Raw genomic sequence first — 72089 nt, 5'->3', positions numbered from 1 at the left:
AGTAACACTGCAGGAACTCAACCTATTTAGCTAATGAAAGAAAAGGTTAAAAGGTAATCTGATGAGTTTGTAAGTACCTACAAGGGAATACAACTTTGCTAATGGGTTATTCAGTTCAGCAGACAAAGAAAAGCAAGTAGATGAAAGTTAAGGCTGGAGATATTTACAATGGAAATGAGATGCAAAATCTGTTTTTGATAGAAAGAAGTCTTTGAAGCACATTTTCTGGCAATGGCAATTTTTAAACCAAGACTGAATATTGTTCAAAAGCCAGTACTCTAGATCAAAGACAAATCAACTTAGGAAAGTCCTACAGCCTGTGATACACAGGAGGTCAGACTGTAGGACCTACTTCTGCCCTTACTCTCTATCTGTGGGGTAAAACTGAGTACAACTTGCATAGGGATATCTCCCTGGGTCTGCAGAGAGCCTGAAATAAGAAATCAAAGAGGTCAGCACTGCCATCAGGCTCAGTAGTGTTAGCCCCAAGGTTTGCTGAGCCGGACTGCCCAGTGCAACATCAGCAGAAGGTTGTAAATCTGAGAGTAGAAAAGAGAAACACACAACCATGCTCCTGCAGGTGTACTGCAGCTGGCTGTTGAAGCAGTGAGCTGCTGCAGACCAGTTACCTACCACCCCAGTGAGGTGATATAGCGTACCGGGGAAAGGAATAAAGCTATAGAATGGGATTCAGGGATTCCTAAGTCTCCAAAATGGTTTAGCCCTCCCTGAAAAGTGATGCTACAATAGGGCACTCACCCTTAAAATTCCCTTACAAGAACTGTGAATTCTGGATGCTATATCCTATGTTCTTACTATCAACACTACTCTCATATCAGAGGTATATAAGCAAGGGAAAATACTATTAGCCCTGTGAGAATAATATGCAGCAGATGATAAACAAAGAGGAAGAAAGAAAAACTAATCTATAAACTACAAAAACATTTCTTGTATCTATTATCAAAAGGTACATGCACTGAAACATATAGAATGGTGTTTGTAGAAAGGGTGTGGACACAGGAATCACTGGAAGAGAAACGAGAAGTAGTAAGAGGAGTAATTCTTAATAGAAGCAGTTTGTAATAAAAGGAAAAGCCATATCTAAGACTGTGTTGTGTGGTATATAATTCAAGATTTAATCTAAATGTACCAATTTCCTTCATAAAACAGTAGGTGATATTCTAAACCGTCAAATTATATGGAGGAAAAATGTTACCTGACACCCACTGCTTCCTGCATTTTGATAGTTAAAAACCTTCACTTTACTTGCAGAGTGCTTTAATTTGAGCCTTATGTTTTCAATTTCTCTCAGATCAAGCTCCTCATCTCCCTGAATTCTCCTTAGATTCAAGGCTGGCGTGAGAATAACAGAGGTAATCGCTCGCTGTTAACAATGGCAAATACAAAATAAGCAGGAAAGAGACACACTCCTTGCCAGGCCCTGTAATTACAAATTTGGCTTGGTTCATGCAAGTTCAACTCAATACAGATTTTTCTGTAAATGTTGAGGGTCCAACTCCAACAGAGAAATGTTGCTGGAATTACACAAAGGATGAATTTAGCCCAGACAGCTTAATGCCTGTATGTTTCTCATGTGCATGTCTCTGTTTGGTTTTGTCACGCAGAAGGTGAATGCACAGATTATAAACCATCAACAAAAGCATTTTATGAGGAGCAGCTGGAAGTTTTTGCCAGTTCCAAACACATTGCAGGTATGGGTCTTTTCAGTCAACACAAAGACTTTTTCGGCTTTTGTGCTGAATGTTTCAGGGAAGTTATACTTTTTACTTCTTTCCTTTGGTTCTGCTTGATTAATCTTTTTTTTGCAGCCCCACACAAAATCCCCCCTTACTGTTGCTGCAGCAGTGCTCAGCGGAATGGCTGATCTGAGCAAAATGATCACTGAACTGGTGTTCACCAGGAAGAATTTGATTCAAGAGTAGGTGGTAAATGCCCTCTAAAAGCGACATTTCCAGAGCAGTACCAGACTCCAGAAACATACAGAAGATGAGGGGAGCCAGAGGTGTCCTCCAGCACAGAACTGCATGTCACCACGGCAGATGACCTTTTTCAGCTTCAATTCAGGATGTTTGGTGTTGCAAATATTTAGATGCAAGCGAAAATACAGCCAAGATACAAAGATACAAAGTGAATATAGGGTAAAATCGACTAGAATTTATAAATCATGTAAAGGCAAAGCCAACTTTTGTCATGTTAAATTTGCCTACACCTTTTCTAGACTTGCACATCAAGTGTGGGCTTATATATGCACTCTTTAGCAAAAAGAGTGTAAAGTTTCTGCTGAATGCATGGAAGTACCATGATTCCCTCCTGTGCACAAGCTAGTTCTTTAGTCTTTTTAGATCCTTTTTGACATCTTTACTCTTTATCTTTGACCAAGAAGAAAAAGAATTTTTTTCCTTTGTAGTACTTACGCATTTGGTAGAAAGAAACTGCATTTTTTTTCTAGCCCAATCAAGCGTATAAATTACCTCCTGGTTGAGCATTTTACAAAACCAATTAACGAATAATTATTTTTTGACTAATAGTACTGTCTCTCAAATGCTTAAGGCAGGGGTAGGAAAGGCTATGATATTTAAGGAAGTGATCAATTTCCACAGCATTAACTGGTAATTCAAAGGTGTGGTTCAGCTCCTTCATAATCTGGGCAGGTTTGTTAATGATCTGAGAGTCTGAGGACTGATTCAGCTCTGCATACTAGAGTCTTTTCTTAGAACATTCCATGCAAACTTTGGAGGATTTCTTTATCGGTCCTTTTTTAGGCTAAAAGTGTCTATAAACCTCTCTGTGGTCTGTTAAGTCTTAGAAAATATGAACGTGAAACAGGGAAGGAACTTTCTTTTTTCTGTTTTTGCAGCATATGAATCTCCTTGTTTTAGTTCAGTGTGGGTTAGTCAAGTCTCCTCCCTCATTTTTTAGGAAGGGAGTGATTTTGAGTAAGTCACATCTTTCAGGTCTCTTGCTAAACCAAAGGCTGGGGAGCTGTAGATAAAGCTATAGTCTCCCCATAGGAGAACTATCATTGCCTCTATAGCTCTACTGAGCTCCCCTATAGTGATGCCACCCTGGGACCTCATTACCCACCTGTGGCTGAAAGCAGCCCTGCACTGAGGGAGATGATAAACTGACATTACAGATTTCAGAGGCCACAATCTAAAAAAACAGGGTAGTGAGTACATGGACAGCTCCATCAATAGTCATTACAATGAGGGTACCTAACTGATTCTGGGAAATTATATTCAAATATTTAAACAAGACTCTTACCATCCATAATGACCGTAAAAACCCCTACAATGAAGCACTACCCAGTTGTAATTGCTGATCATATGCTGGGGTTTTCAACTGAGGCTTTTTCCTTATTTGCCTTATTATCACAAAATTGGGCAGAGATAGTTAATATAATGCACACAAAAAAATTAGACATCGCAGAGAGCAATCTGTACTTTCCTTCCTCATTTTTAGGTTTATTAGAGATAACACTAAGCAATTTCACATTAAGGCTGAGTGAGGCATAATTGAATACATTTTCTCTCATGTTGTGCATTGTTTTGTATAGCAAAAATACGAAAAACAGGTTTTCATTGAACAAAAATAAGGATCACTTCATTAACATCTTAAAACCATTGCCAAGAAGAGACATATGTGCACGTGCCCAAATTCTCTGATTTTTTTAAAAAATTTTTTTCTTCATAGCTTGGACACCCACATAGTTAAGAAATAGCTTGGAAAACAGCTATGCTTGCAAAACATCTCCCCTTCCAGGACAGAGCGCTGTTTACATTACAGCAATGTTTACCCAAAGTTCTGAGACACTTCATTGAGACCATGAGCAGTGGTATCCTGCCATCTACCTGCAAGATGAATGAGGACAAAGCTGTGGTCCTGGTGCTGCAGGAACCCACTTTCAGTCTTCATCTTTACACGCTGCATGTCCCCCTCAACATGTCCTCAGTGACTGACCTTCAAAGGCTGCTTGCAAGAACAGAAGGGAGGTAGGCTTAAGTTTTTTTATATCTGCTTGCTCCCAGTCTTGGCCTAAAGGATCTCCATGTTCTTTCTGAGAGACCTGTGGAATGGGAGGCTATGGTAGAAATGACAGGCTCCCCATGTGCTTTCTTCCCTGGCCTGAATGTTACCCTTTTAATCAACTTCTTAATGACAACAGTTGGATTCCAGGGTTGCAACTGGCAGCCTGCAAGCTCTTTCTGTTGCACAACAGTATCTGCAGGACAGATGTTTTTGGATATAATGATACCAGAACATATTTTTAGTGAGTGTTCATGAGCTGTTTGCTGGATGGTAGCCCAATGTGCCTCCAGGTTCAGCTCAAATAGAAGAGAGAAATGGGGTGCTTCAGCAATGTCCACAGAAAAACACATGAATGGCCAAATCCTCAGCATGAGAAAAGAGAAGAAAACACAGTCATTTGGTCTTAATCAACATGCTTCCATTGGGAGCTCTCTGCATCATTGTCTTAGCTGTCCCTTATCTACTTTGACTGTAATCAAGTGGCTGGAGAGCAAAAACCTTCAACCCAAACAAAGTGTCTGTGAAGCTTGGTCCAAGCCTGACACCAAGCACAACCCCTGCTCTCTGGGTAGCCCTTTCTGAAAGCCAACAAAGAGGTGCAGGCAGAAAGCAGGGAAGTACAGATGCCATTTCCCGCCAGCCACTAGTCATGAGTAGAAGAGGAAAGTAAAGTTCACCCTCACAAGGGCTACAGTAATTTGTTCGTCCTTCCTCCTGCCTTGATAAAGGAGGACCTGTGCCCGAGAGGACAGGCTGAGTCAAAATGTGTAGTGTTTGTATGTGGATGAATGGTAAATAGATACCTTCCCTCTTTAGGACAGGCAGTCATTTTGCTGGCTTGTATTGAGTGTCTTCACTGCACAAAACAATTATTTGAAAGGGATCCTCAAAGGCCATAACCAGATGTGCACTGTGTGTGCATCTTCCTGAGCTACCTCATCTGGTTTTCAGCCTCTTGTCTATCTGTTCTTGTGATCTCGCTCACCTTTAGCTGCATAAACAAACACTGTGTCAAACACTGAGCGTGATTTCACTTCAGGGAAATATTTCTCATATGCTTCCTGTTGATTCTGTGGAGAAAAAGAAGACACTCTATTATTTAGTATCCGTGCACTGAAAGAGTAACTGAATTTTTCTTACAAGTATAATTTTAGTCAAACAAGTATTCTGAAGGCTGGATAAAACTCTACGGTTTCAATTATTTAAACACTAATGCATTAGCATACTGGTATGTCTGCATTAATAACATATAGGAAAAAAATACTACATTTGGCAGTAAAATGTTCTAGTAAGCTGTTAATAAAAAATAAATTAGCATAATGTAGCCATTCTAATTTAATAATCTTCAGCTTTTTATGATATACAGCAGAGTAAGCAAGCCTCGTTTGTTGCTTACATATACACATTTTATACATATAAATATATTTGCCATCGGTTCATATACACAGCTATGTTCTTTCCTAAGGATTTGTACAATAAATGATATTCAAATTATATCTGGCTCCAAAAAAACCCTGCTGGGATATTCAGCAACTAAATGAGTTCATTCAGAACTCTTAGTGATCATTTTCAAACAGGAGCTACAGAAATAAGGGAATACGCATATTTTGTGTGATTAATCAGGACATTTTATCTGTCAATGCTTCTTAGAATAGCTAATTGGTTTTCCAGCATCTGTGCATGGTAGATTTTGGTTAGCTGTGCATTAACAAAGGGCAACTCACTGACCCTGCACAGTCAGACATCATTATTTTCAATCACACCAGTCAGATTCTAGGGTAAATTACAAATCCATTGAATATTTCTGTTTGTTGTGCCAGTCAGGGAGCTCATACATTTGACCCAAATGGAACCTCGCTCGCTTTCTGGCATTAAGAGATAAAAACTGAATTGAATTTCTTGTTTGTTTGATGGTGTCTTTCAGAAAAATTGCCACCTGCCTTTTTGTTTGGAAAAAGTCTTTTTTTCTTTTTTTTTCTTTTTTTTTTGGCTTAAAGTGAGAAGAAAATACACCTCTGATAATACCTGTATCACCCTACCTCTCAAAAAGATACCACTAGAAAGGGCAAACTTAGCCTTGACTAGCTGACATATTTGAAATAAAGTATTGCTCTAATCATCTCTTTAAAACTTGGTGTTGAGTGAAGTAGGTCAGGAATAGATTCTGGCTTGGAGCAGGCATGTCTGACTGCAAAAGTGTGTCAAGCCACCTCTTCTGCTTTCAGGTACAATTATCCTGGTATTTTGACTCAAGTCAGTAAAAGTAAGTGTATTGTTTATGTTCGATCTCTTCCTAGGAGCAAACAAGCAGAGGAAATGAAAACATCTTTTAAAATTGTTCAGGTCAACAGCAAACCTCCTCTTTCCCTCCCTCTTCCCACTTTCCCTTCATTTCCTCTCTCAAATAACCAGGAAAGAAATTATGATAAAGGTGGCTATTTTTTAGGCAAGAAATGACCAAAATCTTCTGTTTATAATGTTAACCTTGGAATAAAAATAATTAAAATAATAGTAATCATGTGTTAAGAGTCAGCTATTTTTCCTCAAGCACCCAGCATGTGTTTTCAACACTTGGTTTAAAGTATTTACAGATTTTCTTTGAGTATATCAAGTAACCCTTGGAAAGAAAATGCTGTAGTAAGAGGAAGATGATGCTGGTTATCAATCAGGAGTCCGGGAACACCCAGGTGAAGGTTTTGCTCCCTCAGCTCAGGCATGTGCAAGGCATTCCGTTCCCTTCACTTTCTCCCATTTCACGACCAGTGTAATGCAGGCATTTGCGGCAAGGGGCAATGTCTGTGTTCCCAGGAGTCAGGACACCAGCATGCTTGCTATTTATGGGCCCCTGAGGACAGGAGAATCAGAAAACTGAATTTTGAGTTCTCAGTCAAAGAAGAGACACCAAAGTACTTTGACTGTTTGTGGATGCCTCAACCATGAGGTTATGTGCAGCCACAGGCTGCTGTCATCTCTCCCATTAGCATCCTAGAGAGAGCTATGTAACACACCAGGGAAAGGAAAGACGTATCACCAGCACTATAACTTATGTAGACACCTAACTCAGCCACTGAAACTCTGTGCTGCAGGAGCCTTAACCCAGCCATGCAGTGATCAAGAGAGGCCACATGGGGAAAGGTAGACAGACCTCTGCAGATAGTCAGGGCCATCCAAGTTAAAGGTTCACCTGTCTCCACTGACTTTATAGAGAAGTTAGTCTTCAGGTTGTTATCTTTCAGCTTCAGGCAGAATTTAAGAAAGCTAGACAACCCAGCTTATTGTTCTAATAAACCAAAACTTCCCTCTCCTTCACCCTCTTCATTGAGGTATGTTGAGGATTAGCCACCTATGAGCAGGACACAAGGCTTCTTAGGCCAGGGCAACCTCTTCCAGGGCTTTTAAAATCTTTAAGTTTCTTTAGAGCCTGTCTTCTCAGTGTAGGCCAGGAGAAGATGCCGCATTAGAGATGGATAATATTGGCTGCAATACGAATGAATTAGAGCCAAAGGCCTGATCCAACAGTTTCCCAGGGACACAAGATGGTCCAGTTACCTGGGCGTTAGCCTGGGGTTTAGGACAGCTGGTCTTCCCTCCCCACTTCACCACAAACCTCCTGCCTTTAAGCAAGCTGCTTGATCCAAATCAAAGGAGTTTAGCTTCCCTGCTTTCAGATTTTCACTGGTAAAATGAGAGTCATGGCTCTTTTCCACTTCAGAGGGATGTTGCAAGGATAGTACATGAAAAATTGTGAAGCAATACTAACATGAGTATTTAGGAGAACATCAGAAAGTAAAAATCTCTTCCTGCTCCCAGACTAGCCTGCTCTTTTATGTTTTTGTTGCTGATGAGTTGAAGTAGAAAGTGTAGCTGACATATATTTCCCTCAACAAGGTGCTAAAGCCATTTCTTTCAGGATGGTGGTACCTACACAAAACTAATTTCCAAGCTCCCAGATCCAGATCGAGGTGCAAGTCCTATTTTTGTGACTTTTCTGGGCTTGCAAAGACACTTGGGACTCACAAAGGGCTATAGCTCTGCAAAACCACTCTTACTGGAAAGGTTGTGATATTAACACAATACCAAAATGTGACATTGTTTTTCAAGCAAAATATATGGCTGAGCAATTATTTTTTTTTAAATTACCTCCATCAGAATCTAAGTTATTGTTAATAAAAGTTTAATCTGTTTCATAAATATACAATTTTTAACTTTTTACTCCCCTTTTATCAATATTTAAAGTTGTCTTTCCATCTCAATCCAGTTTTTTCAGTCCAAACACATTCTCCCCCAACACTTGTAGGACTTAGCTCTTGTGTAGGGTTTTATTCGTTTCTGCCAGGGCTGTGCTTCCCTCCAGTGAGAAGGTGACCCACTCTTTTACACTCTTGTATATAGGCATTAAGTGAAAGCAGACTGCTTTTATGATCTATTTTTAAAACATTCAAAGTTATTTACTGTTGTGTTTATAAAATGGTGAGTAACAGGTCACATATTTTGAAAGAGGATGAAGAATAAACAGGCTTATTAGTGTATAATTATTGTGTATGAGTTTCTGGTTAGTTGTTTCTATTTCACAGGCAGATAGGATGCACTTGAAAGCTTCAGCATCAATTCCGCTCCAATATTGGTACAGCAGATGAATATTTTCAAGGAGGGGTAGGAATGTCAAGTCCACTAACGAATTTACAGTACAATGTAGTGAAAGAGGAAAACAGTGTTTATGGATTGCTTTCTCCAACATGGTACCTTTTATCCTGCAGAATAACACTTTAAAAGCACATTGACAAAATGTTTCTCTTCTCACTGAGCAGTCTTTATTTTTAGATTGGATGCTTATTCTATATGTATATTTAGATTGATCTGGCAAAACTACGTAGCAAATTACATTGAAAAAGTGGCAGCAGTGAGGGTACACTGAAGAAAGCAAAACAGAGTCTCATCCTCTAAAAACAGTTTGTCCAAACCAAGGTTACCAGCTTGAGTCCTTTCTTAGCTGTCTGGTCACCCAGCTGCGTGAAGTTTTCCACACTGGCTGCCACTCTCCGGAGCAAGGGCTGCCTGCTCCAACCCGGTAGGACATGACGCAGATCCAGACTGAAAGTCGGATAACTATATGCACCTGCTACATCTCAGTTATGATGCCATAATTTGCTGGGGCGTGGTGCTGCACCCACAGAGTGTGGCTCCTGCACCAGCCAGCCGAGGGGGAGCACGGGCAGTGTTCAAAGAGGCTGGAGCCTGAGCCCAAGGACATGTGCTGCCATCACACCGTGCGCTGGCCACAGGGGTCCCGCTCTTGATTCAGGGTCCTACACCAATGATAAATTATTGAAGCAGCAGTAGAATACAAAAACCAGAGGGTGGATGTACTCGGAAAAGATGAGCCTTGTCAGGAATGACAGAAAGCATCAGCCAGGTCTCTCCCTGCTCTACAGGGTGAGCTCCTCCATCTACCCGCTCAGCCAGCAAGCCATCACCTAGCACCAGCAGAGACATGAGATTCAAGCCCCACAAAACCACTCGGAATCCAGAATAAGTTTGTCCTTGCAGGGAGCTGATGAAAAAACTTGTTGCTCTTTCAACACACAGCCTACATGATCCTGCCTAAACTTGTGACTTGGACAAACACTTGGTAAACCAGCCATCTAGGTTTTGAACATGAAAGTGTGCTGGAAAAACAGCAAAGAAATTTAAACTTTTGAAGTCCTCATCACATCGGATTAGTTTAGTAGGCCACAATTCTGTTCTATTTGCATCATCACAAAGTGTTTGACTTTGACATTAGAGTGAAATAGATGGATATTAATAAAAGGATACAGATAAGGAGTTAGAGAGACAGATACCAGGATCGGATTGTTAATGCTTTTACACTCACACTTTATACATGTGTCTATATATAAAAAATTGCTTTTGCCAACACCAGAATGTTCATTAGACTATTCAGAAACGGAGGTTTACTGTGACAATCTGCTGAAAACTGCCTCTGCGATGATAACAGGAAATCAGTCACTTATTTTGCTGGATTGTTCATAAAACTGACAGGCAGGCTCTGACTGAATCTGAGAAGCCTGCACCTGGTCAGAAAACTGTAAGATCTGACAACAGTCTCTCTGTTGCTAATAATTATGCACCAGTTTAATCACTAACCTCACGCCTAGCAAAATGGAAGCATAAAACTGGGTAAATGATGAAGCTATAGGTATTTAAATCACACAGCAGTTTTTGTTCAATTGGCATGGTGATGAGTTGCTCCTTTTTTCCCTTTTTTTTTTTTTTTTGAATTCTAGATGATGCTGACAGTATTTAAAACTGAGGTTAGAAATTACAGCAGAAGAATCTGACTTGTGACACGTCATAGATTATGTCATTTTGCCCCAAACCAAATATAGATTGTTGATCGCTCAAATCAATAGCTCAAAACACCTGCAATGCAAATAAGATTAAAACTATTTGTTCTTTCCTACGCACAATGGTCACTTCTTTGATTCCTGTTTTGCATTCAGATTAGTTCAGCTGAGAAACCCAGAGTACGGATGCAACCTTGATTATATCATTAGTAAAGTTCTCCTGGATCAATTTAAATCTCTTATTTTTCAGAAAGAATTAAGAGAGATCTCTGTGGGAGGGTAAAAGGTATTTGCAGGCAGAAATCTCATCTATTGTCAGATGTGTGTGTGCTTTGGGTTTGGTTTTTTTTGTTTTCCCCTGCAAGGAAGATGCACTATTATTTCTTTTAAAACTTTATGTTCTTTTAACCATGTTACTTCATCACAGCAAACTGTCTTCACCAGCATCATGCCTCACATTTGACTGGCTTTTGGCACTGGCAAATAGTCATAAAAGTGAAAACTTAGTTAAGTACACTGAAAAAGAAAGTTTAAGGGAAAAAAAAAATAGAACATGAAGCTCTTTAGGAGCAATAAGGACACTGATCTAACTTCAATCTTAGTGTTGAAATAACACCAGTAAGTGTCCAAGCACCACTTGTCAATGGCTGCTGGAGATAGATACCAGATTGCATTGGTGCATGGTACATAAAGCACTGTGAACTGTTCGCGCAATTCCTTTTACTGTAAAATGCAGAGCTCGGCTAACAGAGGTTGGCTTACACTTGAACTGCATCCTTCCTTTGACTGTTGTGTACATGGTATTTCCTGAGTTCTGTGGGGTGTTCCACATTTTGCTCTGTTGGGGTCCTTGAAGGGCCATGTGAACCTCAGTCCAGCAGCTCCCAGGAAGGAAGGGAAGACAGATCTCCCATGACATTCACTGCTCCTGGAAGGGATCGGAGGATAGCTGAGCCAGGCTCTTCCTGCACCAGACAAGGGAGAAAAAAGCGATAGCAAGCAACATCCGCTGGTGGGACAGGCTGCCTCCACTAATAGCCCCACCTCTCCCACCCCACCACACACACACAACTTCAAACAGCAGCAGCCAGCCAGGCTCTGCTCTGGGCTCTGACAAGCTGGACGACATGTTCCGCTGTCCTAGCAGCATTTTAAAATAATCTATCAAGTTGCTTAGTTTTATTCCTCTCTTACTATTAAGCCTGCCACATACACAGAACTGGGGCTATTTAACACATACACGGAACTGGTGCTATTTGACAGATAGACAGTTTGAACTTTTGATCAGCTAAAATATGCATGACACAATGAGACTTGCTTTATTTACCTTAGGCCTTCAGAATACACAAAATAAAAAATTAAAATAAATGAAATTAAAATACATCTGTATTGTATGATAAATGCCTAAGTTTGCCTGAAGACAGCCTACTGAACTGCATTCCAGGTGACTATCCAGCTCAGAAAAGCTACTGGACACAGAAGGACTGTATGTAAGAGCAGATGAGATCCATCTTTATTTTACTTTAAATTACTCTCATTCTTCTGCAGTAATGTTTTCCCTGTGAAAAAAAGGTAAGAAATAGCTGGAGCTTTCCAGAGCAGCATGTAATAGAGACAGAGACCTGCTTACATGTAAGAGTCAAACCTTTGCTAGAACGACACACCATTGCCACATGTCAGAAGGACGTGGAGGTGAGATGCTGCCCAGGCACTCAGGAAATGAGGGATAATACTAAAGAGCCTCCCATCTCTTGTTATTTTCAAAGATGCACAATTCTCAATGCCTTAAGCATAATGCTTTTGTGGCACAGAGATATATTTAATTGCATCCTTTCTGTTCCTTTCTGTCATTACCAGCTAGGTTAAACCAGCAGCATAGAGACTCTCCAGCCTAGAAAATTCCCCAGGTAAGTGCCTGGAGTGATGGATGTGCACACTGTAGGGTCCGGGGGTGGGATGCACTGAGAAATCTCTGCCGAGGAACAAGTCCATGGTGGATGATTCTCTCCTGGTCTTAGGATACCCAACAAATACTCTGAGGTTGAGAGCAGATCCTGCAGTCTCAGTGTGAGAAATAGAAATTAGAGTAAGGAGGCTTCTCTGTCTTGGAAACATGTGAAACCTAGAAACCAGTCATATCAAGAGACGACTATTCAGAAGGGCAGTGGGCTGTTTTTTACCTCAAAGTGAAGAGAAAGGTTATGATGTTGTACTTAACTCCTAATGACTAATTTCCATCTGGTTCATCCTTGTTAACCACATCACCTGCCACAACACTAAACATATCAGAACGAAAAAGCACTGAGAGACGTTTAACCCCATTTTAGTAAATACACATTTTTAGAACATAGGCAAGATCCAGTGAATTTTGCACTATTTATTATATTTCATGTTATTAAAATCTTCATTGTTTGGGGGAAAATATTGTCAGGTTTGGGAAAATTACAAGAGTTCATACAGTAAGTAGTACATTTTTTAACAAACATTATCACAGCAGGTTCAGCAACAAATTTTTACAGATTTATAATGACTTATTAAAGACAAAGCTAATTATTTTTATTCATATTTATAACTATTTAGGATCAGTTTAGAAAGGCATGCTTTTGTTTTAAAAATCAGGCTGCTCTCAGCCCTCCGCACTTCTATTTGAAAGTTACCCTTTAATGGCCAAATAAAGTACAACAGTTAACTTTAAAGACTTGCTGTTCTATTAATTATATTGCAGTATATAACATTTCTGCACATGGACCTTCTTCTAGTATCTCCTAACCCACTGCCTCATGAATTTTAATTATGTGTGGCAAAGAAAAGCCCACATCATTAAGACCATAAAAGATGTATTATATTAGCCCTTCTTGTAATTGCCACCACAAACCAGGACCTTAGAAAAGCAACACCACCAGCCCCCCCCACAATTAATTAAACAATCAGTATCTCCAGAATTATTCTGTTATCATCTGGTGACGGATGATAACATGCAAAGACAACAGAAGAGCTGGGTATGCATGTAAGAGATGTCACAGGCAACACTGCCCTTCCTTATGTTGTTTTCAAATGATTTATGGACACCTCCTTTGGAAAAAAAAATGAGAAGAGGTTTACTGGAAACTTAAATAAGGGAAAATCTGTGATATACACTCTGAAGTGCAAATAGGATAACAATACATTGAAATTATTACTTCGGTTTTGCAAAACCCTCTCAAAAAGGCCATACTGGCATCATCAAAACAAAAGAAGGCATTTTCTCCTGTAAGATGTTTACAGAGGCTGAAGTATATGACAGAAAAACCTAACAAGAATGAAGAATCCTTTCACTTTTCATCTGCAACAGTATTCATTTATGTATTTTAATGTAAATTCTTTTATATTTTTAATAACTTTGCCCTCTTCTACAGTGGTATTTATGGATATCTATATTATATATACCTCTAACAATTTCTGTGAATGAACTAACAACAGGTAAGCAGCCAAGAAGAACCACGTGGCGTTCTTCTAAAGCAACAATATTGCCTACAATCTTTGTTCTACCTCTTCCAATGGTTATTTATAACTATATTTTTACATATTACCCACAAAGTGTTACTGCCTTCCCTCTTGGGGATACTGCAGAGTAATATCTTTATATGCTAGTTAAGATAAGCCCATAATTCCAGGGTCTATTTTCCCCATTTTTATGCAGTCATATAAGCACAAATGTGTGTAACACCAAGAGGACAACAGCTTAAGCATGACCAACAGTATCATGCAACTGCAAAATTCTGCACCATCTCATGGATGGAAGTTTAAGCAGGGCTCTTAAAATTAGCACAGAGTTAGTTATACACACACACTTTGAGGTTTTTTTGCACTCATATACCTGCTGCCATGTGTATTAGCACAGCACAGAGATGTCTTTTGGCCTCTTAACCACCGATTTCTGCTGGTGTGGAAGAAGAGCCTCTAGAAACAGCAGCCAATAGAAAGGTAATTCAGTTCTGCCTTCCAGCCTTCACTCATCCATTACCAGTTTAGGCGTATGCTGCTTCATATGACACTTACCAGATTTTTGCCTCTTGGCCTGAAAAAGGAAGCAGAGTTTGTGAAGATCCTGAGAAGGACAGTCATATGTAAATATGCTGACAGATAGCCAGCACAGCGAGTGTAAATCACTGTTATCAGAGCATTTGACACAAGCCTGTCTTTACAAGCACAAACGGTTCACAGAAGGTGCTGTGTAAGCAAGCTGCACCGGAGGTTGCTAAAAGGTCTTTAAACCTTAAAAATCTATTGCTTTTCTTCTCATAATGGAGGTGTAACATTTCCTACTAATAGTTCCATTTTGCAGTTCACAGAAATTAAGTGTATTCAAGTTCCAGATAATTAATTGTTTGGCATATTGTAACCTCTTCAAAAGACAGAGGTAGTAGATTTACTGTCTGGATGTTTAATGGATTAATACTTTGCCACATTACTAACCTTGGTGTGCTTAAAGTTCATTGATTTGGTGTTTAATGAAATGAATGAGAAAGGGGCAATCTGGACCTTGTCTGGGAAGAACTGTACAGAGATAATACACAAAATTGCAAAAAATGAGATGGTACCCTACAATTATGAAAATTACTAACAAAGGTAGAGCAAAAAAGTAAGATATACTTTCACTCAAGCAGATGCTGGAAACTGGCACTTTAAAATGTAGATGTAATGAACATTCATTATTTGAATTCTTCTTTCAAAAGGTCTAAAACATAGTCTTTCTGAAAATGAAGGCGCGTAAAGACAATCTGAAATTCATCCTTCTTTTACTTATTTGGAAGCACAAGGCTTTGAATAAAATCTTATCTGAAGCATCAATATTATTTGCTATGCAATTACCCACTGCTGCACAGAGCCAGTGAGAAGAAGCCCTCCCAAGATGTTTCTGTTCCAAAGCTGGGTAATAGGAGTCCTAATCAGAGTCAGCCTGGACATTAAATGTCTGTCCCATAAGTGATAACCATTATTTACAGCACACCATAAGATCTGGAAATAAGGTCTTAATGTTCTTATACGGTTAAGAATTAAATGTCATCCCACGAGTTCAGAATCAAAAAGACAAAATATTTATCATCTCCATTTTTTAAATTAAGCCATGATTAAATGAGGCTGTAGCACATCACACTGGACTTTGAATTCCCCCCCAGCCCAAGCTCAATGTCTTAGCAGCACATCCATCCTTTCACAGGAATGAAAAAGGCACCCAGCTGGTGAAATACAGGGGATGTGCAGAGATTTAGCTCCAATCTGGCAGCATTTTTCAGAGCATGATTAACATTAAGAGGTTTGCTTGACGGGGAATACAGTGCTCAGCACTTTGTAAGTTCCAGTCTGTAACTACTACTTTGAAGAAACAAAAAAGTAAGGAAGGAAAAAGCTTAACAAGTTGTAGGGCTTAACACTTTACAAGCTGAGTTAACGGATGAAACTTTCCACTAAGAGATTTGAATGTGTTTCAACAAAAATTTTGGTAATGCACTGAGAAAATCATCTTCTTGCCTGTGGTTACAGCTCCAAAGCAAACAACGTACCTTGGTGTGCTCAGCCCAGTTCACTCTGTCAAAGTCCCTCAGAGTGAAGGGCTAAAATGCTCGTGTTTGAACAACTCGGTTCAGCTACTAAATCCATGGTTTCTGACCTTAAGCATCTTCAAGTGTACCTTGAGCTTCTATGGAATGCAGCAGGATTTCTACAGGAAATGTCATTAAATGGCATTGTGTGCATCTAATTATAAGATAAATAGGCAAGCTTGCAAATTATTACCTTCAGGAGCTTACATATCATAAACTCAGACAAGGCAGTGAAAAGCATAAGCCATGGTGTGTGTGTCAAGACAGGTTCCAGTCAAGGAGCTCGTCGTAAGTGCATTGTAGGAGAATCAAGAAAGAATAAGGGCTGAAGTTAATAAAAACTGAGCAAATATCTGAACCATAAATTTTAAAGAAAAATCTGCTTTAGCAGGATAAAGGTGGCACTGAAGAGTTGCACAAATTCTCCTGACTGAATAAAAACAGCCAAAATATTACACAACATTGTATTAATTTCAATTCATTGCCTTGATTAAAAATACCATACAATATTGGGAAAAACAAATCTAAATATTTCACAATAATTATTTATATAACAGCATTTATATTCAACGATTGGTATCCTGGCTTCTCTCTTTAAATACAAAGTTGTATGTGAGAATGGTGCTTACTGTCAAGGCAGAAGGAGCCAGTAGTTCTTAGATCAAACATTCAGATTAAGTATTTTCTTATTTTGTCTGGTGCTTAAGCTTGGCACACATGAAATTTCCAATAAGCTACAAACTCAGTAAGGTACCTCTGGGGCTACATGTTAGAGGACTGGAACAACAGCATGATTAATTTTGCAGAGTATGTATTGCCCAAGCAGAACCATGGTGGACAAAAAGGAAATGCTTTACATATCTCCTGTCCTACAAACTGTTTCAGGTCCAATCTGTCAGTCCTTCCTCATGACAAATTCCCTGAGAATTCACCAGACTGCATGAGTGGAGTTACTAATAGCAGCAATAAAAATAAAAATGCTATAAACCTCACAATTTTCACTTTCAGTTGTCTTCTCAAACATCAATTAATTTCCACAAAAAGAAACTATGCTTTCTCCACATTGTTAGGCTCCAGGAAGACTTACCACAGCAGAACTAACCTTCAGCATAGCAATGTTGTTTCCCTTACAGATTTCTGTCATGGTCAGGCTAAAAAACCACAAGGTTTGTTTCAGTGGCTCAGAAAAAAAGCTTTTCAAATCTTCCATGGCAGATAACTGCAATATGATCATAACACAAAATAACACGTGGATCACAGAGCTCACCTTACCCCACATGCAAAACGCTATACGTGCAAGTATATAGAGTTAAGTTTAAAAAAATGCTGGCTTCAGTAGAGAGGATTGCAAAAACAAATGTTCCTAAACTTGAGGCAAATTGAGTTGCCAAGCAATTATCACTAAATGTTCATACTGCCACCAAATCTATCAGTGAAGCAACAAGAAACTTGCATTTTTTAAAAACATACATGCCAGTAAAAATAGAAAGATAATTTTAAAATATTTTCCAGACTCTGTAAGCACTGTTTTTTGTTCCAGTGAAATAACCTGGCTTCTTTGACTGTTTAGAGTGTTAAATTTGATCAATAAAAATCTCGCTAGACATGAAACAAAAAAAACCCTTACAAACTGTACTAGTGTTTGGTTTTGGCATATATTCATGTTGCTGAGTTCTGAAATAACTGGAACAATTAAAAAAAAAAACAAAACCGTTCTCTCCATATATTAGCAAGAGAAGAGACAGTTATGGTCATTCAAGATAATCAAAGTTTGAATGAATTTTCAAATTTACCAGTTTAGAAGGGTTCAATGTAACATCATTTTGCACAAGGAATGACACTTGATTTTAAAGGTAAATGTAATTTTTTTTTAAGTACTTCGCTTAATGACTGATAAAAGACTCTGAACATGTTTTTTGAAATATGCCTCCCGCATTAGATGGAATGCAGACGTCATCTTATAAGGGGGAAGTTATGATACTTTCTCATTTTAGTAGTATTTGCAATTATCTATATAAATTCTCTCCTGTATTACAGGGAGAAAACATCTCATGCTCACTGCACTGAGGTGGTGACATTGGTTCACAGGTGCAGTCGCAGCTCCTGCAAAGGTAACAATCTGACTTCCCCCAGAAAACCCTCAACGTTGCCATGCGATGAATAATCGTGTCTGAAGGTAGAGATAAGTTACCTATGAGTTCTCCCTGGGGCAAAATAAGGAGGAACATTTAATTTCTGGCAGACTGCAACTACCGGGCCTCACTACACATAAAGATCTCACTTAAGGTTTATGGAGCAACGATGAGACAGCAGGAGAGACAGAAACCTCCCAGGATACAATCATTCACTTCCACATGGACTGTTAATGAAGGGTCATTCAAAGCGAGTATCTGTAGAAACGAGGCAGGACAGAAATTCTTTCCAAACCTTCATAATCAATGCAATAGCAGTTTCAATTTAATCTCTCATCAAAGTAAATTGAATAATAGAAAATTGGTCACACTCCCTGTCTTGAGATCTCTACCATCATGTCCACCATTTACCTGTCAAGGGCTTCAAAAACAGAGATCCTGTGTTGCTCTTTAAATGATGTATTCAGGTTTAATTTAACAGATTAGGAGAAGGTCTTATTAAAATATCAGGATTATTACTGCATCTGTATGAGCTGAGCAAGTTGAGCAAAAGCAAAACATTACCCCTTGTGTTACCCCAGCATGCAGAGGTCCCAGTGAAGGAGAAGTCCCATGGTGCCAGGCACATCCAATCTTTGTCTGCACACGCTGAGTCACACACTACAAAGCTATTTCTGAAGGAATGTGCCAGCAGAGCAATTTTGGAGCACATGTAGGACCAGTGTCCTAAACTCCATGTTTTTGTGAAATCCCCTTTCTACAGAGCAAAGTCAAAAGGGTGGGAGAAAGCAACACCTTTTTATAGCTCTCCTGACCTACAGAGCAGTTTGAGTGAAGAGTAAATCGGATCATCTTCCACCTGAGGTGTGAGGCCACCACCACCACGCACAGTCAAATAGGAACAGCAGTTACAACGCTGCAGCCAAGCACTGCCCATCAAAGACAGATAATACTTCACCCAAGTCTCCCCAGTACCTGTAAAGAAAACTAGAATATGGTAGTGGAGAACAACAGTCCAGCTGAGCTGCTCCTTGCTTTCTTGATAGCAGATGCCACAATGGTCCCAAAGCTCAATTTCACTTGCAGGGCACATGTCCCTTAGTAACTTCAGGAAATTCAAAGGATGCCTGTGACAGGAATTCAGCACAGTCTTCAGCCCAGTGCGCAAATGGGGCTTGGGATGTTAAATATGGCTGACAGTTATGCTTATCTTTAAATGTCAAATCTCTACTGTTTAGATTTTTATTTATCACTTTAGTTCCTAGGGAACTTAGAAGACAATTTTTCCAGCCAATTCCTTATTCAACTTTAAGACTAGCTGCTATTTCATGACTGCTGTTTCTATTGAATTGCTGTCCACAGTTTGATGATTCTTTTTTCTTGAGTGGTTACCATTAATTTAGATCGCTATCATTCACATGGGCGATTCAGATCATAGATTTGTCCTATCTTTATCCAAAATTAATCTTCATCTACCATAAACTTTAACCGTCACTGTGACGCCCAGATCACTCAGCCCTGGTTAGGTCTCTAGAATTCCTCATATTCTTTTGCAAATTCTACCTAAATAATATTATACCTTCTTCAAAATAATGATACATCATCATTTACCCTGTCCTAAATTATAAGAATACAAGGCATCAGCTTTAGTACAGACCATTGAAGCTTTGCTCATTCTCACTTGTTGAAAAGCTGAACATTTTTTGTATTTAGTCCTGTTCTTTTACTATTGCCTAGCATACTCCAGCTGAGATCTGATGACCACCTAGCATGACCTTGTCCAGTGACACCAGGCTCTAGAGGAGGACTGCTTGCTGTGCACCAGAGCTCTGCAGAGAGCTTCCTGCATGCTGTAAATACATGTCATTTGGGCAACTCAAGACTGGTCACCTGGCTGTGAGGAGCAGCACTTAACTGCATGAAGTACCCTGATGTGCTACTTGGTCTTAAGGAAACCATCTCTTTCTTTCACACTTGGTTCAGAAGTCAGTTTTGACTTGTCTTCCCTGTTTTGCAAATCTTTGACTTCATTCACAGGAAGAATTGGGATTCAGGTTGCCTCTAGAAACAAAATCATGGGAGTTTTTTTCCTGATTTTACATCCACTAGCACTCATATAACCATCTGATTCCTCCCAGCACTGGACTACAAGGCACTCTAAACACTCCTTCACTTTATTGTAGAGCTCCCGTCATTTCAAGAAAGCACTCTACTAGTGAGTTAGTTGTAAATTACCAACCTGTAGCCCAAAAAGCTCCTTTGTAAACCCCTTACATTGCCCAGCTCTTTGAGTAACTTCTTCCCTCTCCGTTTTAAACAGTACTATTTCCTGTAGAAGCAGAGGAGAAAGGGACACTGATAAAGAGCTAAGGCAGAGTTCTTCATAGAACAGTGTTTTAATGTTTATTGAAAATAATTTGTGATAACTTGTATATACTCAAGCATACTGTCGGGTGGGAGACCAGTGATGATGGCATTCCTGACCTAGCTAACAGTACAGAAGCCACTAATGATCCTAGTCCCACAAAAGTGTTTTTTGTTCCTTTAGGGCTTAATTATTCTTGTACAAAGAGAGAAGTTTCTTCTCTCTTTTCCCCCATTCTGTTCAGTGAAAACATAGTTTACTCTATGTCTCTGAGAACACTTCATTTGAATGTTGGAGGTTCCTTTGTTTTTAGCATCAATAAAGGTCAGTCACTCTGCACCATCATAGACAGGCTCCTGCTCCACTTGGTCAATACATTCCACTTAGCATCATACACAACAATCAGACATATTCTTAATAGTAGGAAGCTACAGAAGAACAAAAGGCATGTGTGTGCTATCTAAGATTTCCTTGGAGTGAATTATACTGGATGAATTATTTGGAATTATTCAGAAAAAGAAATTGTTTACTATTCTATCATAACAGATGCTCCAGACAAAGAAAAGAGGAAGCTGTTGCAGCGTCTGAGCCACAGCTTTTCACAGCTGAGCATGGTTGTGCAAATTAGCTGGTAAACTTTATGGAAGAACCCAGAAAGAAGCAATTAGAATTACAGTGCTGGTTAGAGAATCTGTAGTTTGTAATCAACAAAAATTGTGCAGTTTTCCATATTCTCTGCTGATAATGCAAATGTAACCTTTGAAGGAAACTGCTCTGTATGTAGCACATCCTGAAAGTAAGAAAAAACACTGAAGTCCAAGCAAATAGCTTCGAGGACAGTAGGTTGTATACGTCTTGGTCAAGTCATATGGGCATTACACAGACTGTGAACAAACTCTACAAAGCATGCGCTTTTGTTGTTGGCACAAGTAACAGGGCAGAACAAGATCCTGAGAGCAAAACAAGAACAATGAAAAAACATGGACTGGCTTGAGACCAGGGACTAGAGAGCCCTTGAGGTAAAAAGACTACAGTCTGCATTGTTCAGTTTAGAGAAGACTCAAGGGAGACATGACAACAGCTTTCAAATATGTGAAACAATGCAGTAAAAGGAATAAAACAAACAGCACCTCAGGACTCTGGAGACAAGACGGAGAACGATGAACTTGAAATGCAAGCAGAAACAGTATGTTAATATTAGGAAAACTCTTCTAATAGGAAGAATAGGTAAGTATCAGAATGGATTGTTTAGGAAGATTGTAAAATTTCAGGCAATGTGATCATACAGTGGATCATATTTGCCAGCTCAGTATTATGTAGAGGAATTTCTCTATGACACCAAAGTGCCATGGAGTAGGGGGATGTGTGAATGTATAACAGATCTCTTACAGATTCCCTTGTTCTATTTTCTTCTGTTGCACCAGACAAATGGCAGAAAAATCATTACTGAGCTTGTCTCATTTCATCCCTACTGAAAATACCCTACTGAAGTTTTATCTGAATTTTCGTTTTGTGCAACATCTTTGTTCAAAATCAAGATGGAAAAATTGACGTGCTTAGGCCCTGCCTTGGAATACAAAGACAATATTTAAGGATAATTTTCAATATTTTCTAATAACTAGACTGTACTTCCTTTTACACACACTGAAGATCAGTTATTGAGCTGATGTTACATTGATCCAAAGCAACTGGCTTCCCATCACAGGAAGCATTCCTGCTCTTCAACCTCTTACCCTTGGCCACATGCTTCTGGCACATTTCTTGTGCAAAATCAGCAGATTCCAAGATCCAGTCCAAGGCAAAGAGAAGGAATGGATGGTCAATGGTGATCTGGTTAGTGGAATCACCCTTTTTGGTATCATCTCAGCATGACATGCAATTACATGTAACATGACACTGCATCTCAGTATTAGCTGGTACTACTGCAGAATTACCCATTTGAAAAGCCGTCCAAGGCTACTGAAGTTCACAATCTGTCCATTAAAATATACTGAAGAATTTGGAGACTGGAAGCTCCTGCAAGTACAATGTAAGTCATGCAGTATTGCTGCAAACTGGCTAGGATTTCCAAATAACTCCAGTGAAGAAACCACATGGAGATCTCGGACTGAGTCAGAGCAGTGCATGGCTCCACTGTATCATTTTAGCCACATAAAAAGTTCTGACCTCTGCTACCTCCAGGGCCCATTTCTGGAACAATCAACATTTGACTGCTACTACTTACCTCACAAGGATGAGAGCAGACTTAATCAGTGTTGTCACCTGCTTTGAAGCCCACTGCTCAGCACAATGCATAAGTAATTATTATACAAAAGTAGTTTATTTGTCCATAATAAATAGCCTTCCAGGTCATCAAATTAATTGTCAAGAGTTTTTCAAGATTCCACCTTACATCATGTAGGTGTTCACTTAGGATTTGTTTGTTTTATTCTTTTTATATGATTGTTCTAAACTCCAGTCTCTGGGTTTGGGTTAGGACTTATTTATTTTTACAATGTTTGTTCAGTTGCCCAGAGTACCAGTTGAAAACTTATAAAATTAAGTGAACATTCAGCTACTTTATATGGCACAGAGATACAAGGTTCATTGATCCCTGAAGCAAAATTAAATACAAATAATTGCTTTCTTTTTCACTGCCACTGTTGCAAGCTTTTCCCCCCTCCATGTCTTGATGTGCATTATTGGATGCAACAGAATTTCTCAAGATGATGAAGGATAAATGTCAAACATGTAACGATGAAAACACATAAGGATGTTCCACAGTATTAGTATGCGTCATTGCTTTGGCAAGGAAAGAATATTTGGTATTAAAGTATATTGCCAACATTCTGAAAAACTGGCTAGTCACTAAAACTTTTTATTATTTTTGAGAAATCTTCATTAATACTGTATACAGATAAGTCGCAATAGGCGGCGTATAACCACAATTTCAGCTCTATGACGTGGATCAGAGAAACATTCCTAAATAAAATTTTTCTGTAGTCTGGGCCTCCAAAGATTAGAGACACGTCAACATAAACAGCAAAGGCTAAGCTGGCAAATGGTAAACACTTTATGTTCACATCTAATTTTGGTTGCTATACCCTACTACATATAGACCAGTCATTCCCTTTATTGTGATAGGTTTAAGACAGTCCTCTAGGGCTTTCTCTCCCATTCTTGCACTGGCTACAAAAGAAAGTCAAAATTATAGACTATGTCCAACAATTAAGACACTTCCGTAGTTCAACCACTTCCAGAGGCAGGCCACTGCTGCTTCCCACACCTTACGTCAGGATGGGTGTGCTCTCTGGAGAAGTCTTTCTGTAACATCGTTCTTGTTTCTGCTATTAAAGCACTACCTCCTATTAAGACTGCACCTGTGGGATGGCATATGAAGCTAATAACGCTGACTACCTCTTTACAAAGCTCTTAGATTTCCCTGTTCACCCACATTTCAGAAAAGCCTGCCCCTGTTTACAGTGACTGGGCATTAAGATATCAAATATCAATAAGGGGAATAATCATTTCCTTCCCCATGCTCTTTAAGCTCTTTTAATTAACATGTCTATTGTGCTCCTTATTCTGCACATCTCTTCTCCTCTGCCTGGCTTCTCCAGTTACAACCTGCACAATGCAGCATTAAAAACATCATAAATCATGCATCTTGGGGAACAATAATTTTGTAATCACTTTACTGCACTCATAACATTAATTTTCCTGAGAGCTTAATTTAAAAGCTAAACATGACATAACAGATGTCGAAATTGGATTTAGATGCTTAAATCGAATAAACACAACCTAATGCCCCGGCCATGTTTTGCCCATAAACACTGTTTTTTTTAGGGCGATCCCATCACACTGATGACACAGAGATAAGATCTTTGTTTGAACTGTCTTCTACACCACTCGATACCTGGCATGAAGGAATGGAAATAGAAATTAAAATTTTTGTTACTTTACATCTGATTTAGGGCAACTAGCACAGCATTATGAATAAATGAATAAAAAAGAATGTAAAACCCAAGGTTTTCTAAGAATTCTTGGAACACAATGTCCATTATCTTGTTAGCTTTGAGTTGTAGAGTAAAAAGCTTTAAAAACATGCAATTAATCAATATGAGCACACCTTGTAGCTCAATTCCAAAAGATCCGGAGTAAATATCGTGAGAGACACAAAGAGTCTGCCATGGCAGTGACTGAAGCTAAACTGGGATACAGGAAACTTGGACAGAAGTTTTGGCCAGGATTGAGGTTCAACCTTTTCCTCTCTCGTTCTAAACCAGCAGTTGCCAAGCAAGGAGGTGAATCCACATCACAGGAGGTACCCAAGGAGGAATCAGAGGTGCTGGTGACACAGGAGGAAGGCAGGATTAGAGAATGGACTGCCTCACACAGCTTCTCCATCCCCATCCTCCTTCAGCTGGGAGAGGACCAGCACTGCCATGGGAGGCACACAGGGTCCCAGGAGCCCTTCAGGCTTCCCATCTCTGGATGCAATAAGCATCATTAGCACCAGGCACATGCTGACAGGGGGCTGTCCACTCCCCCTCATTAGCACAACATACACTGGCACATCTCCCACACAAGAGTGTGTGACTCCCATGACAGTCATGATTATCCTTCCCCCAGCTGTTGGGGGCTGAACCCACCCATACGCGCAGTTGTACAGTTATGCCAATGCTAAGGTTGTCTCACAGGTAGCCATATCCAACCCACGTTTCCTCATGAACTTCCCTGGTGGCTTTCTGCATATAATTTAATGGAAAAATCTTAAATCCTAGCCAGAAATTTCCCTGAAGTCACTGAATACCCCAGCACAGAAGTATTTCATAAGTCCGCTGCTGCACTCCACAGCAGTTGTGCTGTTGAATAATCTCAGTACGTAGCCACATATTTTACAACCTCCCATCCTGGGCTGGGCCAGCTGGGACAACATCTGTACTGAAGAGAAGCATTTCAGCACTTGCTCCAAGCAATGCAGGCAGCACTGTCACTTCTGTTACTGCTATGACCAAACAGTTTTCCCATATCCAATTATCGCCTCACATGCCCAGCAGCCATACAAAAGCTGCTGTCTCTTCTGGCAGCTTCCTTCAGCCCACGAACACCACCGTTAGTATTTTGTCCAGATTATACTGCACCTAATGAGCTCAACGAAAGACATGAGGTGCTGGTCCCTCCCCAGCCCTGTTTGTCCCGCAGCTGTGGGGACACCATTCTCCTCAGTTTGCAGTGACTCATCTCTCTTGACACATTTGGTCTCACATAACCCCCAATGAATAAAGAAGTAAGAAGAGAGAACCTGTCAATGCCCTGTAAAGCAGATTCACTGCTCACATCAACTATCTTTGCATCATGAGAAGAGGAGCAACCACTACTTCCTGCATTCCACAGGGCAACACAGCTCATTGCTTATGGTACCCCAAGTCCAGATAGATGAGCAGGATGCAGGAAACCTAAGGACTTAAAAAAAAAAGGTGCTGATGGCCAGGTAGCCAGATTGTCAGCATCAAGCACTGCTGATTGGCCCAATTACTGCTCTCATTACAGTATTCAGAAACCACTGGCACTTGTTCACTTCCCTCACATATGGAAAAGAAGATAATCTTAAGCAATAATGGGTATACTAGCAAAAAATCTGAGGGTATGGGTCACATGTCATTATGTCTTCCCATCATATAACCATGGCTTCACCGAGAAACAGGCACCAAGAAACAGGCATCCATTCAATTCACCCCTGTAAGTCTATGGGGCTATTTCCACAAGAGGTGGCAGCTCACCTGGAGCTCAAGCAACTTCATCAGCAAAGCAACATGAACTTACTTCACCATTAAAGAAACCTTCATTCTGAAAGTGAACAGAGACAGCGGGAGGTACCATGACTTCAACACCTGAAAATGTTCTGCTGTGACAGAAACTGTAACAGAGACTAAAAGATCTTTTATAATGTGGGGTCCACAAAAAAATATATATACTTCAGAAGCAGTTGGTCTAAGCAAGAGGTTTTTATCTATGGCTTTCTCTCTACCTCCCTTTCTCATATTCTCTGCTGTAGATCATGTGCAAATTGCTGTGACCTGTGAAATAGATCAATGAAGAGAAAATTTAGGGCCTAGCATAAAGGATAAAAGAGGACACAAAATTATGATGATGCCCTACTAAACCATCCAGAGAGGTCAGAGTGAGAAGAACAACTCTATCCTTTGAGACTGCTTGTAACCACAGGAAGCTCCATTAACTCCTGACGGTGCATCATAAAACATTAGCTCTTGCACTGTGGGATGGATGTAGAGCAGGCTCCCACCAGGAGAGACAACGGCCGTTCTGCGACAACGGCCGCTGTGCAACAGCCTCAGCACCGTCACTGGGTCACAAAGATGCTCAAATTTATCAGCAGAATTTACAGTCACCTGGGACAGCATCAGTTGCAGAGGCAGGCACGAAAGCCAGAGTTAATATCAAAGAACTGTCACGAGCAGCAAAACACCCCATCCCTTGCAAGCATTAATCTCAGACTATGCACACATGCTGGATAGGGCATCATTACTTATCCTGGGTTTGGAGCTCAGAACTGCTGGGACTGATTCCTAAGGTCTTCATAACTAACTCATCAAGACACCTCATTACAAACCTTTTGGTTTAAATCTAAGACACAAAAGAGACTGTAACAGCATCTTTTAGGAAAGGCATCACACAGGCTTCAGCCTGTACCTGTGACAGTTCACAACATATGATTAAATAATTTCTCATTCTGGAAGAACTGATTATCATGAAGTGAACCATAACTAAAAATTCACTGGGACAAACACGTCCTTGGGTGCCTCTAGGTTTCCATAAAACTCCCCCAGGGATTTTTTGAAACTAAGATCTTCCAATATTTGTGTTTAAAAACTGAACACATGAAAAATATTTTGGAACAAACTGCACAAACAGGATACATCTAAATTACATCAATTTGTTTTGATGTTGAGTAATGACAGTTTCACAGAAATCTGTGTTACTGAATGTCTGGCAAGCTCCATAGGAGATGCAGGTATATTCAGATAAATTTCTTTGCAACCACTTCCTTCAAACACATCATCTGCTGGGTCGAGGAGAACACGGGGGCAGCTGTGGTAAAAAAACTCATTAAATATACTGTATCACAAATGCCTGAAGATTTTTATCGTGATCACATTTTAATCATCCCCTCTGGTATTTTTCTCTCATAACGTAGCTCTGAAATCATGCGAACTCTCTTGTTAGTGGGCCACAAAAGCAAGACACGCTGCTTTTTTATTGGTGAAGTTTAACTGCAAATTCCATATAGGCCAGCCCTGCCTGTCTTCACAGCAGGGTATTTGTCATGTGCCTCATTTCAAACATTTCCTATTGACAATCATCTTTTCCATATACGGGCTCAAGAACTAAAACAGCACTTCAGAAATTAAAAATTGATTTTAGCTCCAAAAATCTGACTGTGCATGAAAAAAAAGGGTAAAAGAAAACATCCCTATCTCTAAAGGCTGCTTTAAACATGAAAAGTGTTCGGAGCTTTTTTTGCTTTGTTGTTTTCACACTGCTTACATCTCTTTATGTTTCTTGGGATGACGACAGTCACTTTTTGAGATACGATTTGTCTCACGCTGACTGCTGGGACTGGCTGCTAAGGTCTTCATAACCAACTCCCCAAGACCTCTCATTACAAAACCTTTGGTTTAAATCTAAGATATAACAGGAAATTAGTTAGGCAGATGCAAGATGGACATTAGCCATAGCTTATTAGAAAAATATTTTTAATAGTCTTGATAGGAATAAAGTTCATTATCTTCTAACCCACAGATGGCATTGGGACAAAGCATGAAGGGTTATAACAGGGTTACAACAGGCTTAGTTTCAAGTTTTTAACTGGATTCAGTAAGTGTTTAGGTGGGGGGGTGTCAGAGAAAAATTCAAGTGAGGTTTAACTTATATATTTATACTGCTTGTATGTTCCCATTATGATAATAAGCAAAACTGATTGGTTGGGCTATAAAAGTGTTTAAGTTATATTTTATGATATAGTATTAATGAAAAATACACACCAGAAATGGGTCATTTTTGTTTTATAATTCAAACAATTCAAAATTAGAAGCAGGATTTAACTAACTATTTTTTCTTTTTGATTTAAAAGGAAGCACAGAGTGGTATGTTCACTCATTAATCAGGAGGCGAGATTACCAACCACTCTGGCCTTACACAACTCCAGCTTAGGAGTCCCCAGACCCCGACTCCACACGAGTCCCTGACATCCTGCTGCGAGGACTCCCCGCACAGTGAGGTTGTCCCAGTCACGAACAACCAGATCACCAGTCCTTCCATGCTCTCCTTGACAGACAGCCAACAACTTACATGAAAACAGTGATGACAAAAATTTTCAAACATCCAGTAATTTTTGGAGTTTGCATTTCCTGGGTGCTAGCACAGTGTTTCAGATGGAGCAACTAAAACTGGAGGCACCCAAAACTGCCATCCAAAGTGATGGTCTTACATATCTGGATCCAAATACTGCAAAACTTTTGAGTGCTCTGTCCTCCTTTCATTTCCCAAGCCCTAACCCCAGCCTCTGCAGGGTTTTACAACACCTGGTACTTTCAGGTGTTTCTGCAGGCCACTGGGCAGGACCTGACAGCCATGGGAAGAGGCCCGCTGCCTCGGCTGCCACAGGGTGCTACCTGCCACGTAATTGGAGGGGGGAAACACACCGGCATTGCCTCCTACCTGTAACTAAAGAGCCATCTTCCCCTTGCAAAATCTCAGCTTCACCTGCAACAAATCCTTACCCACAAATATTAATTTCCTCTAATGGCTTCTTTCAAGTTACCTATGACTTTGCCTTAGAACATTTGTTTTCCTTTTCTTTCCAAAGAAAATGCCTCAGGAACTATGATGTCAGATGAGGATTTATGGGTTATATATGCCTATGACACTGGAACAATTATTTTTTCCTTACGGGCATTACTTGGAAGGTACCTGTCTCCCTGAGGACTATATGAAATCTTGTTAATACTAATGAGGCAGATGCCCTAATGGCAAAAGGGAATAAACAATACTACATTAGAAGATTAAGAGCACCTTTCTTTCTTTTCACTGATCCTCTTTGAAGTCCTATTGTTCAAAAAAGCTGGCAAGAAATTCATATATCTCTCCCACGAGAATTAGTCAACAATTATTCTGCTTCCAAGAGAAATTTATTTTGAGTCAATGTTTTTAAAATCTATCTGTTCATCAGGCTTACTCATGCATTAAGGATGATTTTCAGTGTTCAGTAGAAACTCCTGAAACAAGGAGCAATTAGAAACATCTGATTTCATGATGCATTTTCCCTCCAGCAAACTGAGCAACTGTTTCTACAAGGAAAATGTAAAGACTGTCCGTCTTCCAAGCAGTTATTAAGTGTACAGCAGAAACAGCTAAATTTCAAAAGCTGAAATACAACAACTTGGCTGGCAATGAAAGTTGTCAAATGACTGAATTTAGTTCTACAACAGTAGAATAAACATAAACATTAACTCAGCTCAACTCAGCTAAGTGAAAAACAGCTAACAATACAAGCAACAGCACCCAGCCAAGAGCACAGGTCAGAAAGTCCTAACTTTGCCCTGGATTTCTTGCCTAAATTCAGGCAAGCTCTGCAATTGCTTTGCTCCTGTCCTGAAAACTGACCGGGGGGCTCATCCCACAGATAAATTCAGGGTAGTGTGAAATGATGTAAAGGGCTGCTGAGTACTATTTCAGAATGAACATTAAGAAGCTAATGGTACATTTTACAGGTGCTAAAAATTAAGCACTTAAAAAAGTGTTACACTGGTGCAAAGACTTTGACCTGCTAGAGTCAATGGGCTGTTGCCATGAGCCCATCTTCTAACCCCTGACCCCCTCCTGCAACCCGTGGCCTGAGCACAGCAGAAGAGGAAGAAACACGCAGGTCTGGGGGATTTCAGACAACACCCTCTGATACGGATCTAAACATAGGAAATGCCCAGTCTTAATGACAGAAAAGCAATTTCTTTGGCCTTTTGCCTCAACAGTATCCAGTCTTTTCTACATACTGGTTAATGGCTTCTGATACTATAATTTCTTAGACACGGTCTGTAACTAATAGTTATAAAAACACAGCTTTTCTTAGTCAAATTACACAGCACAGATGAAAGGGAGCTAATCCTCAAGGCTACACAGATATTACATTGCACTTTTCTTTGAAACCATGAAAGATGGCCTGGCTACAAAAAGTGAAAAATTAAACACCATGACTTGCTTATCTATTCTTGCTGCTCGTCACAACAAGAAAAAAAAGATGTACATGGGGCAAAGGAAGCAATCTCTAGTAGGGGTCTTGGAAAAGCAGTTCTTTACAACTTCGTGTTTTGGACTCTGCCACACAAACAGATGCAGAAATGTTATGCTATAAAATATATCTACTTCTCCTATTTTCTCCTCCTTGATTTCTTTCATGATTTCATTTTGTTTCTGTCTTCTCCAGATGCAGAGAATTGGCCCTGTGGACACATTGAGCCAGGTAATGCTCACAGGTGAACAGTCTGTCTTGTAGAAGCACAGACAAGTTTTCTTGAGGGGGAAATGTCAGCATAGTTCACCTGCAACTAAATAAAAAGGACTAACAGGCAAGGACTAAATGCAATACATACTTCCTTCTCACCATCACTAAGAAAAAGAGCCAAAGGAAGGTAAAATGGAAGCAGGCAGCAGCCTAGGGTGCTGAAATAAATATACTTTAAAAGAAGGAGAGAGAGAAAGAGGGAAAGAGAGGAAAAAGAAAGATAAAGTTATTTCCAAAACGGAATTGGAAATAGGTTTATCTTTACAGAGTATCCTGAACTGGGATGTGCTATATCTGAACACAAGAGTGGAGTATTAACCTTCCTAAATTCACTCTGGAAATGTTAAACAGCTCCATCAGCAGGGTATAATTTCGCAACAGTTACCACAGTGGGAGCCATGGGGGCAAACATCCTCATCAGCTGGTAGGTGGAAAATGAGACACTTCTCAAAGCCTCCTGCGATATGGCTACTGAGAGCATCCATGGACTGGACTCGAGAATCCCAGAGAGCTCTTCCATTCCTGCGTCCTGGGAGAGCCCAGTGCTCAACTGTTCTGCACGTGTAGCACCATGGTTATGCATGTTTAGCATAGCAGCATCCAAAATGAACCAAGGCTTTCCTTACAGGACAGAGGAAAGAAAGCCTTCCTGGAGAGTTCATGATCTATATGTGTGAGCACTGCTGGGTCTTCCCAGCATCAGCAAGGGAAGTCATCCACCACCCCACAGTGAGCACCATCTGCTTTTCAAACTGACATTTGCTGCTTTTTCGTCATATTCTTTATATTCTAGGAAAGTCTTAATGAGCCTCGGGAGAGAAAATGCTTTGCTCCTTCATTACTGAAAGCAACAGAAGGGGCAGTTTTGGCACCCAAATAAAGTCTCACATTCTACGAGTAAAATGCATTCACATCACATAGATTCCTTACCATTTGCTTGTACTGCTTCATACGTCACTGATCGACTTAGTACCTGGGCATTTTGCAGGAGTTTAATGAATTCGCCACTAAGTTGGGGAACCAGCAACATCTCCAAAGAGCACTGGGACACAGAAGTATTAAATGACTGGTTTTAAGATACATGGAAGTATGTAGCAGAAGCCCAAGTCTCCAGAATTATAGCCTCATGTGGTCACAGCACTATTGCCATGTGACACCACCTGACTAATGACATCAGCAATGAGATCATGATCTTCTAGTGAATTTTTCCATCTCCCACACATGGAGGCCCTTCCCTACTCTAGTCCTCAGCCACTGTACATAGCCCTGACAACTACTCACTCTTCTGACAAGTTCCACAGAAAGGGAGTAAAGAACATTGTTAATCATTGAAAAAAAAATACATACAATAATTTATTTTCACAGTATCGCTCTGTTGCTGTCTCGCTTAGAATGTAGGCTTTTCAGAGCTGAACCAAACAGTATTTTCTATCTTATTCAGCACACTGTGGGCACCAATGGAGATGTTTTAAAGCCTGTTGCAGTGTTCAACCAGATAGCAGCCACAGAAATTAAGGGGAGCTATGCAGCTGAATCCCTTAGTCATCCATTTATGCTTCCCCTTCCTCATAAATCAAAGGACAGGAAAGCAATTTAATCAGAAATAAACACAGAATTAGCAGTACAATTCAGCTCCTTATGCTCTTTCCTCGTTGCTTTTGATAAGTAGAGTCAGCAAACAACCAAACAGCAGAAGAAAAAAATTAACGAAAATTTAAAAACCCTGCTAGTATCACTGCGCTGCAGATTTCAGGAAGTCCTGTTCCAGTCTGAAATGGAATATTCTAGTTCAGTGCAGTCTGGTTAAATAACTGGACTTGTAATATCTTAATAAGGATCTGGTACTAGTTGCATTACTGCAAAGCTATGAAATTGCAGACTGTACTTAAATATTTGTTTTATACAAACATGCAGCCCAATCGCAATGATGTGGCTGGATGTCCTGTACTCAGCATTCTGTTCTGATGCAATATGTAAGTATGCTTGCTAAAGGGCATGGCCAGGAGATCACTGTGATAACTTAGTAAAAAATAATAGAAATGGGCAACGGCAACAAATGGGAAAAAGACAAGCCAACTATAAATATAGTAATTAACACATAAAGCATTACTGAAAAGGTTAAAGCTCCACTGCCTTAGAAAACAATGCTTCTCTATGACCCTCTCATCCTGCAAAAAATGCAGTCAAACCAGAATCCATCCCATAAGGGCAAATAAAACATTTAGGAGCACACAAACAGTTGGAAAGATTAAAAATATTTGAAGAATAATTAATGAGAGGATAGACAAGAGATGTGTGAAAACAACAAATGCCATAAAATTAGCCCTTTACCCTCACTGAAAACATAAACAACAGGATATACAAATAAACTAACAAAAAGTAATGTATTCTGTGGGGGTGGCAGAAGGTTTATCTTAGGGAAGGTGCTGTCAGAAGATACCATAAAGGCTAAATATCTTTAAAGGACTCCCAAAAGGCACCCTTTTCACAGAAGAACAGAGGCCTTTAAGTAATATTGGACATGCTAAAATACAGGTGAGAGTTTAAAAAACTTTTTTTTTTAAATATTTTACTGGATAAGCCAAATAGCAATTGCTCTGAATTAGGCAGCAGCTTCCCCTCTAGGAAGATTAGTCCATAGTGTCTATCAGTGGGACAAACTTTCCCCTTCAGTATCTGTCAACAGCCTCAGCCGAAAAAAGACCATCACACTGGTCTGAACTCCCTATTTTATAGCAAGTCTTATTAACTAACTGTTTCTGGCAATTGTACTCCTGGGTATGAAAAAATTATGAACCTGCATCAGAGTTTATACCAATGAGATGTAAAGAACAGGCAAATTAATATATGCTTTGCAAGAGGCTTGCAAAGAAGAGCATGGGTGCTGTGCTTTCAACTGCCAGCACCAGCCTGACCAGCCACCGAGGCCGGCTCCAGTACACATGATGTCTCTGGTAAAAATCACTAAGACTCTTGGTCGCTCCTAGAGCAGCTCTTTGTTGTCCCCACGATCCCAGATGATGCTCCACACTCCCTGAGAGTCAGTATTCATCATGTCCGACTCCACAGAGCCCTCTCCTGAAATTATCCTATTACACCTAGCACACTTAAAAATTAATTAAATCTCCTCTGCGATAAGATACCATAATTAAACTCTCTCTCTTTTCATTTAAGACTGAATTTAAATAAGAGCTGGATGGCAGTGCAGTACAGTAACATTCACAAAGGCAATGCTGACTGGAGACCTTTGCGATGGGTTTTGGCTGCATAATTGCCAAGGGCTTCCTACAACATCAAGATTTTGACCTTCAGCAATATACATTTATAACCATCACAGCTTTTGGCAATATTGGCTGAAACACATGCATGGGTGATGATAGAGATCTCCTCAAGGAGAAAATAGAAGTCTTCAGGATTTTTTTCCCCAAAACTGAGCCTGTCTATCTCTCTCACACACACATCAAGCAGCCACCCAGACTTTGTGACTGACAATGGAGAAGAATAAGATGACATTTTCTGACCTTTAAGAAGTGTTCACTGATCAACCCTAACTGCACCATTTTACTCATCTTGTTACTTACTAGCTTAACTATAAAGAAAAAAAAAAAAAGTTGAAATTCAGCATATTTTGCTCTCTGTGGAATACTACAAGCACTGTCCTGCTCTCAGTGCTGTGACAACATGTCTTCAAAAGAAAGGGAAAGCCATGATCTGCTGTTTTCAGTCAGCTCCCACTAGAGACACAAGGGCTGAAAATATCTGACATCAGATAGGACATTAATATACATATATTAGAGAAGTGGATTTATTAGCTAGGTTTAAATAAAAAGATCAGGTTTTGGTCAGAATGGACAGCACACTTTTTTTTTTTTTTTTTTTTTTAATTAAAGCCTGAATAAAACAGTAATTAAAAGCAGATAGTCCAAGAGTAAAAAGGGTTCATACATGCAGTTGGCTCCATATATGCAGTGTAAACATATATGTAGAGTCAGCCACAGTAAGAAAGTATGTCTTCAGTGCCGTCAGAGCTTGGGATTCCAGTTTACATGCAGGCATAAAGATAGCTCTGAACAACCTAGCATAGGTCCTGGTCACACTGGCCAGAGCAAGGTGGACATCAGTACTGACTGGATCCAGGCTCTCCAGGACTATATACAAGCTTTGCAACTTGCATTAAACCCTGCATAGTCACAGCTGATCATCTCCATACCCAAATCGACTGCACTGATTCACCTGGACATGAAGGACCATCTTGAATTCAGCATCCAAGAAGGCACTAACACGCTGAATCTCATTCAGGGCACTGGTATGCATTCAGCCTACTGCAAAGGAGTTTTTTGGCAGTTCGAGCAAAGAAAAAAGCCTCAGAGAAAGCAAATGACTAATTTCTTTCTCATGAAGACTAACTTCAGCTGAAGATGAAGCTGACTGCAGATTACTCCTAGTTGTTCCCAGGGAATATCTGTTCTCACAACACCGCCCTTGAGCAAGTGAGGTCTTGTGATGGGTCTTTTAACATCACCATGGCACTCACCATGCTCTAGGCGTCCTCTCGACACTTCTTGATACAAACAAATGAGAAGAAGTTTGTACAAAACACCAAGCTTTAACCCAAACCTTATCTGCACTGCCGCTGCCTGCCAGTAATGATTCAGAGTCCTGGGAATGGACTCACCCCAAAGATAGCAATGCTTTCAGCCTGGAGGCCAGGGAAGGAGTTAGGGAGCAAAAAGATCCAGCTGACCAGGATGGAAGAAGATGACCTCATTTTGTGATGGGAGACACTTAGGGGTGGAAAAAGGAAGCAGGAAGGTCCTCCAGTCTCCTTGTCTGGGCAGCCATAGGAATGGTGCTTCAGGGAGTGCATTTTGTCTTCTGTTCCCATCTCTGCTCACTCACGTGTATATCTGGATTCTGACAAGGATAATAAAGGGTTTGTAAGAGTTTGGCTTGACCAGAATATTCAGCTCCTTTCCTTTTCTGGTGACCACTACGACCAGTTTTCCATTATAAGCCATTTCCACAGGCAGTGTCACTCACCCACATGGCTCTCACGGGGATGCTGCAAGTGGTTTGCAGAGACAGCAATTTACACAGCTCAGAAATAGGGGTTTCAGCTATCTCAGTAAGCATACACTAGCGAGATGTCCCTATTATCAGTTATGATATCAGGATCATTAATTCTAATTTTTTCATACTTTTAGGCCTTAATTCCTCCACATCACACAGTTCCTTTGGTATAGACAGGCTCCTGTCTTTTAATTATGTCATATATTTTACATATATATATATATACACACCTATAAACACATACTTTTTTAAACTTATGTCACACATTGATATATTTTATATATCTACTGTTGTATTTTAACCAAGCAACATGCCAGGAAAACCAACATTGGTGGATGTTTCAAAGTATAAAAGCAATGTTGTAGAAAATTTAGAAATAAGATTCAACTCCCAAGCAGTGGGCTAGAATACTTGGAAGTGGTTTTAACAAGTACCCCTGCCCAGGAGCTCTCACAATGAGAGTATCCTCTTGCACTTAAAGATATGATAGCTACTTACACTAGATTTGCAACAGGAAACCCAAACCAGTAACAAAATCTGGGGACTTACAGTTGCTTTTCAGCAGTTCTGTCCTCTTTTAAAATGTCTGCAGTTCATTCATAAAAATCACTATTCCTAAGAATGTCCCCTTTATTCACATTCTTCATGAAAACAAATCCTAACGGGATTTATTGCTGAGCAAGGGTGTAAAGTCACTGTCCTCAAGGAGCTAAAACCTCTGGCTGTAGCCCTGTCAGAACAGTCTTACACATTCTGACTGCCTTCCTAAGCAGACACCTATAGAGATGTATATGTGGGGCTACATTAGTCTTCAAAACCCACTGGCCTCCCTGCTGAAGCTGGCAACACAATATCAACAAATAACCATCATTTGTGAAGGCTGTTTCAGTGACTATTCACTGGTTCATTAGGCAACAGAATGATCCAGTGAGGATTTCTCTTCCAGGTCTGCAAGAAAATCACATCTATGGATTCATCCTATTCTCTCACTATCGTCGTTCCCTTTCTGTTTTCTTCCTTCCTCTAAAAACATATTAAATATCCTTCTTCATCTTCAGCCCTTCATCCCATTAAATTCAGACCACCAAAGATTATCCTCACACTTCTCAGTTGCACCTAACAATACTTCATTCACAATATTTCCATTAGCTTGTGTTTTAATAAAATGGTTTGCATAGTCAAAATTGTTTTTAATCAATCATATTTGGAAAAAATCAAGACTTTTCACTGCCTGTTCAGCAGATGACTACTGCATTTATGCCCTAATATTTATGTTCACCTATGCTGTGCAGGTTTATTGCCTCTTGTACTATTGTACTATTACAGATGAAATAGGTATGCAAGACTTTGTTACTTTTTACACAAATCAGTAGAAACTCGGAGCCTAAATCAATACAGAACTAAGGGAGAAATTATACTCCTACTTCATGGTCACACAGACTAGAAGGTAAACAAAAAATGGGTTTAACAACCTTAAAATCAAGAAGCTGGAGGTACTGTAAGTAGCACAGGTTTCAGATGGACTCTCAGTACCCAGTACATCACCTCTGACTCGTGACACCTCTCATAGCGCAGCGCTTAGAAACAGAACTGATGGGTGAGAACCAGAGGAGTGCCCTAGAAACATAACGAGGGAAAATTAACAGAGAAGGCAGCAAGGAACACAGATATATACCCTGTGGAAAGAAGGGAAATAAAAAATTTAATCCCATCACTGTGACAATTATAAACCACGACCAAGGAACAAACCAAAGCAACATAACTTTGTAGTGTCACTAGCCTACCAAAAGCATGAAAGTCTAGACAAACACATCCTACATTAGTGAGTGACCACTACTTCTTGGTCAGCCTCCACAACCCACCAGACACCACAGCACCATGGCAAGCTAGAATGAAGTTTCTGAGAAGTTACTGAATTTCAACAGCAGAATTAAAATTCCTGTTATCCATTCCTTGATTTCTCATGAAGATGAAGCATTCCAATTTAATTCTGCATTTATTTCCACCCTGTTGTGGGGCTTGTTTTTGTTTATAAATAGCAACAAAGTAATTGTAACCACCAATATCCTGAGATGAAACTTTTGCATCACACTTCTCTCCTTGATCTTCTAGCTTAGCTCAGCCTGATGGCTTTTCTTCAGCATTAACTATTTTTCCTCGTCTTTTCTCATTTCCTTCACGTTCTCTGTGCACAAAACTGTAAATTACTATTTTGAAATCGACCACATTACTTTAGCAATACAGCTTGATCCCACAACTCCCCTTGAAATCACTAGGCGTGCTCATTAAACAATGCACTTCTTAGCCAGAGCAAGCATACCATAGTCTGCCTCATTTGATGAGTCTAATTAAGTTCTCAAGTAGGATATGCAAACTGATTATCTGCTCTACAGAGCTTCAGCAAGAGAAGGTGGTGTTTAAATCTCCTGAAATTAGACTTAATGTCCAAATTGTGCTTCAAGTATCTTTAATTTCCCTTTTTTAAAAAATAAAAAACACATGGCTTGTATTTTTTTTAACTATCTCTTCTACAGAAACATTTAAATAGGGTTCAACTTCTTCCTCTCAAAAAAAAACCCCATTAAAAAGATGATTTGGCCCCTGTGTACCAAGTCAATTCCTACATTCACTGTCAAGGGAACTTGTCATACTGTTTTTCAGCACTTCCCTTTTCTTCCAAATTTTCAAGACCTGAATAAAAATGAGAAGCTATTATACAGCACAGAATAAAAAGAGATTGCTCTGTAAATTTTCTTAGAAATGACAATGTTTCATGCAAATCAGCACATTTTAACAAACAGATTTGTTCTTCAGCTTCAGTGTGGATAATCTGATCCCACGTCAGCTTGTGAACTATTTCAGACTAATCTCCTGTAATCTTTTGGCCACATCATTTCAGTGTACAATGAAGATCACAGCAAAGCTTCGGTGGAGTCTAAGGAGTCCCAGGGGGTCATGGCTCTCCCTGAAGAGCATAATCCAGATCTAATTTCAGAAGGAACCAGGTAGGATTTACATTTCTGAATGTACATATAACAGATCTGTGACCATTCAAGAAAAATCCTGTAGACTCCTTCAGCAGTGTTTTGTCCCAGTTGCACTAAAGCACCTTTACTGTCAAGATACATAAGCAATCAAAAGGCAAGTTTAGGGTTTCAGATTTTTTATTTGTTTCTTATTTAAACACATAGTATGTATTCAATCCACTGCGTACTTCTAATGTCTTACGGGAAAAATAAGTTTTCTCTATTCTCTTTGTCCTGCACCTTTTTTCCTGGAGTTTCTCAAGGAGAAACATTTCCTCTTCTGGAGTAAGGACAAATGCAGTTACTGTCTCAAGAGTGCTCCCTGCTTGCATGCATTACTGTAAAAGATAGCATCCCTTAAGAGAGATAAGATTCCATGCTATGAATCTGATGCTCTTTAAAGCAGAGGGTATCATGTCTCTGATACACAGCTTGATTTCAGCTACTTTTCCCTGGGATCATAGATTAAAAGAAAAACACAGCAAGCCACTAGCCTATCAATGATAAATACGTCAGTGCCCATAAAACACTTAACTACCACTGCCTTTCTCAGCTGTTATATTTCATAGCATTCACAATGTACATATTCCTCACACTGAAAGGTCTGAAACCTTTGAGTTTTCCATTTCCTTAACTATATACTGATGAAATATTTTGACAAGGCCAAATTGAACTACGGTTCATAGGCTATGGTAAATTTGATCTTGATCCCATCACTGAACTCTCAAAAATTAATTTTCTTATCTCTAAACCACAGAAATATGAATTAACCAGATTGTGGAGCATTTATCTTATGTCAATATGAACTAGTGGTCTGAGCAACAATCTTTCTTCTTTTGCTTCTAACACACAAACAAATCTGTTGACCTGTTATTTAGAGCATGCTTCATTTTCTACCTGCCAGTCACAGCATTCCCTGAAGACTCTCTTTGTCATTATCATTGAAAAGTGATTTTAAAAATCTCTGGAAAAAATGCCTGTGCAAAATCCACATCAATGTAATGATTCAATACACATATGTTTATTACACAAAAGTAAAAATTTTACTTATCTGTCCTTATCCAGCTTTAATCAAGACTTTTTCAGGAGACTGAATAAAGCCATTTTCTGTAAAATTGTTTTTGCACCTCCTCTTTTAACGAAAGTTTTACATGACAATATATTAAAATATATCTGAAAATTCTGTATTTTTTTAGGACTACATGTTCAAATTTATGATTAAGCATAAGCTTCCAGGGAATAGTAGTAGGAGAGGGATGTTAGGCACCTTCATTAACACCTTTCAGTACAACACACCAAGACACATGAAAGTGTATGACAACACAGCTGTGCAGGCACATCACTACTGCATAGATAAATTACTCCATCTAAAAATGCAGAACTCCAGGCATTTAGCCAAATTATACACGCAATACCCACCTGCTATGTATTTGCATGTATGGACACATCTGCATATAACGCACTTTAACAAAATCTTTCCCCTAAAGCTTTCCATTAGGATTTGCTGCCAGAGAGCTGCAACGTGACTGCACTGCAGCCAGCTGCTCACACAGATGCAAACACTCCAACACCAATGGTTTAATCTAAGACAGGAAGGTACTTCTTGATCATCTAGACCAACCTTCTGCTCAAAGCAGCGTCAGCTACAGCAGGATACTCAGGATTGTGTCCAGTCAGGTTTTGACTATTTCCAAGGACCTGCTCAACCTCTCTGGGAGACCTGTTCCAGCACTGACCACACTTCCAGTAAAAAATGGTTTTCTTACATTTCAGTGGAAACTCAGTGAATTTCCTGTATTTCAATTTGTGCCCATTGTTTCTTGTTCCCTCACAAGACAAGAATGAGAAGAGTCTGGCTCCATCTACTTTGCACCTTCGCTTTGGATATTTATATGTATTGATGAGATCTTTCAGGCTGAACAGTCCCAGCTCTCTCAGCCTCTCCTCATGTCAAATGCTCCAATCCTCTCATCATCTTTGTGGCCCTTTGAAGGACTCCCAGGGTCTTTTGTACAAGTTGTTTGTTAATTCACGCATGTCTCCTGCCACCTTTGCTTGATTTCCTGCTTGTCAGGATGCACCACTCTTAAGCTGGGAGGTGATTGTTGAAAAATCAACTAGCTCTCCTGGACTGTATCCCATGGGTTATTAATGCCAGTGCTAGTCCAGATACACCTACTCCCCTGACCAAATCACCTAACACGCTGCCAGCAAAGACTGGCCTGCTACAAATGCTGTCTTAGGAAGAGGTATCAAACTCAAGGTCCAGCCCTGTGGGGCCATCAGCACACTGCTGGAACAAAGTCATTAACCCTCAGGTGTCCTGAGCTATTCTGAGAAAGCTGGCAGTAAAGGTGATGTGAAACTTATAATGAAATTCACACAACAGGGTATATTTGAAGCCCAGATAACCTACAATTAATCATGTATGGTGTGAGGCCATCCATTATTGCCATTTGTCCTGGTTTCAGCCAGGATAGAGTTAACTTTCCTTGGTCTGAGAGGGAGCACAGCTGGAGGCCCAGGCCTGGATCGGACACTGGAGTATTCCATATCATGTGACATCATGCTCAGTATATAAGGGGACGTGTGCTCTCTCATTTCCGTTTCCGTTTTGGGATTTTCTGGTGTGGTCAAGATCGCTGCTGGGGGCGGGCTGTACCAGTCACCCATTGGTGAGCAACTGCATTATATATTACCCGTTTGGACTTACTATTGTTACTGTTGTTTTGTGACTACTACTAAATTTTTCTTATTCAACCTATGAATTTCTTTCTTTTGTCCCTCCCCTATTTCATTGTGGGGGGTGTGCAGGGGAAGTAAATGACTGACCACATGGTGATTGGCTACCATGCTGAGTTCAAACCATGACAGTCTTTTGGTGCCCAATGTGGGGCTTGAGGTTTGAGATAACGACAGATCGGGTCATAATGTTTGTTGCTTGACTCCTTAAGATTTTATCACCTCATTTGCCGTATGTATTTCCCATGGTGTTGCTCACCATCCGTGAGAGTTGGATTAAGATTTTGGTTTTGCTGTACTGTGTAATGCTGATCTATGACACAATGCCGTCGTCAGTCCTGGGGCTATTTACAACTGTGTTTGAGAAATTCAGGTATTTCAAATATCCTTGGAATGTTGACATTAGCATGGTCGTTCTACTGCTAGGAGCTAGTGTGTTCCTGCAAGTGGTTCAGGTTTTGTTCAGGGTTAAGCAACTATTTAAGAATATCACCTGGAAACCTACCCCAAGATTGGAGAATTATGAGTGGCTGGGGATGTGGAGTAGCATGGGCAAGTACCTAGAACAGTGGGCACCTCCAGTGTATTGGAACTTCACTCCTGAATAGGTGCAGAATCCTGAAGAACTAGTAAAATATTTAGAAAAAGTATGTTGTCACCTGAGTAATTCCAGAGAGGCACAGCTCACTGCAACATGCTGGGGCCTAGCCCATGCCTACCCAGTGCTATTAAACACCCTCAAAAGGAAGAGAAGGGCTTTGGATCTGGTAACAAAATAACAGACATTGCAACCACTCCAAAGTCCACAACAGAAACTACAACTCCAACCACAGGCACTGCAGCTGAACCAGAGGACAAACCCATGACAGTGTCAGTTGCTCCCACACATAAGAGGAAATACAGAAGAAAATCCCCTCCCAGCGTACAGGGTGATGATGAACCAGGTTCATCACGAGAACAGGAGGAGGAGGCAGAGCCAGTGATAGTCACCCGATCCTTATCCCTGAGTGAGTTGCAAGATGTGCAACAAGATTTCAGCCGCCATCCAGGTGAGCAACTCGTTACCTGGCTGCTCCGATGCTGGGATAGCGGGGCCAGTAACGTGGAATTAGAGGGCAGAGAGGCCAGGCAGCTGGAATCCCTGTCTAGGGAAGGGGGCATGGACAAAACAATTGGAAAGAAGACACAAAATCTCAGTCTCTGGAGGCGACTCCTGTCAAGTGTGAGGGAGAGGTATCCCTTCAAGGAAGATTTTGTATGTCATCCAAGTAAGTGGACCACTATGGAGAGAGGCATTCAATACTTGAGGGAGCTAGCTGTGTGGGAAATGGTTTATTATGACCCAGACAATGCACAGCTACCCACAGATCCAGATGAAGTTCAATGCACCCAGCCCATGTGGGAGAAGTTTTTATGGAGCACACCATCATCATATGCCAATGCATTAGCACTAGTGAACTGGAGAGACAAAGAGGGACCAACAGTTGATGAATGGGCTCGCTGACTATGACAATATGAAGAAAGTCTCTCTTCCCCTCTCATCGCGACTGTGAAGACATTATCTCAAGAATTCCAGCAATTTAAACAGGACATGTCCTACTCACCACCTGCACAGACTAGGATCTTGGCTATTAGGAACAATCGTTTCTCTACTTGAGAGAACTGGTATACACCATGGAGGAACCTGTGGCATCGCCTGCGTGACCACAGAGAAGACATGAAGAATCAGAAACACAGCCACTTGTGGCCTTGGTTGGAAATAAAAACATCCTTAGCCACACATTTTCCCTAAGAAACATTTGGAAAACGGGACAAAAAACCATAGGACTGGACTTCTTCTTGAAAAGGATAATACTGCCGGGAAATTTGAATGTTACTCTTCAAGTGTCGGATGTAGGGGGGCAAACAATAGAAGGCAGAATGTTGGATAAATATATTTATGGAGCTCAGAGTATTCTCTTGGTTTATGATATTACCAATGGCCAGAGTTTTGAAAATTTAGAAGACTGGTATAATGTGGTAAAAAAAGTGAATGAAGAATCTGGTTGTGAAAGTGCGCCATGTAGACGCTCATGTACCCAACAGCCGGGTCACTGAAGAACATCATAACAACCAACAGGTGGATCAAACTGCTAAGATTAAGGTGGCTCAAGTAGATCTGGACTGGCAACATAAGGGTGAACAATTCATGGCTCGCTGGGCCCATGACTCCTCAGGCCATCAGGGAAGAGATGGAACATATAGATGGGCTTGTGACCGAGGGGTGGACTTAACCATGGACACTATTGCACAGGTAATCCATGAATGTGAGACGTGCTACAGTCAGGCAAGTCAAACTGTTAAAGCCCATTTGGTATGGAGGACGATGGTCAAAATATAAATATGGGGAGGCCTGGCAGATTGATTATATCACGCTCCCATGAACTCAGCATGGCAAACACTATGTGCTTACAATGGTGGAAGCAGCCATGGGTTGGTTGGAAACTTATGCCGTGCCCCATGCCACTGCCCGGAACACCATTTTAGGCCTTGAGGAGAAAGTCTTCTGGCGGCATGGCATGCCAGAAGGGATTGAGTCAGATAATGGGACACATTTCCGAAACAACCTCATAGGCACTTGGGCCAAAGAACATGGTATTGAGCAGATATATCACATTCCCTACCATGCACCAGCCTCTGGGAAAATTGACCGATACAATGGATTGCTGAAAACTACACTGAGAGCAATGGGTGGTGGAACTTTCAAACACTGGGACGTGCATTTAGCAAAAGCCACCTGGTTAGTCAATACCAGAGGATCTGCCAAGCAAGCTGGCCCTGCTCAATCAAACCTCCTTCATCCTGCAGATGGGGATAAAGCCCCCATAGTGTACATTAAAAATATGCTGGGGAAGACTGTCTGGGTTATTCCTGCATTGGGTAAAGGTAAACCCATGCATGGAATTCTTTTGCCCAAGGACCTGGGTGCACTGGGTGGGTAATGCAGGAGGACAGAGAAGTCCAATGCATGCCTCAAGGAGATTTGATTTTAGGTGAAAATAGCCAGTGAATCAAACTGTCAGACAACCCTATTATTGCAATTGGTGCCTCACAACATCCTCCTGCCACATCTAAAGCCTTCTGCTCCACCGATTGAGCCAACTCCACCTCATTCCTCCAGCCTTAGACTGTCATGACAGATGGAACCCAAAGTTATGGACTAAATGAACTCAGTAGACATTTTGGAAGGATGGCCCATAGACTAAGGGAACGATATCTGTGAGACCCAGGAAAGGGGTGGTGATTCCTTAGAATGTATTTGGAACCTAAGCATAACATAAATGGTATAGAATAAGGGGTGGAGACTGTCCTGGTTTCAGCCAGGATAGAGTTAATTTTCCTTGGGCTGAGAGGGAGCACAGCTAGAGGGCCAGGCCTGGATCAGTCACTGGAGTATTCCATATCATGTGATGTCATGCTCAGTATATAAGAGGATACATGCTCTCTCATTTCTGTTTCTGTTTTCCGGTCAGCATGGCGAGATTTCTGGTGCGGTAGGGATTGCTGCTGGGGACGGGCTGTGTACCAGTTGCCAGTCAGTTGGTGAGCAACTGCATTATATATTACCCATTTGGACTTACTATTGTTACTGTTGTTTTGTGACTATTACTAATTTTTTTTTATTCAACCTATTAATTTCTTTTTTTTGTCCCTCCCCTATGTCATGGGGGGGGGGGGGGGGGCAGGTGGGAAGTAAAGAACTGGCCATGTGGTGATTGGCTACTGGCCAAGTTCAAGCCACAACACCATAGAAACCATAATTTCTGCATTGTTTGACACATCCCTGCACCTGAACTGTTAATTCTCACATTGGACACAGCACTAGCTGGACTGATGGCTATATGTGGTATAAAGACAGCTACACAGTATCAGACAAGAAGTCTATTTAGCCCTGTATCTTCTCTTTGGCAGTCCACAGCAGACAGTAGAAGAATGTGAGAATATTCTGTACATGTCATGGTTCTTCCTGAAGACGTTCGTCCCACCTCCTGCGGTCAGTACCCTCAGCACCTTCTTATAACCATGCTCTTGAGAAGCACCAAATAATCACTTGCCTTCTCCAACCCTTTATTATTCCATAGATTTTTTCTCATTTCTTCCTTAGTCTCTTTACAAGCTGAAGTCCTAATCCAGTTAGTCTCCTCTCAAGAAGCAGCTATTCCATGCCCTAGGTCATTCCTGTTCCGCTTTTCTGCATCCTCCCCTAGCTCAGCCTACTCTCTTTTTAGATAAAGCAGTATTCAAGATATGAGGGCAGGATGTGTTTATACAGTAGCAAAAAGATGTTTCCTTTTCAGTTCTCACCATACTTCTTAATTAATTTCTAACAAAAAGCTTTATTTGCCTTTCTGACCACTGGAGCTGATGTTTTAAGAAAGCTCTTTAGTATAATTGCTAGTAATTAAAGCCCATAATTGTCTAGGTATAGTGTGGATTTTTTTTTCCTTATGTGTATTACTTAGCATTTAGTGACCTGAAGCTTCATCAGTCAGGCAGCATTTCTCAACTTTGCCCATGACCTAGTGATCCTGACTGACTATATTCGGCTGTTCTTATAAAAATACCTTGTGAGGTGTTTCAAAGTTATTATAGATGTATGCTTGATGACCACCACATGGGGAACTAACTGTCCATTCTGATCAATCCCCAGATAACAACAGCCTCTTCACTATAGCATCTTGCAGTTGGAGGAGACCACCACAGGGTTTGGGATGCTCTGATTCACCATGGAAATCACTCAATACCCACAGCTGAACCAGAATTACAGGGACCTGACTTAGCAAAAATCAGTCTGATGGGGCCTGTCCTCATCACGATGTGGGAGGTTTCTCAGCCACTCTAAGGACACAGACTGTGCTCACTTGGAGCTTTTCACAGACTCTGAGCTACCGGAAAGCTACAGCTGAATTAAATGGAAGAATGTGAATATTATTCCTCTGGTACTGCAGCAGCAATTTATTTCCCAGATGTTTTCATATGTCTTTTGTGCAGTTTAAATTGATGTATCTTTGCCTTTTTTTTTTTTTTTTAAGTATTCAATATTTTCTAGAGTTCAGCAGACCTTCAACAATAATCTCATAGCACATCATCTTGCCCTATAGATTCCCCAAATACCTGCCCTGTTTAATCAAGGATTTTTACAAAGAGGCTCTGGGAATACAAGTTCCACTTCTTTACAGGCAGATATTTCCAAACCAGAGATATACCTGTACCCTCACAGTCATACATGCACATACACACATGCACACAGACATCACTATATAACTATGGTGCTATATATACGTATATATACGTAACTATATAGCAAGTGCTGAAGCCTCAGTATTTAAAAATACACTCTTGTCTGCACAGTTTTTCTGAGAGTGCCTTATGGAATGTAATTCTAAATAATATGAACATGAAAGTAATATCTCTAAGATTTCTTCCACTTTCTCCTTCTCTTCTCCAATTAAGAAAATTCCATTGATGAAGATATTTTTTCAAGGTCTCTTCAGCAAAACAAGATTGCAAGGACTGCTGTTTATTTGAAAATCTGCTAAGGAAACCAGCAAGAAATTTCCCCCTAGAGCTATCACAAAAAAAAAAAATTATCTCCATATGGGGAATTTCATGGTTTTGTGAGCTCATAAAAAAAGTACATTTACTCTTGTACTCCATAATGTTTACTCTTGCTTTAATTTTTTGCCCGAGTTTAAAATTGTGGTTTTGACATTATACCTCAGGAAAGTGTTGCTTAGTCTGCCAAAAGGGAACCAGCAGGAGCTCAAGCTTTATTGGGGAGGTGAAATTTTATTGTGCTTCTCCCACCTTTAAAAAATTCTGCGCTGAAAATCTGGCATTGAACACATTATTGTATATTCCAAATTCCATATGTACCCAGCAAGCTTATCTAAGACAACACAGACCAGGTAGGCTTTTAAGAAAAAACTACTCCTGGAGCAAAATCTGACAGGTCTGCACAGCTGGAACAGGTTTAAGCCCCAGTTCTAAAATATTTTTGGAGAGCTTTTCTCTCTCCATATGGGCTCTAGGAACAGAAATTCTCTGGAGTTGATGTAAACTTCCAAGACTGGATCCCTGAAATTTCAGCAAAGAGGATGACAACTAATAGCAAGAATTGTCATCCACAGTGAAAGGAGTACTGTGGGACTCCTTTGGGATACATATATATATACACATAGACATATCTCCCCATTCCATGGGTATGGGAAAGGTATATTCAGAATGGAATTTGTGGCCTTTGCTTGTGGTTTGTATCACTGAGTTGGCTGTCTACAGCCAGTGCCCTAAAATCTATGCCTGTACCTAACCAGCTTTCTTCAGACAAATGTTTCTCATCATTTACTCCATATCCCTGAGCATTCTGCATCACTTACTGTCTTTTGTAATATATTTGTTTACTATTCAGTAAACCTCTTACACTGCTTTGCTGCAAAACCAGCTAGAGCCCTCCTGATTGTTTTGTGGCTAATGTAGTAAAAAACAGCTCTTTTGAAGCCTAGGAGATTTCACAATGCAACTACATGACCTGTATTAACACTGCTGGGAGTCTTTTGTTTTTGTCCAAGGTAAAAATCCACCCCTTCATTAATGCATATTATACTGTCTCTGAACACATCCCCCTATAAAATACAAAGCTGTGAAAATCTGGAATCTGTAAGACTGCAGACCCATGTTACTCTCTCCTTTTGCACACATTCACTTGGCCTTCCAAGCATGCCACCTTCTGTGCTAGCCCTTCTAGCTATCAAGGAGAAAACATAGGGTGGAAAGCCTTTTGTGTTTCACTGTCTCCCCAGATGACACATTACTCCTCCTTAATATAAACAGCACCTTTAAGGAATATGTTTCTTCAAAGAGCCTTGCAAAAATAGTCAGTAGTGTTGAGGCTTATGTGTGCAATTAGCCTGTAACATGGGCCAAAACTGACAGTCTTTAAATGGTAGGGCTCCTTTTCTCCTATGAAAAATGTTAGCCTTCCAGTCAAGAGTTAGAACATTTCAGATCTAAAGGGTTTCTGTAAACACTTCTCAAGAACTTCAGTTTGGGTGCCCAGTGCTCCTACTCCTTTACCAACAGCATCCTCTGGTCAAATTAACAGTCCAGACACACCTGAACCTCCCATGACATCCCCATGGCCAAGGGGCTCCATGAGAGATAAAGTCCTGTTTGTTACTTCTACCTCCAGAGGAGACCCCAGAGTGCTATAACCAACAGGAAATATCATAGCTTTCAGTCAACGCTGGTTTTGACAGAGCATTTTTAACCGATCCTATGGGGAGATCTGAGCCCTGCTGCCTCACTGAGGCAAGCAACTTAGTTGACTCACCCTAAGCAGCAAATACATGAGAAAAGCCTTCTTGAGTGATAAATCTAGAGCCCGCAGCTGGGCAGAACCCGATGTAGAATGTCTAGAAGAGCTATGCTAGGGTGAATTCAGCAAACAGAAAACATCCAAGCCAGCTTACAACACAAGGGCTCTCTCAGTTCCAGCCCTCCAACAGTACAGAGTTAATGGGAAGCTGTTATGTGCTGCCTCTGTCTCTTTTTTGGCAGTCCCCCAAATTCATAATTAAGAATGATGCAAGTGTGATTAGAATATTCAGCAAAATCTGAATAGTTTATGGTTTCTACTAAATTATTTCCCATGAATCCAAAGAGCTCATAAGATCATTCTGAATAATAAAATAAGTTATTCTTATAGGGACAAGGTATCATTATCTAATATTCATCATGACAGAATATAGTCATCTTACAATTTATGCTGCAGTATCCAAGATATTATCTAACATCCATTATCAGCTATGTCTTGAACTGCCTATATTACGTTTATTTAAAGAAATTCAGACAGGTGAGATGTTCTACAAAGATGCCATTTTCAAACAAGCAAATGGGAAAAAAGACATTGACTGCTATAAATGTAATGAACTCCTACTGATGTCTCAAACTCGTTACAGTTCACTAACAAGTATAAAGGCTGATTACTATGATAAAAGAAATAGAGAGAAATAGCTTACTTTCCTTTATAGGAAAGGAAGTACAGTATCTACCCTTCATCGCACTGATCCACCTGACTGTTACTCTTGGCATCTGCCCAACATGCTTCACATCCTTTTTGCTAATGCTACATTCATGAAATAACCCTTTTTTTCCCCCTATTTTGAAATGGCAGGCTTTGAACACCATTTAAGATATAAGGGATGCAGTTTGCAGAGCTATATTTACTATTTCTAGGGAAGTAATTTAACTGATTATTTCTTTTTCAGGTCCAAAAAGTTAAAGAAATTATACAGCACAGTTGATATGTCAGTTCCTTCCTCTGGCTTACTGATAATAAGATGCCAACAAGATGAAATTTAGCATCATGCAACTAGGTAACTGGGTACCGAACGGGTTTTAAAATTTTAATCCTGACGAAAACTGCATAGGAATATAAAATCCACCAGGTATGTAATCAGTGTTAGAACAGCTAGATTCTTCTATTGAATCATCCTCTCAATACAAACTAGCACTAGCCAAAAACACATGGCTTGTTTCCCCTGTGGGAAAAAGTGATTTTGGAATAATAATTGTTAATATCTGTCAGATAAAACAGATAGGATCCTGATGTCAAAATATGTATCTGGAAAAGATCTTTTTTGTTGTGTCTTTTCTCATGTTTTGTCCTTTGCACATCATCAGGATTTTAATCTTGCCTGAAATTTTCATAGCCACATTCTTACTGATGATGTTAAAAAGACAGTCAAACTTGGTAACGTGCAAGAAAGGGTGAGGTTTCCCTGGAGCCTGGCAGGAGTTGAGGAAATTCCTCTCTGCCCACAGGTGAGCCTCAGCATCTGTACTGGGGCGGGCGAAGCAGGTAGGGAGGCTGAGCCCTTCCTCTCCTCTCTCCTCTCCTCTCCTCTCCTCTCCTCTCCTCTCCTCTCCTCTCCTCTCCTCTCCTCTCCTCTCCTCTCCTCTCCTCTCCTCTCCTCTCCTCTCCTCTCCTCTCCTCTCCCTCTCCTCTCCTCTCCTCTCTCTCCTCTCCTCTCCTCTCCTCTCCTCTCCTCTCCTCCTCTCCTCTCCTCTCCTCTCCTCTCCTCTCCTCTCCTCTCCTCTCTCCTCTCCTCTCCTCCTCTCCTCTCCTCTCTCTCCTCTCCTCTCCTCTCCTCTCTCTCTCTCTTCTCTTCTCTTCTCTTCTCTTCTCTTCTCTTCTCTTCTCTTCTCTTCTCTTCTCTTCTCTTCTCTTCTCTTCTCTTCTCTTCTCTTCTCTTTCTCTTCTCTTCTCTTCTCTTCTCTTCTCTTCTCTCTCTCTTCTCTTCTCTTCTCTTCTCTTCTCTTCTCTTCTCTTCTCTCTACTCCAAAATCCCTCTACTGCCACTATAAGGCTCAATTTACCAGTGATGCCAAAATGCCTGAAGAGCAAATAGGACAGATGTCCTGTGCTGAGTGCATTCATTCGGATAAAGTCTTTCTGATTTTATTTTTTTAATTATTGAAGAGCAGAGTGGCATAAGTGAAAAAGGGACCTCGAGACACTGCTGCTCTCAGCCATTATTTAATGATTGTTTTCCTCAAGGACAAATGAAGGCCCCAGCCCCACAGAGCTTTGCACGGTGGAGATCCTCTGTGCCCGCAGCACAACTTAAAGGACTGAGGTCAAAAAACCTTTAAAGCCTCCCTTTTCCATTAATTCAAGCCTTTTCAGTGCTGTTTGCAATTAAGGGATAATGCATTTAATTGCTAATTGCACCAATCGGTCTTGACTTTCGAAAAGCAAAGGGAAAGTTACTTTCCCTGAATTCCACTCACATCATTGACACGCACAAGCCAGTGTGCAGACTGAAATAGTAGAAGTAGTGGGTTTATCTCTTGGAGTCTGTATCTTTCTTCAGTTCCAGGCTGCTTTGATGACAATGATTCTGGCTCTATTTCTGGCCCCTTGCTGCACAGTAGTTCTATATTGTAAAAAAAAAACAAACCAAAACAAAACAAAACAGAGAAAACTTTGTAAAGCAAGCTCTTTTTTTATGCAGATACCATCCTATCTTAAAAAGCAAACACGCAAAAGAAAAGAAAAATATGTTCAATCTTTTAAATACGAGAACAAATACCTAAATCCTAGGTCTGTACATTGTTTTGAAAATACGTGATGTGGTTCAAGTTTGGCTTTAGCACAGGAAGCTAGTCACTCTTGAGGAGAGATGCCAATGATTTTGCAAGTGAGCAATGTCATTCAAGTCTTCTGTGTGAGCTGCAAGCCTGACAAAAAAGCCTCACGGTGGTTCTGAACTCTTGTTATTATTAGGCAATAGCATATGTAAGCGTCCTTGACACATACAGCTTGTCAACACATTGCAGTCTCAGGAGGAGTCTAAATAAAATCTTTGCCTAGCATGTTCAATAATGGCCTCAAGAGGCAAGTGGGAAAGGGGAGGGCAAGATTATGGTATATAAGCTGTGGAGATCTTGGATTTTGAGTCACCCAAAGCAATGAGAATCAGCAGTGGCTTGCTTAATCTTTTATTTCCTTTCCATAATGAGCCTGCCTCTATGAATACAGTTCTCTTGCCTCTCAGCCATTATCTGCCACTTCATAAAGCAAACACAGCTTCAAATTTGACAGTTTTCTTGTTATTAGTCTTTGTTCTGAACCCAACCCTCCTGTTGAACTAAAAAGCCAGTGGCTCTCAGCCCCATCCTGTCCTGATTACGGTCTTGTCTCTCCAGTGTGAAGACTTTCTTCAACTTGTTGTTTTTTCAATGCTTTATCTCCCATTCAACAAACCAGAGCATCTCTACTAAACCATACCTCATTTGCATTTCTCCCTTAACCTCAATAAGGGAAACCAAAGCTAGAAATACTGCAGGACACTAACACTATAAACTGTCTTGTCTACAGCTGATCAGAAATTTTTCTGACAAAACTTCAAATGTGAAAAATATTGCAGGACAAGGACAGCCAGTAATGAATTCTACCAGTCACAGCAGCATTACAAACACCCACAGAAAACTGCTTGCTGCTTCTCTCAAACAACTTCTGGGGGAAGACACTTTTGGGGGTTGTCGCTTCTTAAAGTCTGCAGCATACGAGCAACATTAGCTAGGTTTGCAACATCTTGTGGAACAGCTATATTTAATAAGAACAACCGCTCTGGATCTGACAGAGGAGTCGTCTAGCCCACATCCAGGCTCCCACAGCAACGAGCAGCAGATGCCTCCGGTACCGAACAAGAAATAGGCAAGTATGCCATGATACCTCCCCCAGTACAACCTCCCTGCTTCAAACAGCCTGAAGGTTTGGGCACATCCTCAAACAAAAATATGACCTACTGCTTAGCAGGCAAAGGATTTGTCTTCTTTTACTTTTCCTATGCTTTTGGGCACAGATACACCTTTGGGAATAAAGCCTTCTGTAACAGTAATTTTCACTGTTGGCCAGATGCTGCACAAGGAAGGACCTCTTTTGATTCATTTGCAGCCTTCACAGACCAGTTCAAGACTGCTCATTCTTGTAGTATAAGCAGTTGTAATGACAAGCATTCCCTTTTCACTATACCACTGCGTTGTTTAAAATGGGGTATGTGTCATTTTAGAATCTAAACATTTTTTTCTTTTACTCTTCAATTTTAGTTAATTTTCAAATTCATACTACCAAGCTCAGTTGAAGGGTCCTAAATTTTCATTAAAATGGCAAAGCAAGACATACAGTCAGTTTCCAACTTTATCAAATTCATGAATAGTTTCATTTTAATCAAATCTTTCATTTTCTTTTTTTTTTTTTTTTGAATAGACAGGAGGAAGGAGATTAAGATATTTATAACACTTACTGAAGAAAAATCACCTTTTCTTTAAAAATCTTTTTACTGAAAGAAACTTCTGGATTCATGACTAGAAATCAGGCATTCAAGAAGTATCTAAATATAAGTATTTTAGCACTGGTGACAGGCCACCTAGTTTCATATAGATCTGCTCGGGTGCAAAGACCACCTTGAGAAAGCTTTCTGGCCATTCCCTATTAAACAAGGCAGATGTTGATGTGACCCATCAGCTCTTCCACACATCCTCTCCTCTGCAGAACCTTGAACCGCAATATTGGGCTTGCTCTAGACACAGTCACATGTGTTGAAATGAAGGAAACATAAGAACATATGGAAAAATCACATTTAAATGTGGCAAAGTAATCAAAGATGCATTTTAAACACTTTAAGAAACCCAAGAAGTTTGTTTAGGGCACTAACATATTATGTAAACCCCAGAAAATATTACAGTACATACACTCAGAAGGCTCCAGACTATCCAGGGATGCAGACTGAAGTAAGGAGATGCAAACAAATCAAGCCAACAGCCTTAAATGCCTGAAAAACTACAATCTAAGGATTTTCCTTTATCATCTGTCACTCTTTGCCTGAAGCGAAAACAGGAAGGTGTTGGTTAGATTTAATTAACTGAAGAACACCTGAATATTCAATGCATGGCACCTCAGCCTTCACTCAACACTAAATACTCCAGCAGACTGCCTTTGCTACCACTGTCCTTGTCCAAAATCTGGAGATCCCAGTGAAGTATCCAAAAATATCTGTCAAAGTACAGTTACACTTCCTTGTTGATTCCAGCAGTTACAGTGAGAAACCTTAGGTGAACCCAGCACTACAGCAAATCCCAAATGCAGATGAAATAAGCCACAATGACACAAACACAAGACACAGAGAAAGCTTTCCATGCAGATTTACTCATTTACACTTGGGGTTTGCTCTTTACCTTAGGGTAAAGTCCCAGCGAAGGCAGAGTCAGTGTCGCTCTTCCCTTACTCCACTTCCCAGGTTAGTCAGCGTACACATCTCAGTACACCAGAGTCAAACATCCTTACACCCTAACACACTTGTCTACCTGGTTGCTTCTAGCTCCAAGCAACTGTCACTAAAACAAGGCTAATAATGCATGTAGTCCATTTGTGAACATACACTCTGCAAAATGCTTCAAATATGTCATCACTTGTTCACTTTTTAGTGAAGTAGGTGGAACCATGCAAACTACTCCATTTGGTCATGTAAGCACACGTGGAAAGACAGGAAAAAGATGTTAAGAAAATGCTCCTAATTCAAGGGTCTGATAATGAGACATTTCCCAGCAAATAGCATTTGGACTTCAAAACAGAGAAGCAAAAAAAGCCCCAACTTTAACAGCATTAACTTCAGTAAGCTTTGGTAGAGAAGCACAGCAAAAAACACTAGAGACATTCCAATATTTAGAGATGCAGCTTCCTCCCTTTAATTTAGCAAATGAAAAAGAAAGCTAAAACACAAGGTGCAAAACCTTACTAAACTATCATATAATGAGACTAATCAAAGCTTAATCATGACTCAGTTAAATTCACTTATAATCATTAAAACTGTAAAGCTTGTTACTAGAGTGGCCCAGGTCTGGGATTTCCCCCTGATGACACCACCAGAAGAAACAGTTAAAAAGCACTCCGTAGCAAAGCTAATTGAAAGAAAAAATGCTTTCCAGTGGTATAGGAGGGGTGTTCAGAGAGGGAAAATTACTGCTTACAGTCTTAATACGTAAGGGGCTATTTTGAGGGGCACTATCTGTTCCCTCTCTTTCTCCCACACAAGCAATTGTTCTTATGATGAGCGGCACTGTCGAAGTTAGCAAGGCAGATCCAAACAAACTTGTAGCTCATTACCTGACAAGACCCTCGGTCCAACAGATCGGTCTATCCGCTCCTGGTGCATATCCACAGCTGGATGAAGGCGATCTAAACCCATGTTGTCACCAGAAGGGGTAGAGCTGCCCCCAACCACATGCTCCTGCCTTGTGCCAGCAGTCATGTTCACATGACCATCTGGCCAGCCAGATCCATGAGCTGACATGCAGTTGAAAATTAACCCTGAAAAAATAAGGTTGCTGGCTAACTGAAAAACAGGTTCAACTCCCTGCACAGCTGCCCGTAATGCAATGCTGGCACAGGGAAAGAAGCAGAAACATTAGGCAGGCAAAGGACAGCACTGGTCATTTCAGAGGTGGCACAGACTTAGATGAACTTAACCTGTCACTAAATTACACCCTGAAATCAATCCCTGCATTGCTCATGAGGTCCTGTCTCCCAGGCATGTGTGTTTACATCAAAACACATGGGTTTTTGGGCACCTAACCAGGGAAGTAGGGGACAAAGTTCCATATCCCCTTGAAAAGTCCTATTCAATCTCCTCTGGTCTATGTCCCATCCATATATTGAGATGATACTTTAAATTACCTGGATCCCTGTAGGAGTCTGGGCCGCGCTGGGGGAAAGTTAGTGCAGGCAGAAGAATGCAAGGACGAAGACAAGGCCAGCAAAATAAGGCTGGCAAAAACACACAAGATAGCAGATAAGTGAGAAACACCTGTGGTCAGCAAAAGCACACAAGTCTGAGCAAAACAGGGTATGAGACAAGGGAGTTTTGGCAAGTTTTGGGCTTTATGTGCTAATTGCAATTAACCAATGCAAATGCTTGTAGAGGCGCATGAACAGCGTGTGTACATAACCTGTAGCCTATTAGAAGATAGATGAGTGCGTGTACGGAACTTAGTATAATATAAATGTAACCAGGATTGGAAAAATAAAGATGGACGATCTGATCATCACATTGGTGTTGTGTTGTTCCTGTTACCGCACGGAGAAATAAGGACCCCGGCTAATGGTGACCCCGACAGATTAGCACTTGAAATGAATCACTGTTGTAAAATTTCTCAGACTACACAAAAGCACAAATCCTCATTTTCTTTTGGTGCATCTGCTCTTGAGGACATTTCTCTTAGGACCACATTCAGCAGAATGAATCAAAGTTTTCCTCGCTCTTTCACAGTCTACCTTCTCTGGTTTACCTGGTTTGATGTAACTGAGATATTCAGCACAAGTTACACAAATACAAGCATGTAAGATTAATGTCAGGATACAATAAATGAAATGTGAAAAATTATTATGAGTTGCATGTATTATCAAAAGACTGTTGGCTGGTCATCAGCTCATTAACTAATGATTACTGTCTTTCACCCCAGAATCTCTTCAGGTTCTACCTGAAGACCAGGGATCCCTTCTGGTTAGCAGACAACTTTTTTAAAACTTAAAGGTACAGGCAGAAGACAAGCAGCAGAAGTTGGAAGAAAACTGTAGTTCAAATCACAGACACTTAAGCCACCTGGCTTCATCACAGTATGTAGCATGCTGATCACAGCAAACTCCCACAGAATCTCACACCAGAGATACAATTACAACATATAAAAAACAAGGGATATAAAAACCACATTATCTACAAAACTGTTTCCTTCAAAGGTCTTTCTCAGTGCTCAGGGAGCAACCCTGGAAGTGAGTTACATGGGATTAAGTTCACTCCCAGCAAGGGATGGTCCAAGAACTAGACGTTATAGAAATATAGGCACTTTGTAAGTCATTTAAGTCCCAAGTAAGCATCATTTTGGAGGCCTGATGAGAATAAGCATCGTGTTGGTCCTTATCTGAATGCAATAGAAAGAGAAGATGCAAATTAAGATTGTATTTTTATCACACTTCAGGGCTGTAAGATCTCCACATAATGAGGTCCACAGGATATGCATAGCAGACAATTCAAAAAGCCAGAGAAAGATTATACTTCCCAATTTCTGAAAATAAAAATAATCAGAGAACAATTATCAAAGTTTGAGCTATTTTTTTCCCTTTGAAAATAGAACAAAGCAAGAGTTGATGAGTGAGTTGTAAGAATGAATGATTCAGGCTATAACATGCCTCAGAGGAGGTAAACCTGAATTTAAAACAGTTTTACAAAAAAAAGGCATGAAGCTGCCAGCCAACCAATAAGGGAGGTTTTGCCTCTTATTTGATTCCTGGCATGAAAGTCACTAAATCCCAACTCTCCTGATGAATCACTGAGAGTGGGTTAACATAAGCCACCACTCTACATTTTTTGTTTCGTCAAAGTTATGTATTATGGTCCAATAAACAAAATTTTTCTTGAGTCATCAGGTAGTCAGCTATCAGCATTAGATTTATTCTCATTTGCTGAAAAGCATTAAGGAAGAGCCATTGTCACTTAAGCCAAACAACTTAGTTCATTTTTGCTAAAGTGGATGGGAAATCTAACTTGTACCAATGGAAAAGGGCAATTTTTTTTAGATATCATACAACATGGCTGCTTGTGGTAAAAAGTCAGTAAGCCAAGATCCTTTTTGAGTACCTCATTCTCACAGCTTCCAGAAAAGCAGTAAGTCATCAACACATCTGAATCTGAAGGGATCCATTTCCTTGACAATATGATTTATAGCCATTCATTACCACAGCTTGTAATCTATACCTGTTTATCTGTGCTATCCACAGTGGTACATAGTGGATCAATGGCATCCACAAAGATTTAGCTCTACAGGAGATTTTTGATAGCTGTCAATATTCTACATGGTAATAGCATTTCCAAACAACTAAATCCTAGACAAAAGGTATCACTAGGTCCTTGCTGGGAGGGAGAGAAGCTATTAAACATACATTAAACCAGCTGCCATGCAAACCTAAAATACAAGAAAAAACGTATAAATAGATTTATAGAAAACATCAGTGGGGAAAACAAAAACCAAAACCAGAAATCCAATGGTTCAAGGCTAATAGTGACCACATTTCAAAGTACATTCACATGCAATAAACAAGAGCCTTCACAACTGACAGCATCTGCTCTCTGGCCTTTCACAGTTTAAAATGAATGTAAGTCCTTCAGAGTGAATCAAGGCAAAGAGAGCAGAAACGTCTCATCAAAGGAATAAAACAGTCTGTAGCTAACACTGTTAATCACTACTACACTTAAGCAGGAAAGGTGAAAAACTAGCCCTTTTGATCCTGATACACTCACTACACTGGGGCTATTTTTACCAGATTTTACCAGAACATACAATTTGACATGAGAAGTACACAACCAATGCAAGATGCATGTCAACGGGAAGCAGATGTGTTCAGCACCTTTCAGGATTGGGAGCCCAACTGTAGCCAGACAAGAATTATCTCTCTCTCCCATTTCTCCTTTCATTCAATTTACTCTGTGGTTGCTTTGCCAGAACTCAGCCTCAGTATGAAACATGTTCTTTCTCATCTCTTCGCAGATATTACCATTTTTCCATTAGTCTATTCTGCCACTGTTCATGAAAAGAAAGGGCTCTTTTCAGAAGAGCTACAAGTGAGTGAGGTTGCTGGGAGTCTCCCTCCTTGGAGATATTCAAAAGCCATCTGGACATGGTCCTGGGCAGTGGGCTGCAGGTGGCCCAGCCTGAGCAGGACCAGATGACCTCCAGAGTTCCCTCCCAACCTCAACCACTCTCTGATTCTGTGATGTGCAACCTGCTCTCAGGCACCCGGAGTGTGATCTGTAGTTCTGAATCATACAGGCTCCCAGTACAGAATTAACTTCAGAACAGCAGTCAGAACATTTGAAGGACTCATCTAAGGTACACAGCAAGGAAATTCTGTCTTCAGCCCCAGTTTCTCCCAGGGCTTAAATACCTGTATCAGTTTAGGATCCACAGGTTTTCTAGATCACACCAGATCATTTCCAAAGCAGAACAGGAGCCATTTCAGACCTTGCCTGCGAGCAGCAGCAGCCCCCAATCTTTGTACAGTAACATTGTCCGAGCATCCCAGCTGGGCCGCAGGTAAGACTTCTGCACACCCGACAGGCAGAGAGGATTCAAATCCACACAACCCTGTTCCTAATCCACACACTCCCTGTTCTGGAGTTTTGCAGAAGTTTAGGGGGAGGAAGATTTTTAGCCTGACAGAAGCCACATTGTGGGACTGGAGTTGTGCTTGTTCTCATGCGTGAAAGACACCAGAAATGTTTTTGCATAGACAGGAAGAGTTGTTCCCATTTCAGTATCATTAGAACAAGGTACTGAGAAGAAAGTGGATGGCTGGTTCATGTCAGGTCTCCCATTTCCCACAGATACATGTCATAACCACCAAACAACTCCACATACTTGGGGACAGGATACCACTACCCTTCTTGGCCCCTCTTTTTGGGCAAGAGGGTCTATGACCACTATTTCCAGTAGATCTTTTATGTACCAGGTGCTGTCCTGCAGACACCGGGACTGACATGGTGGAAATTCTACAGCCCATAAGCACACTTGTTGATGGAAACATCTGAAAATTGCCTCTTAGGACTTAGGCACCTAATTTTCCTAAATCTTAAATGACTAAACCTTTTTGTAGTTCTCTGGGATATCACTGCAGGTAGGGACACATGAATTAGAAAAGACAAGAATGAGAACAGAATATTATTAAACAAGCAATAGTAATATAGGAGAATATGAATTATGTAATACCTGATAGTTTATTAACTCACTTTCTTTGGCATTCTGCAGTGATAAATCACAAGGAAAGGTGCAACAAGACTGTTAGTGCTATTTGTAGGCGTAAAGTTTGAACATTTGAACAAGATTTGTCGAGACTTCAGAGAAACAAGTATTTCTTTATGTCACTGTTCAAATTCACCAACTGAAACAAGTAAACCTACCAAAAAGAGGTATCTGGAGTACTGGATGTTAAATAATGGCATATTTTTGCAATTTATAAACTCTAGATTTAAAATTCACCTACTTGCAAGCAGAATACAATTTTCCCAATGTATCAAATCCTAGGTTTGTCACTAATAATGAACAGTATAAATTTAATCTTGACTTCATAAAATGTTCTTTCTTTTCTTAGCAATGGCCATAAAGAAGCATTGTGCTAATAAAGGTAGGAAAATTTATTTCTGAGGATGGTAATACAAAGATGCTGCTCTAGAAGCAACTGCAACATTTACCAAAGGCACCCATAGATTTTTATTTCCAGACAGGAAGATTATGACTATATAGTCTGGGCTGCTATGAAGCACCAATGACAGACGAAACAATTTCTGCATCAAAGCCCATAAATTCCTGTTCAGACACTTCCTCACTTTTAGAGAGCTGTCTTGATTTACAGTTTTTGTATCATATCACTATGCTCTTATGTGACACAATGGCTACTAGCCCTTTCTGTTAAATATGTACCCCATGTGCATAAACTGTATGTCTTTGTATACACATATATGGGTAGCAAAAAATGGCTAAAAATTATGAAATCTTACATCTTTGAGGAGAATCAATTAGGCCTACACTGAAAGTCTACTTGAAGACTCCTCCTCTTCATCCCCCCACCCCTCCCAAACTGAACCAATCAAACCCTTGTCCTTGTTCAGTCAAACCTTTTTGCTAACTGATTGCAAGCACCTCATCATCTGGGGCAACATTCTGACTTCTTTGTCTTTCTAAAAGCTGAAGCACAACTTCAGGACGCAGGCCCAGCCCAAGACTTCAGAAATACATCTCCATTAGGGCACTACCCATAAATCAGCATTTTCATTGCCGTTAAGGTATCTGTGGGTTCTAAAACCTTAAAGGACACAAAAAGATGTCTTTCCTAGAAATGTAACTGCAAAATCAGTCTTTGCTTCACTATGGCAGAAACTTACACTGAAACCAACAGTAATCTTGCCACAGAGTAGACGAGCTGTAGGCTTAGGGCTCTCTCTAAGTAACATCCTTTGGGTTGGACCATGAGTTTTATTTAAACTCAAGGCTTTCCAGAACTGAAAGAGAGATCAGTCTTCATGAACAGGCATGGTGGGTTAGCCTTGACTAACAGCCAAAATGCCTACCCAGCTGCTAGTTCACTCCCTGTCCCCACAACAGGACCTGTTTACAGGGGAGTAAATAGGAAGAACAGAAATGAGAAAGCTTGTGGGTTGAGATAAAAACAGAGAGATCACTTACTGTTACAGACTCAACTTGGGGAAAATTAACTTAATTTATTGCTAGTTAAAATAGATAATTAATTACTGATTCAGATAGTAGGAAACAAAAAGACAAATATTGAAACAACATCTTTCCTCCCCCACTTCCCACACCCAACCTCCTTCCTTCCCTCCTGCCTCCTCTACCCACCTCAAGAGGTATGGTGGTAGATGGGGATGGGGGATTATGGTCAGTACACAGTAGTTGCTCTCTGCCACTCCTTTCTCCCAACATCTTTCTTCTGCTCTGGTGTGGGCCTTCCATGGGCTACAGTTCTTATCACAAAAGTCTGCTCTGGCACCTGGAGCACCTCTTTCTCCTCCAACCTTGATGCTGAACACTTGTTTCTCACTCTTTTTCTTCCCTCCTCCTCTGCCCATCCAGTGTTTTCTGCCTTTTCTTGAATACATTTTCCCAGAGGGACCACCAGCTTGACTGATGGGCTCAGCTGTGTCCCACAGTGGGTCCGTTGGAGCCGGCGGTATCCAGCATGCGGCAGATTCTGGCCTCTTCTCAGAGAGGCAACCTTCTGCAGGCCCCTGCTGCCAACACCTTGCCATGGTCACCCAATACAACAGGAGGTAAATCAGAACATGGAGATGTCCCAAAAGGCATGGATCATATCTGCACAACACGATCCCACTCAGCACAGAGAAGCCGGAGAGTGGCAGAGCCAGCAGCACCCTCGCAGCAGCACGGGGCAGAGGGAGGTAGCACCACACCACCAGTTTCTGCACCAGCTGCCTGTTAAGCACCCGCTTTGTGTGTTTTGGTACATATCAGCTTGAGCACTCATTTCTGAAACCTGCCACTTGTGAGGCACTGGAAACACAGGCAGAGTGTGAGGTTTCACTACATAAAGCCTTCAAGAAAGAAATGAATGAGGACAAAGACATCAGATTTGCTGTTATTTGGAAAGAACATCCTTTCTGGTTTCAAAAACCTGCCACATAACTTGGAGGAATCTGGCCTGCACAGACAGTAGAAACATGGAAATGAGCTGGTGAATCTGTAGTGTCAGGAAGGAGAGGAAATGTTTTTTTAAAAAAACCTGCAAACCATCTTCAGGGAGTTTTTCTTTGCAAACTTATTGGCACTTCAGTAGAGAACATGCAAGGGTTTCATTTTAGCACATTTTAATGGTTCTGAAGTGGTACAGGGTGGAGCCACCAGAAATGCATGTCCTCACACTGAAAACAAATGCCTAATTGTGCAAATTACATTTACCATCAATACCTGGAATAAACCGCTTTTCAGTGTCTTCTGTCACAAGGAACACTGAGCTCCACTGAGGCTTTTGAAAGCATCAGTGCTTCACCAGGTGAAATCTGATAAATGTTACTCCTACATATAGCATCTACTTGATGGGAAACCCCCTCATCTTGATATGATCATGTATTCTGCATCACAGAAAAAAAAAATCATCTCAAAATCTGAAGAACAAGATTGAGATGGAAGAGACTGCTGGAAAGATCTGTATCTGTATCCTAGAGAATTAGACCACACGTTTATTACAGAATTTTCTTAGTCATATGAAAATACTACACAAAGCTTAAGTTTACCCTGTTTTTCAGTATTAGGCAACATCTGGAGACATCTCAGGTAGCAAACTTATGGAATGAAATAAAAAGGTAGAATTATTGGTCTGGCATTAAATCATTAAAATGTTGCAGGTAGAATCCAAATGATTATTCTGTTCACTTTGAGCACCTTTGTAGGACTGGAACAAAAGTCTGGCCACAAAATTCTGCACTTCTGAAGACTGGACAATCTTCAAAAGTATCAAAATACTCAGGGAAAAATAATGTTTAGTTGTTTACAGGCAAACTAGAGTTTAGATATGGTAATCTTAAAACAAAAAACAAAAAATGAAGGGAAAAAAAAAGAAAAAAAAAAAAAACGAACAACAACAAAAAAAGGCCCTCTCCATTTTTTAGCTGTAGTCACTTTCTCTCAAGAAAATCCAAATGAAATATTACTGCACCAGTTGCCCAAAGGCATTATTCTTTGCTCTGCCCTACCTTTTTTTTTCCTCCTTCCTTATTCTCATCATGGTTTTGTTTAGCAGTGACCTTACTACAGCTAATTCAGATAGCATTCCTGTTTCTCAGTCAAAACTGAGAAGGTATCTAATTACTTTAAGCTCAAGAAAAACTGTGAATAATCAGTGTCACTGATATTCTGGAGAGCACCCAAGCAGCAGATCCTCTAAATCTGATCACACAGAATAAAATCTTTCCAGTCCTCCTCTGTGCAATTCCATACTGATCAGTGTCCACAGAAACACACATGTCTGCTTTCAGTGCCATACTGCCTGATGGGAACCAAAACCACCCAACACTTGGATCACTGACTTGTATCAGCACTGAATCCTGAGATATAATATCAAGAATAAACACACAGAACTCTAATATCCCAGGGCACCCTGAAGATGCCAGCAGTAGGTTAGGTGTCCATCCATCATGGGCTTCAGGTGCGCAGAGCTATGCATCCAACTTCACAATCTTTTCTTCATCTCCTTTACTATATGGCTGGAAGTTACAGTGTTTGTACTTTCTTTCTTCATTTTTAAATCATCAGTAGTGTAACCAATTAGTTTCATGGCTTTGGGTTTAGCAAGAATAAGGTGAGCACTGGATTCAATTTCAGGATCTCTGTGGCATTCGTTTAATCCTTGATATGTAGGTTTTAGCACCCAAAGTCAAGCAACATTTCTGAGATTAGGCCCTGGAGAGAAAGATCCAAAGAGCAAAATAAAACAAGCTGAAGGCTTCATCAGCACAAAACCAGCGGTGAGTGAAGGTAGGTTTTTGAGCAGTGTGCTGTTTTCTTCTAAACGTCTGCTAAGACTGAATACAACTGTGTCTGAATGGCTGCTCTGACTACAGCAAGTAGTCCTACAGCTGCTGCATGCAGGTGTTTAACTATCAAGGTCCTGCTAGCTACATGTTTTTATTAGATTGGATTTTTCCTTTTGTGGCCTTTCACTGATGTGTGTTCAGACTTGATGGGGGTGGTACCCTTGAGAGAGCAGATCTTTGACCTTCAGGGTTTATTTCAGACATTCAAAACAAGCAGAGGCAAACTCAAGCAGTCACAGGTGTGCACGCACCCCAGGCTGAGCGCCCCGACGAGAGGGAACAGACTGCAAACGAGGGTTACTCACTAAGGCACGTCCTGGGGGAGGCAGGGATCCCCATTAACTCCTGTCTCCCAAAACACACATCACCTTTAACCAGGCACACCAAGATCAGGAATACGATTTTCCCTCATTCAGAACAGCACCTAAACCATGTGCACTCTGCCAAAGCCATTTTAAAAATTTGGTTGTTATTTCACATTAGATCAAAACCTCCAGAAGGACAAACAACACCAAAAAGATCTTTGCTATTTTCCATAAAACAAGCTTAAATGTATAATCCTTTGGTTTACTGCTCTAAACCATCCCTTAAGTGTCATCTTGGAGCTCCTTTTTTTAACAACCATTTGTAGGCAGCTTCGCATTTCTTTCCAGGAAGCATAAAATCCCCATTTCAATGTTATGAACAAAACAGTCTTTGGAGACTGACAACCAAGTGGTTTAAGACTGGCACAACCACCTTCTCTTCCACAGCAAAAATAACCAATTTTTAATGTGGTTTGTTACTCTCTCCTCAGGAAGGCAGGTGATTTGAAAGAAACAGAGAGCAGATTTGGGCCAAAGGAGTAAGCAATATTCTTAAACATTTCTGAAAATGAAATCCAATGTTCACTAGCATCCATGACCAAAAAAATTTTATTTGCTCATCTTTCCTTCCTTCCTTTCTATAAACGCTGCCAGTGACTACAAATGAACTTCTGAGAGCCTTCCTTGGGGATTTATTCCCAACATCAGCAGGAGTACGCTTCCCTGAAGACATTCACATCAGGAGTTCCAGTGCTAAACTCATCACTTCCATCAGAAGTACAACACACATTTTATAGACATTTAGCCCTGCCTTAAACAATGGCTGATCCATTACATCCAACAGTAAGCTGTCTCCTTAATTACCTTCACTGTTAATCTTACACACTGCACACACACACTCCCAAAAATCTATTGTGAGAGATGGCACCTTAGCATGATGTTATCCCCTGAACCAACCTCCTCACTGGTACCAGATGAATGCTAATCTTCAGATTCAGTGCTCTGCTCCTTGTGCACAGATTCACTAAAATTGAGCACCAGCATGGTGAGAAGAATTCAAGCTCTTTCACAGTTTGTCAAACAGCTATTTCTGCTCTGTTGTGAAGGCAACAGATCAAATTGAAAAGCCCAATGGATCAGATCTGGCTCATAGATGCTCCTGCTCAGCTACACAGATAAGGGACAGAATAAATTAGTCATCTTGCTGGTGAAGGTGTCACTGGTATGACCATTCCCACAGGGGAAACACCACAAGGAGCGAGATGCCCCCCAAGCACATCAGACACTAATGCTGACACTCGGCTTGCCCTTCCCCACCTTTAAAAGCATTTACAGCAAAGTTACGAACTCCCCTCAGCATGTGCACAAGAACATTGGAGGTATTTTCATCAAAGGAAAGGTGTCAATCAAGACCAGATCTTTATCTAAAGGATGTGATTTAATCAAATGGGAATTAATCAAGGGAAGCCTTATAAACTGAGCTATGGAGGAGGTTAAACCTGACAACCTGGCACCTCTGTCACTGGTGTGAATTTGAACACAGAGCTCTGAGCTCCTGAAGCCCATGATGGATGGACATCTAACCTACAACCCATCCCCACCACTGGCAGCTTCTGGGTGCACTGGGATGACAGGGACAGAAGGCTCTTCTCCTGGCTGCCATGGTTTGGCTCTCAGAGACCTCAGGGAGATGATTAACAAAAGCTGGGGTGTAAGTCTTCTCTTGACAGCCATGACATTGTTGTCCAAAAGCCGTTCATTCAAAATCTACTGCCAGAACTACCCTAACCATAAAATAAACAAAAACCATAATAGTCTGTATAGGGTTGGCTTTACAAAACTGCAACAGACACACTAAAGGCTGCAGCTCACGTTTTACTCCTAGCAAAACAGAAATATCACCTGCTGCTAGAAAGGGCAGAGTACACAGGCGTGACTACTCCCAAGAAACCAAAGTATATGCTGCCACAGGTTTGCTCCATCCTCATCACTAAGATGTGTGGACACACACAAGATATGTATGAAACACATTTGCAGAAACATCAGGATTCATTCTGCAGAATGCACAGGATGCTGGGTTTACAACTCAGATCAGGCCAGAAGGTGCTTTGTGTCTCCTCTTGTTTCAGTGTCAGGCTTCGCCCACAGAGCGGTGTCCAGGCACGGGCTGCAGCCAGAAGAGCCATGCTTGCAGAGGCCCAAAATGAGCATCCCTTACACCACCCCTGTACCCACAGAGCATATGCTGCCCATGGAGACAACTGAGAAGAGCAGTGTTGGACACAATTTGCCTGAAAATTGCTCTCTGTCGTAATAAGCTGCACCACATGAAGAGATTTGCCGATGGAGCGCAGTGGGAAATCTGAGCTGTCAAAGGGCTGAGCAAGGCTCACCCAGACAACCTCTCATCCACGTATGTGGTCACTTCCTTGATGTAAGGATTTTACGCAACCTCTGTCTCTCCCGATGAAAGCAACATCTCTATCCACAAAGCAAGACCCTTGTTTTTATTCATCAAGATTTCAGAAACAAAAATACAGGTCTGAGCAATTATCCTCAGACAAAAAGCAACAGCAAAACTGGAATGCATTAGCCATAAATGAGGCAATTAAGTCTAACCTTTGCTAACCTGGCAGGTCAATGGTACAAACAGTATGCCAGGAGTTATTTGGGTCCTATAGATGCCCTTTAAAAAGCCAATTATCTGGAAATGAGTGACTCTGTCAGATGACAATACAGCAAACCTTCAGAAAGTGCTGGGAGGGCGGTGGGGGGGGTCTCTCCACCTGGCCCACATGCAGCTTTCCAGTATAATTGAACAGCTCTCACTGTTCAGAGGAAGGCAGAGGTTTCTTTCAGCGGAAGGTCTTTGGAATTAATTACACTGCCTCTTACCAGGGAACGGTAGGGCACGTTTGCTTGGATGCTATGTCAACATATGAGTAGGTTTTTAAGAGGTACGAAAAAAAGTACAAAAGCAAAACAAAAAAGAGAGGGGACGCAGCAAGCTGTGTATAGACTGCCAAGTGTTTCAAAAATGCCAGGATAAGATGAAATGCAACTAACTGACTTTGAGTTACTTTAAAAAAAAAAAAGGAAAGCACTAAAATGGCTGTCAGGGCATGTATGCAAACCATGGTTACAAAGCAGGTAGGACAGGCACGTCCATCCTAGGACACAGTGGGGGAAAGGAGGGCCTTGATTTCAGTTTGGCTTTCAAAACTAAAATACTCACCTACATACTATTTCAGAAAGAGCAGCACATCAATCCCACCCCAGGGACTTCTCCAGGTGATATGGCTGGCCTCAGAGCAGACATCTTATTCAAGGGATAGGATTCCAGATCCCAGTATAGATTTAGGCTCAATTATTTTGCCTCAGCCCTGATTACTTTTTTTTAAGTCCATGAAACAAACTAAACCCAGGGAAGTGCTACGATTGATGGTTCAGCTACAGCCCTGACCCAAAATTACACTGCCCTTCTCAGACTCAGCAAGAGGAAACTGGGAAAACCTGAAAGTGAGGCAATGAATGACACTTACCTGCCATCTTGTATCCTATCTACTGCTCTCTCCTCTCTCTGCTGTCCCACTTACTCCCTTCTTGCCCTGAGCATTCATCCCATTTGTTCTTCACTTTCACTTTCCAGCATCATTAAGCAGCAGAGGCTGTAAAAGGGCACCAGAGAGCATGCTCATGAAATGCATCCACCAGCAGAAAATGAACAGGACAAAAATCTCACTCCCTGCAGCCCCTGCCCGCAGGAAGCAAAACCCTGGAGATGAGCCAAAGCCTCACAAAGAGAGCCTTTTAAAGCTCAGCCTTCAGGGTGGCCCGGCCAAACACTCTGGAAAGCAGATCTCTGAATATTACATCTGTGAACCAAGATAAGCCCTAGGGCCACACAGGCAAGCACTATTTTCACTGGACTGATGAGGCTGCTCACAGTCATAAGCACTACAGTTTTTCACACCATGGCTGGCCACCTTCCTGCACCCTCCCAGCTCCAAAGGGTGAGCAGCCTATAGTCTACAGTGTCCCCCAGGTATTCATCTCTGCTGCTCCGATTACATCACTGTAACACATAAAAATCAGCGCTATTTTTAGCCATTGCAATACAAAGGGGATCTGCAAATTAGCAGTACAGATGCCACCGGCAGGACACAGGCTACTTGAATGCAATATGCAAACGCTGCAGGCGCAGTGCCATGCCTTCTGCATGCGTGCACAGTCAGGAACTGTGCTGCTGCCACTACCTGCACTAGCGCTGGGATGCAAGCCAGCCAGGCCAGAGCACACATCCATAGAATACTTCTGCTGCTTGCTATGAGACAGGCCCTGACTATCTGTATTATGCACAGCTCTTGAAGACTCACCTTCTCCAGACCACTTCTTGTTTGTCTGTGCAGGCTGGTTCACGCTGGCTCCAGTGACACACAAGACCCGCTGCACATGAAAAGCCTCTAAAGCAGAAAGAACATGATACTGTGTGGGTTAGGAAATTACATACAAAAGCACTGTCGCTAGTGTAGGCTCCTGCCCTTGTGTGTACTTGTCTTCACAGGCCAACGGAGGGAATATGAAAATCCATAAAACATCAGCAGAGAGCACGGAGCAATCAGAAAACATGAGATCATAAAACAGTGAAGTACTGAAAAATCATAAGCTCAACTTTGACATACAGACTGTATGACTACAGCGTTGGAAAACAAAACATGACTATAACAGCATCCAATGAAAGTAAAACAAGCAGCAAAACCAACCACATCCATCAGCTCTGCAGCTATCCCATACAGCCTCACCCCCAAAAGCCCTTTAATAAACATTTATTAGTTTCTCATCTCAAATTCAGATTTACACCAGCAGATTATTTTCTCCCAGGAGTCCTTTACAGCACACTTCACCCACCCCTCAACAGCTACTGGTCTGTAACAGCAGCTGCTCTGTATGCCAGCGTGTTACGCAGGTGAGCTGAACAAAAAGCATCTCCTGGGGTGTTGCACGTTTAATGAGCTGGGATCTCTTAAACAGAAGTAAATTTACAAACTTTGTATTTATTAGAGCTCTCAATATAAGCAACTGAAATGCATGGACGATTAGTTAAGCTGCTTTTTTGGTTGATTATGTTATCAGAACTCCCTATGGTCATCTGACTACACATTACCCTATGTTTAATGGCAGTAACTGTTGATGGACCTGATCTAACAAATACAGAGCTTTACAGTTTCTTTTCTCAGAAAAATTATCTCCAGAAAAAGTGACCCTGTGGTCCTTTCAGTGAATCGTAAGACAAAGTGCACATTGATCTCTTCTCAGCAACACCAGTCTCCTCTGTTATTAACTTCCCACTCATTTCACTTAACGCCTGCCCCACTGACACTGGACCTAGCAGCTTGTTTCTTACAAGTGCTTAAACAAAGCCCTACCAATTCATCTCTGTTCCCAGTGCTATTCTTTTTTCCATTTCATTAACTGCTTAGATCTGGTTTTTCCCTCATTTATGTTATCATGGCAGTAGTTTTCGTACACCTCAAGCCACCTCCTGTTCAATAATCACCAAGGTTTCAATGCTGCTACCGGTTCCATGTTGACTCAGTCCTGCTGAGACAGCCCAGGATTGGGTCTGCTCACACTATGGCCTGGGCATGTGCTGCCACCAACTTATAATGAGAAAAGCATTAGTACAGAGGGTAAAAAACCCACAATCTCTACTTCACACTTCTGAAATCAATAAGAGCTCTTTGCTCAGATCTGACCTTTAATCAAGCAACACAGGACAACAACAGAAAAAAAACAATAGCCTAAAGATTACTAACAAGAAATGCTAGTAAATCTCAAAAGCCTCAGAGACACTCTTTGGAAAACAACAGAAAACGTGGAGGGTAGACCTAACCTACATATTTGGCATCACTATAACACTGTGCTGCAAGCTCAGCAAGCAGACTTTCTTATTTGCAGATAACCTGCTGTAAATTAGCTCCTACTACCATTTAAGCTCTACCCACTTGAAGAAACTGGCAAAGAGAAGGCTCATGGGTTTTCCCCGGAAAATAAAAACTGTGTTTGATTCTACCTCTATTCTACATTCAGTTCATTTTCACTTCACATGGCAAAAGTGACCACAACAGTTCAGACATACTGACAGTCTTGTGGTTGCACATTTAGTGTCTAGCCACAGTTCTCACTAAATACCATACAAAGATAAGCTTGACCTATGCCTCTTACGAAGGTTAACTTTTCAGCCTTTGTAACACTGCTTCCTGAAAGAAATCTTTGCCCACAGCACATGGCTCTGCTCTTATTTTTGTGGTGCTCCACATGATGTTCGGGACCTTGCAGAACCCCAACAACCTCTCTCTCTGCTGATTCTACCCATGCATGACCAGCACCTGCTGCTTGCTCTTTCAGAGCTTGGAGAAGCTATCCTGCCCAGAGACATTTCTTCAGCACCACTGTCTGTCCAAAATTACCATCTCATGTTTAACCACCTGAATTCCCTCAAAACATCCTCTATGCTGTTTTTTTCTTTCAGTTTACCATAAACATTTTTTTCCCCATTTTGTCCAGTTCGTTATGTATTGCCCACATGGGAACCTGACCAGATCTATGCTGACCAAACAGTCTTTTTCACTAATTTAACCCATTCTCATTGTTCTATGCATACTTTTCTTTCACAGCTCATTTATCCCATTTCCATGTTTTTAACTTCTGGTTCTGGCCATTATCAATCCAAATAAATTTTTTTCCTCCCTCTTTTAAAGTTTTAAAATATTCTTTGTTGATTAATTACATGTTGTTCTCAGTTGCTTTCAGCCAAAGACTTAAATAATAGGTCAGAATCAGCACACTGTAATATCGTAGCCTACCCCCTCTTTCTTAGCTTGCTAACAAGACTTCTCACCACCACCACTTCAGCGTAGCAACCCCATTCCCCATGGTAGTTAATGCCCGTTTGTGAAGTTCTCCTACTGCTTAAACTCCAGGAGGAGTGTGTGTGAAGTCAATGCAAATGAATCCTTCAATCCAACTGCACACAAATGCCAGAAGGTGCATGGACACTGGGGTTAATCACTTTCATGAGTGAACAGTTTCAACCTCTCCCTGGAAATTCTACAGCTTCAGGAGAACAGGTACCAAGCAGTCCTATCACTTGGAAGTGTTAAACACATCATGGCAACAGGTAGCAGGATGTACCTC

Source organism: Strix aluco, chromosome 1, assembly GCF_031877795.1.
Source record: "Strix aluco isolate bStrAlu1 chromosome 1, bStrAlu1.hap1, whole genome shotgun sequence".
NCBI lineage: Eukaryota > Metazoa > Chordata > Aves > Strigiformes > Strigidae > Strix > Strix aluco.
This window is presented reverse-complemented; position numbering follows the sequence as displayed.